This window comes from Tetrao urogallus (genome assembly GCF_951394365.1).
Source record: "Tetrao urogallus genome assembly, chromosome: 28".
Lineage (NCBI taxonomy): Eukaryota > Metazoa > Chordata > Aves > Galliformes > Phasianidae > Tetrao > Tetrao urogallus.
This window is the reverse complement of record NC_136841.1, coordinates 885,514-948,273: the sequence shown is the minus strand read 5'-3', so window position 1 is coordinate 948,273 and position 62,760 is coordinate 885,514. Positions and strand designations below refer to the sequence as shown.

Sequence of the window (62,760 nt, the reverse complement as noted above, 5' to 3'; positions counted from 1 at the left end):
CCCTATGGGCGCTGCGTGCGGGGTGTTGGGGGGGGGGGGTTGAGGATTGATTGGCAAGAGCAGCTTTAGGGTGAAGCGAGCGGTGCAGCTCCGCTGCCTTGGCCGGCTGCCGCCGTGGGGCTGACAGCTGCGATTGTTTGTTCCCGCGGCCCCTCCTGGGGGTGGTGGGGGTGGTGAGGGGGGTCCCGCGTCGCCGCCGCCGTTGGACAGCGGCCCGAACCCGGCGGCGCCCCCGCCGCGGAGCGCTGCGTGGCTCGGGGTGGCCCGAAGCGGCCGCTGCCCGACCGTCTCCTCGCTTTCCCCGGCTCGTTCCTCGGCTTCGTTCTGGCGTTTTATTTCGTGTTTCGTTTTATTATTGCGTTTTAAATTTTCACCTCGCGCAGCCAGCGCTTCCCTCCTCGTCTTTTCCCCGCCGCTCCGAGGGGCCCTTCCTCCCTTCTCCCTTCCTCCCTTCTCCCCCGGTTGCTGCCAATCCCCGCAGCCCCCTCCCTCCCGGCCAGCCCCACAGCTGCGCCCCCCCCCCTTCCCCCTTCCCTCCACTCCCCCCCAATCGACCCGCGTGGCTTTTCGTGCTGCCCATTCTCCGACACCCAGGGGACGGGGCTGTCCCACCCCCAGCACGCTGCCACCCGCCCGCTCCCCTCCTCCAGGCAAGGAGCAGCACTTCGGGTGCAGGTAAGCTCCGTTCTCAACATATCCTTGCCTTCCTTGCTGCCCACAGCCTCACCCCGGGGGTACCCTGGGGAGCACTCCCCCCTCCCCCCATTGGGAGCTTCTGAAGGTCATGGACCTCTGGGAGCGCCTGGCGGCTCTCCCTCCCCTCCCTGTGCCCTTCAGCTCCTGCAGTTGTCGCGCTTTCACCGGGGCTGAGGCATCCCACACTTGTGCCGGCTTCAAGCAGGTGCTCTGTGTCCCCAGGGTGGCTCTACTCGGGGAACACGGGGCTCCAATTTCGGTGGCACCGCCGGCACGGGTGCAGAAGGACGCAGTGATTGAGTGGGGTTGAGGCATTTTGGGGCACGGCGCTCGTGGGTTCTGCCCCGAGGCGCAAGCTTGGTCTGGCTTGGGCTCTCGGTGAGCTGGGCTTTGTCACTGTGTGACCTTGGGACGAGCCCTTGGTGCTGTGCTGGGGTCGGTGTCCCCTCCTCGCTGCTGGCTGTGTCCCAGCGTCGGGCAGGGTGGGGACGTGCGGTGCCGGCGTGGCCTAAAGGGGGCTCTGCCAAGTGAAACAAGTGGGGTCTGATTCTCATTTGCGCCCCGGCCCCTTTTCCTGCAACTCTGGCGATGTAAAGGAGCCTAAATATGGTCATAAAGCACAGCCACACCGAGGTCCCTCCGTGCTGCCGGGGCCGCGTAAAAGCATCTTTGTGCAAAGGAGAACAAAGCCCAAAGTATCGGACGGGGAGCGGGAGTTGGACCTGGCATCCTCAGCCAGCTGTGGTCCCCAGGGCACGTGGGGATAATGCTGCCAGTGCTCACCTGGGGCTGTGGGATGGCACGGGACAGCTGTGCCACCAGCATGGCCCTTTGCAACCTATTTAAACCTGCAAGCGAGCAGCGCTGGGAAGTTTGCTCTTTTCTGGCTTGCTCTCCGGCTACACCCACGGGCTGTAGGGACCTGATGCACGATGCCACCCATGTCCCATAGTTTTGCTGTGACGTTTTATGCTGCCCTGTATCCGGGAGGAAGGGGCTGCGTGCTGCCCACCTCCAAATAGGACGTGGCGATGCTGCGCAGCACTCAGGGCATCCCTTAAGCCCCCACCGTACCCGAGATGCGCCGAGCTGACGTGAATGCCCCGAGTGCACAGGCTGTGCTGGACTTCCCCATCTGCAACCAGAGCTAAAAATACCCCCATGCCTCACCCCAGTGCTGTCCCATCTGCAGGCTCTCCAGCCCCAGGGACTCCTGTGGCTGTTTTGCAGTTCCTAGGGGCTGAGCTGGCCGTGGCACAGAGGTGATGGGGTGGCAGGTGATGGCCCTGCCCTGAGCAGCGCATGGCTGCAGTGAGTCACTGCAGGGCAAGGATAACGACTGGGTGCCATAGCTTGGGTCGGTACCCTGTGCCTCCCTGTTCCCAAGGGGGCTCGTTCCCCTCGTGCCCCACAGTTTTGCTCTCATCCTCCTCGTGCTGCGCCTCTCAGCTTTCCTTACCTTTTTTTTTCCTTCTCGTTAGCAAAACTTTCAATCGAGGGCTGAAATTTGTTCATCATTTGGTTTGATGGGAGCTCAGGCAGCGCCGGAAGGACCTCGAGGTTCTCCCTGCGCCTCGGCTGAGCAGCAGTTTGCTTTTGCTTTCAAGATGGATCAAGCCGCCTGCCTGCCGGCAACCGCTGCCTTCGCAGAGCTGTCGCTTTTCATCTCGCACTTTGCCTCTGTTTGCTCACAGTTTTTCTCTCGTTTCTCCTTTCTCCTGCCCTCGCTCCTGGTGTCACTCCCCACCGCGTGAAAAGAAAGGCGCCGGAGCAACGCGGCGCTTCCACACCGAATGCGCCGGCGTGGGGGTGAAGGTTTGCAACGCTTGTGGAAAAAAGCGGCCTGCAGGGGTTCGTTCCGCAGCTTTGCTTTCTCTTTGCAAAGATGTGGGGACTTTGGGGGGGGGGGGGGGGGCTTCCAGTTTGCATGGGGAAAAACTTTGCACCATTTTGCACCTTTCCCAAAGGGGCTGTGAGGGGTCTGTGTGCGTCCGGACCCGTTGGAGCTGCCGGCCCTGTGCCACTGCTCAGCTGTGCGTTGAGCAGCGCACGTGTTCTCCTTTGCAACATGCAATTAAATGCTCGTTTTCCTCGAGCTCCTTGGTGCTGTAGAGCGTCGCTGTCTCCAGGTTGCACAGCACCCATGTTCCCAGCTCTCTTTGCTTTCGTTGAACGGCACTCGCCTTGGGCCAGAGGGCGGCACTGGGTCCTGCTCAGCTGCTTGGAGCTGCCCCAGCACAGGGGGTGTGAGAGGCAATAGGGGCAATAAGGAGCAATGAGGCAGAGCGGAGCAGTGGGGGCGGTAAGGATCAGTAGGGGCAGAGTGGGGCTCTAGGGGAAGAGTGGGGCAGTAGGGCGATAAGGGTCAATGGAGCAATAGGGGCAGTAAGGATCAGTGGGGCAGAGAGGAGCAGAGCGGGGCCTTAGGGATCAATAGGGACGAGTAAGAATCAATAGGGGCAGAGTGGAGCAGTGGGGGCAGTAAGGATCAGTAAGGGCAGAGTGGGGCTGTAGGGGAAGAGTGGGGCAGTAGGGGCGATAAGGATCAATGGAGCAATAGGGGTAGTGAGGATCCATAGGGGCAATAGGAGCAGTGGGGCAGAGTGGAGCAATAGGGGCAATAAGGATCAGTGGGGCAGAGAGGAGCAGAGCGGGGCCTTAGGGATCAATAGGGATGATAAGGATCAATAAGGGCAGAGTGGAGCATTGGGGGCAGTAAGGATCTGTAGGGCAGAGTGGGGCTGTAGGGGAAGAGTGGGGCAGTAGGGGCAATAAGGATCAATGGAGCAATGGGGGTAGTGAGGCTCCATAGGGGCAATAGGAGCAGTGGGGCAGAGTGGAGCAATAGGGGCAGTAAGGATCAATGGGGCAGAGTGGAGCAGTAGGGGCAGTAAGGATTAATAGGGCAGAGTGGGGCTTTAGGGGAAGAGTGGGGCAGTAGGGGCAATAAGGATCAATGGAGCAATAGGGGTATTGAGGATCCATAGGGGCAGTGTGGAGCAGTGGAGCAGAGTGGAGCAGTGGGGGCAATAAGAATCAATGGGGCAGAGAGGAGCAGAGCGGGGCCTTAGGGATCAATAGGGACGATAAGGATCAATAGGGGCAGAGTGGAGCAGTGGGGGCAGTAAGGATCAGTAGGATAGAGTGGGGCTGTAGGGGAAGAGTGGGGCAGTAGGGGCGATAAGGGTCAATGGAGCAATGGGGGTAGTGAGGATCCATAGGGGAAGAGTGGAGCAATAGGGGCAGTAAGGATCAATGGGGCAGAGAGGAGCAGAGCGGGGCCTTAGGGATCAATAGGGACGATAAGGATCAATAGGGGCAGAGTGGAGCAGCGGGGGCAGTAAGGAGCAATGAGGCAGAGTGGAGCACTGGGGGTGGTAAGCATCAGTAGGGCAGAGTGGGGCTCTAGGGGAAGAGTGGGGCAGTAGGAGTGATAAGGATCAATGGAGCAATGGGGGTAGTGAGGATCCATAGGGGATAATAATAATAATAATAATAATAAGAGCAGTGGGGCAGAGTGGAGCAATAGGGGCAGTAAGGATCAGTGGGGCAGAGAGGAGCAGTGGGGGCAGTAAGGATCAGTAGGGCAGAGTGGGGCTGTAGGGGAAGAGTGGGGCAGTAGGGGTGATAAGGATCAATGGAGCAATAGGGGCAGTAAGGATCCATAGGGGCAGAGTGGAGCATTGGGGGCAGTAAGGATCAGTAGAGCAGAGTGGGGCTGTAGGGGAAGAGTGGGGCAGTAGGAGCGATAAGGATCAATGGAGCAATAGGGGTAGTGAGGATCAATGGGGCAGAGAGGAGCAGAATGGGGCCTTAGGGATCAATAGGGACAATAAGGATCAATAGGGGCAGAGTGGAGCAGTGGGGGCAGTAAGGATCAGTAGGGCAGAGTGGGGCTGTAGGTGAAGAGTGGGGCAGTAGGAGCAATAAGGATCAATGGAGCAATGGGGGCAGTAAGGATCCATAGGGGCAGAGTGGAGCAGTAGGGGCAATAAGGATCAATAGGGCAGAGTGGGGCTGTAGGGGAAGAGTGGGGCAGTAGGGCGATAAAGGTCAATGGAGCAATAGGGGCAGTAAGGATCAGTGGGGCAGAGAGGAGCAGAGCGGGGCCTTAGGGATCAATAGGGACGATAAGAATCAATAGGGGCAGAGTGGAGCAGTGGGGGCAGTAAGGATCAGTAGGGCAGAGTGGGGCTGTAGGGGAAGAGTGGGGCAGTAGGAGCGATAAGGATCAATGGAGCAATAGGGGTAGTGAGGATCCATAGGGGCAATAAGAGCAGTGGGGCAGAGTGGAGCAGTGGGGGCAGTAAGGCTCAGTGGGGCAGAGTGGGGTGATAAGGGGCAGTCGGTGCCGTTATCCGTTCCCGTTATAACCCCAATAACCCCACTTGAAACTTTTCATCTCCCTTTTGAAGCACAAGCGGCTTTTGGAACAAGGCGACTTTTTTTTTCCTCCATGGTTTCTTCATCGTTTCATTATTTTTTTTTTTAATTGACTTTTTTAAGGTGAAAATCTGGCTTTGTATTTTTTTTTAAGTGGCTTTTTTTTTGTTTGTTTCCCCCCCCCCCCCGTCGTTGGAAGGTTTCAGGGCAAAATCGTGAGGCGCTGCAGAAACAAATACCCAGGAACACGCTCTGCTGGGGACAGTGGGGACAGAGAGACAGTTCTGAGCGGTGTTCTTCACAAAGCAGACATGGAGCACTTGCAGAGGGCGTTCCACCAACGAGGTAAAGACGTGTGGGGTTGGCAGAGCAGGGCTTGTTGAGAAATCCGTTGTTTCCACTGACGGAGGAAGGAAAACGAAAGGAAGAAAAAAAGCAAAATAACTGAACGGATGAGTTCTTGTGCCCCGGCGATGCTTTGGTTTTGTGAGTGCGGTTCGGTCCCTGCGCCCATAGCAATGCATTGCTGGTGGGGTGGAGTGGAATGGGAACCATGTGGGGCTGTGGTTGGAACCTCTACAGGCTCCACACCATGACGGCCTTAGGGTGGCCTCATCCTGCCCGGAATGCAGCAGATCTCCACTGCAGGGAGAAGTGTGTGCTAAGAGGAGAGTTGATTTGGCTGGCGAGCGACTGGCCTGTGTGTGGTGGTCCTATGGACCCAAATTCGGCAGCTGAAGCCTCACCCTCTTTGGGTTGTGACAAGCGGGGCTGCTGGGCTGCCCATCTCCTGCACCCTGCTCAGTCACCAAGCAGCCCCTGCCCCCCTCTCTGTACCTCTCTGTTTGTTGGCTCATTCCAAAATACCCCCATCCCTGTGCAGAACGCAGCCGGGAGCTGCGCGGCTCCGAGCCCTCGCTTATGCTAAAATAGAAGCAGAACAAATGGTCGGAGCGAGATCCTGGTTGTGAAGGCAGCCAAGGCTCTTCCTGCAGCAGCTGGTGGCTGGTATGCTGCGTCTTGCTCCCTTCAGCAAGCCTCTCGATAGAACTGGCATTTTACTGCAGGGGGGAGAGAAGCATCTGTCTTCAGGGCGGTGTTGGTGAGGCAGGGCTTGGCGCGCACCCCGTGCTTGCTGGGGGTTTGTATGGTGGGGATGCTGGAGTCACCCCGATGCGTGCGGTGCAGGGCGCTTTGTAAGCATCCCCCCCACCCCGTGCTGCTGCCGTCGGTGCGTTGGGTTTTCTCAGCAGTGGTTGCACACGGAGAGGTGTGGATTCCATCCTGGGATGGGGGGCGATGCTTTATAACCATGACCACTTCCTTCTCTGCTGCAGCACTGAGGGATGCAGTGCAGCGGTGGGACCCAAGAGGTTGGGTCGGGGGTTGGACTCGATGATGTTGAAGGCTCTCTCTTCCGACCTTCGTGATTCTGTGCTGTGTTGCCATTGCATTCCCAGGGGGATTTGTCCCCCAAAATGGCATCGCTGGGGCATGGCGCTGTGCTGGGCTGAAGGAATCAGTGAGGGAGGGATGCTTGGACGGCCCCGCAGCTCCCAATGGCAACGTTGGCTCTGGGAGCAAAGAGCAAGAGACTGAAACGGAGCGTTGGGAGTGAGGTTGGAAGCAGGAAGCCTTGGCCGTGCTCTGCTCCTCTCAATCCCTGTGGCCAACAGCGACAGGATTCCATGCATGGCCCTGGGATGCAGAGGGCTGCTCCATCAGAAGAGCCCCACTTGTACAGGTGTGAAGGGCAGAGGGGCTGCCCATGCTTGGAGATGTTCTCCTCTCATCCTTTTGAGCTCTGTGTTCACTCGTGTGACCTTTGGGTGTTTCGGTGGAGGAGGGAGCAGGGCTGCTTTGCACACATCCACAGTGTGATTCTATGCACAGGGGGAACGGGGGGCTTTTTTTGTCCTGCAAATGCGGATTTGTTTTGTGTTCTGCTCAGATGAATACTGCTGTGGTTAATATGGAGCTCTGGGCGCTGCAGAAAGGAATCCTGGTGGCTCTGGTCTTGGCTGCGTTGGATGTGAGAGCTTTGGGGATTGGTTCCTGCTTGGGGACTGAAGTCAAATGTTGTGAGAGGTTGTGTGCATCCTTCTGTGGCTCTGCTCCCAGCCTGGAACCCTGCACCAGAAATGGGGCACTGCAGGGTGCTGTGCCCTGCACCAGGAGGTGGGTGCTGCAGGGCGCCCTGCACCAGGAGGTGGGTGCTGCAGGGCGCCCTGCACCAGGAGGTGGGTGCTGCAGGGTGCCATGCCATGCACCAAGGTGTTGCGGGGTGCCCTGCACCAGGAGATGGGTGCTGCAGGGCGCCATGCCATGCACCAAGGTGTTGCAAGGTGCCATGCCATTTCTCCAATGTGGGAGCCCTGTGCCATGTGCACCCTGTGGGTCCCTGGGGCTTTCTGGCTCCCCCTGGGACCTGCTGACAGGTCATGGCCCATTAGGCAGTGTTTGCACAGAGCTGTTTGTTTGCCATCTTATTTTGATTTTGATTGTTTTGGTAATTTTGCGTCACCTTGGGTTGGGAGGGGATGCAGGAAGGGAGCTGGTTTGTCATGCGTGCAGGTGGGATTTGCTTCATTCCTGTGCAGCAGCAGCGTTTGGTGCTCCAGGGTCATCCCAGCACCTTCCAGCTCAACCCCACCAACCCAGCAGGTCCTTGTGACCAGAGCTGGGAACACCCACGGGCATCCCTGGAAGCAGGGAGCAGCAGCCATGTGCATTCCCACCCTGAATCCATTTGGGATGGGATCCCACCCGCAACCCCGATGCGGGCAGAGCCACACTGGGAGCACAGCAAGCCCCAGGGGTTGGGAGGACCTCATCACCCTCCTGGCTGCCTGATGAGTCCTGGGTGCTGCTTGTGTTTTACTTTTCTCCTCTATAGGTCCCCATCGTGGCTCATCTGCATTTTCAGCCTCCTTCTCCCAACCGTTCTCACACTGAAGTCTGTAACGCTGAAATTATAGCATCGCCGTCGTTTCCGTGGCAACTTGCAGGGATGTATTTAAAAAAAAAAAAAAAAAGGCCCAGAAGCCTTCTGAGGATTATGACTTCACTGAGGGATCAGGCTGGAGGGGAATCTGGGTCAGGCCGCTTTTCCCATCCCCTGTCATTTCCATGGTCACACCGGGGCAGAGGCACCCATGGGTGCCCCCCCCTCCTTGCCCTCCCAGCACCTTGAGGTGCTGTGACCCAGGGCCATGAGGTCAGCTGCCCTCCCTCAGACAGGAGCAGAGCAGCTGGGGGTCAACGTGGCTGCAGTCACCCCTAAACCCCCCCCCAGTTTTCCAGCAGCAGAAGTCCCATTGCAAAGCATGCGTTGGCTTCCAGGAACCCAGAGCTGTGCTCCCTGCCCCCCCCCTCCATCCCATCCCTCCCCGGTGCTTTGTGCATTGCAAGTTTTCTCTCTCATCCCCCAAAATAAACAGGAGTGTGGTGGGGTTTTTGGGTTGTTTTTTTTTCTTTCTTTTTTTTCTTTCTTTTTTTCCTCCCTTTTTCCACACCCCCAGAGCCGCTGTTGCTGGTGGCAGAAAGCCCAGACTCCGTAGGAACTCAGAAATGCTGCAGCTCCAAGCCCTGGCTGCCCTCTTGGTTTCGCAATCTTGGGGAAGGGGGGGGTGGGGGAATAAGATGGGAGGGGATGTCTTATTTTGACATATACACACATACATGTATTTTGTGTATTAAAGATTTTTAGGCTTTCCCACCAGTGGGGATGAGCAGCCTGGTGGAGCCGGGCGGATGATTTCTTTTGTAAGTTCCTTCCACCGTTTTTGGGGCTGTGTTGGAAGGGGGAGGGGGGGGGGGGCAACGGGTGGGGGCTGCATTGACCCTCAGTGAGGCTGGGAGGGGGTTCGGCTCAGGTGATGCTGAGCTCCGAATCGCCACCACGAGATCCTTGTGTGGCACCGAGTCTCCAAGCTGGGATGGATGCAGATGGGATCCCGGATGGGATCGCGCGGCCGGACCCGGGGATGTGTTTATTTCTCATTTTACGGCTGGTTTTCTCAAGGCTTTTGGGGCCAGGGAGGTGACGGGGCCGTGTCACTGCAGGATCTGATAAGGGTGAGATGCCTGCAAAGAGAATTCCTCGCAGATCATTATTTATACCTCTGCCTGCGTCACTGGTAAACATCTGGATTCGCTCCAGACGTTTTCATCCGCTCCGTTCCGTGGGCTCTGATGCAGATCTGGGTCGCATCCCTTCGGTCGTATTGTTTTGGCTGAAATTTGGGGTGAGTTTTCAGGGTGTTCCTGGGGTTCGGCCGTTCACAGAGCGCCCCATCGGGCTGCTGGCTGTGAGCGAACATCAAGCAGCAGAACTTTCCCAGTGTGCGTGGATATTGGGGGAGGGAGGGAGGGGGGTAAAAAAAGAAAACACCCTGCGGCCGTCGAAAGAAAGAAGCAGCCCCAACCGTGTTGCTTTCTGTTTTAGAACGGAGGCCGTTTTGCTTTTTGGATGGACCAGCATCCCGACCTCTCTGCACGCGCTGCGCCGAGCTCCGCGAGGTGAGGGCTGACTCTGTGCTCTGTTTGCCTTAAGGCCGAGGTTGTCTCGTTAATTAGTTGCCTCCAATGGGAGCTGAGGGCTTTGGCACCGGGTCGCTCTGCAGCTGGGATGCAGACGGAGGGACAAAGCGGGCTGCTTCACCCACGGCCTTCATCTCTTGAAAAGTGCATTTTGCTAATCCTTCATTAGGCTCTCATTGTGAGCTCGTTATCCTGTTAGGGCTTAGGGCTGCGCAGGCGTTCGGCCCAGCTCTGCTTCGGTGCCCAGGTCTGCAGGGAGGTTGCAAAAAGCCAAGCAAAGCCTTGCACACCCACACATGCCCACGTGTGTGTGCAAACCAGGAAGCAAGCACGGAAGGGATGAGCCGGTGCTTGGAGACAGGCTCAGCTTTATCTGGTTGAAAATGAAAACCATTGTGGCTAGTGAGAGCATAGGGGTTCCTGGCTCTTTTCTTTCCCCCCCCCCAAATAAATGGTGGGATTTTTTTCGCCCCTCTTGATTCTCTTTTCGCTGTGGCGTGTGGGTTTGGGGGCTGAACGTCGCTGCTTTCTTTCTGCCCTCTGCCAAGGGAGGTGCTGGGCTGCGTGTCCTTGGCCCCTTCTGCCGCTCAGCTGATAAAGATGAGCCTAAAAATGCAAAAAAAGCCTGGCAGCAAAAAGCCCAACCTGAGGGTGCCTTTGTGCTGTGCTGCAGCAGCCCGACCTCGTGCCCCCCTGTGCAGACCTGGAAGGAGGTGGTGGCTTTGCTGAAGGAGCACTTGGGGATGGAGCTGGGAAAGCGATGCGCATTTCCAGGTGGATGCAGAGCAAACGCAGCCCTTCTGTGTGCTGTAAGGCATGGAGCTGGGCGCTGGGAAACCTCCTGCTTCGGTGGATTTCTGTTCTCATGGAGCTGCAGTGCAGTTTCCATGCAAGGGAGGAGCAGGATCACATCCCCCCCCACCGTAGAAAAGAACGCAGTGTAAGCAGGAGCAAAGGAAGGGGCAGAGAACGGAGAACTCAAAGCGAAAAGAGTATTTTTAAAAGACAAAAATCCCTTCTTGGTGACCCAGAGAGGCGACCGTAGAGCAAAATCCCCTCCAAAAAAAGTTTCCACGCTCTCTGCTGTTGCTCCTCTGTGCTCTGTGCAGTAATTGTGAGAAAGCATTGGGAGCTGAAAGGACCAAAGGGGTGTGCGTGCATTTTATCAGCTGAAGGAATGATCAGATGGAAAAAGCAAAACATTCCCAATTCCTTTCAATCACCTTCTGGGTCGCAGCGATTTTAGTAGTATTTTTTCCCCTCGCCTTCCATCTTAAATCCAAAACATGGTGATTTTTGTTTGTTTTTTAAGCAGCCAGGACCTTGAAGTTCATGTTTTAGGGGAAAAGCTGCGGCCCCGCTGAGCCCAAATTGCAGAGACCTTCTGCTTTCTCCTTTGGTGCCCATAAAATCCCCCTCCTCCTCCAAAATCTGTGCGTGGGCGCAGTGACGGCAGCGCCGGGGAAGCAGCGCTCAGATCCCTGCAGGAGGAAGGAGTGGGTTTTGGGGATGGGGGGGATGGGATTGGGCATGTGAGAGCCGTGCTCGTGGAATGGGAAAGGGCGAAGGTGGCAAAGCTTTGGTGGGATCTATCTCTTGTCCTGCGTCCCTGCTGCATCCTGGGACTTGAGGCTGCATTTCTGCTTCCAGGCTGGTTTTTGAGCTCAGGCCTGGAATTCTGGAGGCTGGGACCTGCACTTGTGCCTTTGGGCACCTCGGGGCTGATGTTCATCTCCTCGCAGGGCCAGCTGGAGCTTTGGCCCCCGCTTGATTTCCAACCCCCCCCCCCCCCCCCCCTCCGGCTCCCAGTTGATTTTCAGATGCTTTGCTCTGGGGAAGCGCAGGTTTTGCAGCAGCACCAGCCTTCTGGTTGCACACCCACCCTGCGGTCATTCCTCCTGGTTTGCAAAGTACTGGAGGACTTGGGGGGGGGGGGGGGGGGGGGGGTTACGCTGCAGCCCCTCCCATCTGCCCAGTGCATCCTGCCCTTGTTTGTCAGGCTGCCCGTGTTTGTTTGGTTTCCATAGGGAGAGCTGTGCTGAGCCACCTGGGGGGGGGGGGGAGGGGGAGCTGCAGGCGGACTTTGAGGGGGGGGCTGACAGCTGCTGACTCAGGTAGCGCAGTGAGGACCCGTGCGTTGCTCCTCGTTATCACTGTTTTCTCCTGTCCTCCCTCCGGTGTGCGCTGGAGCTTTGTGCCCAGTGGCCGTGGAGTTTGGACTGGGTGCTGGCGGGTTGCAGGGTCAGTGGGTGCTCAGCCAAGGTGCACGTGGCTGGCTGTGTGCTGGGAAAGGGTGAGCGTTTGCCCTGACCCAGGTAAAGCCATGCGGAACCTCAAGGAGCGCTCGGTCAACCGGAATGGGTTGTTCCCAAATGGGGAGTGTTGAGTTGATTCCCCTTCTTCAACTGCCCTGGGCATCTGCGTGGCAATTCCTGGTGCTGTTGTGCAAGGTGTGTTGGCACTGAAGCGTGCCATGTGCATGGGTGTGTGCTGCAGCACTCTGCTTTGTGGATGGGGTCCCTGGTGCTGTCGCTGTGCTCCCCACCCCGCTCAGCAGCCTGGGTGAATGCAGCTCCTATTGCAGTGGGCAGCACTGGATGACACTCTTCCCCTTCCTCTTTTTCCCTTCAGGGACAAATTGCTTTCCTTTCGTCTGTGAGCAGCTGCTTCCCATGCGAAGAGTGTGTAGAGCAGGCACGTAGCCCCAGTGCTGGATGCAGGGTGTGAGACCCCCATGGTGGGAGGGGGCTTTGTTGCAGTCTGTGCACTGCACAGCACCCACTGCTGCCCTGGGGGTTCCTCAGCCCTGCAGCGCTGCAGTTATGCGAGTTCCAAACAAATTTGGGAAACGAAGCCTCAGTGCTGCGATGGAATGAGCGCGCCCAGTGCTCTGCTTTGCACCCAGTGCCGCGGTGCAGAGCTGTTGCTTTAAGGAGCTGGGTTCTGAGATGGGTGCCAGCAGGTGGCAATGTGACCAGAGGCATCGCAGGGCAAGGGCGAACCACCCAGCTGGGTGCTGCGGGCATCCCTGCCTCAGCACACGGGCAGGAACCCATCTGGCTTCCCCACCAAAGGGGTCTGGGGGGTCGTTGCAGGCTGGCTGAGCAACGTGGGGCTGTGCTGAGCTGTGCCTATGGCTGTGCTGAGCGCTGTGCGCGCAGGGGCTGCGCCCAGGGACAGAAGTGCTGTAACCCACCGGAGCCTCTGTGCCCATCCCTTGTCCCACGTTTGCCCCACGCCCCTCGATCCCGTTGGGACGCGGTGCTCTGGTGTCGGCCCGGTGCCCTCTGCCCGCCCCCACGTCCACCCAGCTGCAAGTTTCGCTTCTGCATCTCCAGCACTGAAGGGGGAACTTGGCCAGCGAGAGCGAAACTCAGCGGCTGCAACGGTTGCACCCGCACGCAGCCCCCGCCAGCCCTCCGTGTGCCCCGGGGCCTCAGGGGACCTGCAGCTCCTGCTGTCCCCTGTGCCCTCCTGGCTTTTCCCTTCCCACTTTTGGGATGAAAAGCCCGAGTGATAACAAGCTCATTGAGCATAATGGAGTTTCCAGCGGTGGCTCGAGCAGGGACGGCGCCTGAGGAGACCTCTGTGTTTTGTGGGTGGATGGTCTGGGGTTGGCTGTGTCAGCCCTGGAGAGGGATGGTGAGCGGATCAGCCCAGGGGGAAGTTTGGGTTTGGAGCCCAAATGTTTTGTGGCCCCAGACCCGTTGCTAGAGGAAACGTGAAAAGGGGAAGGAGGGATTGTGGTTGGGCAGCTCTTCCCCTCTGCAATCTGAGCCTCCGTCTTGGCCCCTCCACCTCCCCTTCGCGTGGACTGTGCCCCCCAAGTGCTCGGTGTCCCCACGTTGGCGTGGGCTGGTGGTGACCCTGCAGATCGTGGTGGCCCTGGGGACACAGTGGCACGCACAGAGCTCCCTGCAGCCGGGCTTTCCCATCGTGGTGTTAGGAAAGTGGGCGCATCTCTGCCACTAATTGGCTCCTGATTGATCTAATGAAGTGGCCGAGCATCTCGCAGCCTGCGCTGCTGCAGTGAAGCTGTCCCAGCCACCCAGCTCTGGGGGTTTGAAGAGGGGACACAAACTTTGGGGCTGTGCTGCCCGCATGGAGCGAAACCGCAGCTCCGGCTTCCGAACAGGAACAGATTTTCTTGTCTGCTCAGCGTTTCTGGGTGAGCACCGGACAAAAAGATTGCTTTCTCTCTCTCCCCCTTTTCCTTCCCCTTGTTGTTTTGGTGTGTTCTTTTTTTTTTTCACTTTGATTTGCTCCACAAGGAGGTGATGTCAGCTGCTTTAAATAAACAGCACTGGTGTTATCTCTGCCTATGGCACGCTCTGTGTGCACGGTGGCTTTTCTGCACCGGTCCGGGCTTAGCTGGGCAGTGCATGGCTGAATGCTTGGCTGCTGCTGCTGCACGCTTAGGGTGAAAGCCCTGCCCATGCATTCACACATCCTCCACCCTGCTCCCATGTGAGCGGTGACACAGCTTGGTGATGCCCTGCAAGCAGGAGGAGGCTCTGCACAGGCACGGGTGAGCTGTGCGGCCAGTGGGGTTTGGTGCAGCCATGGGTGCTGTGGTCCCACTGGTGCTCGTCGCTCGCCACCCTCCTCTGCTGTGGGTGATGCTGAGGTTTGCAGCACTTGCACCCCGACAGTTTGCAGCAGTTATGTTTTGACAGTGCAGCTTGCAAGCCTTGGGTCGGCAGCTGAAAGCAGAAGCACAGGTCGCACTGCTGCGTGCCCTGGATGCGCAAGGTGAAGCTCCTGTGGTTTTTCTGCCTGCTCCCTCACTTTGCGGGGCACGGCTCCTTTTGTGTGTGAGGAAATCGAGGTCTGTCCCTTATGGGCCTTCTGTTTGACCAGCAGGCTGCTCTGGCCATTAGAACAGGTGCAAGAGGGAGAGAAAAGCTGGAGCTCCCCATCTTCGATGCTCTCCCGTCACAGAGCTGGGATGTGCCTGAGGCTGACAGAAGGTGTGGGATAAATGCACGCAGCTGCTGGAAGGCACCATTACTGTGGGGCCACATCGGGTGCCCTTCGCCCCCGACCCCAGCCATGTGCTCCTTGGTCCAGCTTTGTTCAGGCTGAGTTTTGTAATGTCAGGAAATGAGCTGGCTGTGGGAGGGGAGGCAGTGGGAGCAGAAGGCTGCTTTGTGGTCGGAATGGAGGATGCCGGAAGGCTGAGCGCAATTCCTCCCTTGGGTGAGGCTGCAGCTCGGCTTGGAGCGGGTGCACAGCACCTTTGGGGTCCCTCTCTGTGCCTCAGTTTCTCCTTAGTGGCTCTCTGGTGCTGGGACAGTGCTGGTAAATGAGCGTCTTGCATGGCTCAGCTTAAAGCATCTGTGTTGGTGCTGTTCTGGTTGTGCAGGGGCCTCTGCGTGTTTGCACCTGGAGCCTCATCCCACCTGCAGACACCAGGCTGTGAGCTGGGGTTGGTCTAGTCTTGAATGTGGAGGTTGGTGGCCCTGTGTTTGGCAGAGGGGTTGGGGCTTGATGATCCTTAAGGTCCCTTCCAACCCTGGCCATTCTGTGGGGCTGGAGGCTGCCCCACATGTGGCTGTGGAATGCACGGACCCCAACCCTGGGGTCTCTGCTTACCCTGGGCTCTTTGCTTGCTGCCTGCTTCCCTCCAGCTCGCAGCCATTCCCTTTTTTTAGCAGCTCGATGCTCGGTAGCAGACACGAAGCTGCAGGTGTCTGCATTGCAGGTACGACTGCTCCCAAGCATCCCCATGCACCAGCACGGCCCTGGCTGTTCCCCACATCCCAAGGCAGCAAACAGCAAATGGGCACAGAGCAAAGCAGAGAAACCAGGGCAGCCGGGGACAACTCGTCCCTGAGTGGATGAGACCTGTGGCCATAGCGCTGTTATTTTGTCCCCAGGAATAAGGACGTTGTGGTTCAGCGAGGTCTCAGCGCGTTCTCCCTTTCCTGACCTTCTCTGCCTGTTTATTGCTGTTACAGTAAATGTTTTCATCTCTGCTGTCTGTAATGCACTTGCGGTAGGGGCTGCGCCTCGTCCCCGTTTGATGCGGGATCTTTGGTTTCGTGTAATGGATATTCCTCCTATTGATTTCGATAGCAGATACAGAAAGATTTTAAAAATAATCTGCTCCTAGCTCCTGGAAGGAGGGGGGCTCTTCTCTCTCTGCCTGACAAGCACTTTGCTGCGTTCTGATGGCTTTTTAGTGCCGGAGAGGGGCAGGGCACTCGTGATCTATTTGAGGCTTGGAGATGGGAAGTGATGGCCGTTTCCCTGCAAGGTCAGGAGCAAGGACTTCTGGAGACCTGCTCTGCTGCCCTGAATCTGGAACAGCTCCATAGGCTGCGCTGGAGCACGGCCCTGCTCTGTTGCAGTCTGCACCGGTGCTGCACCAGCGCTGCGTTTCGGTCAGCTCGGTGGGCAGTTTGGGTTTCCAGCCTCTCTCTGCCCAAACACATCTGGTGTAGGAGCTGTTCTAAGGGCTGTGACCTTAATTGAATCAACTCCTTCATGTCCTGGAGACAGCTGTGTCATCTCCTGCAGCCGTGCTGGGTAATCACGTGCCCGTTACCACGTGCACAGAGCTGCAGGGTCTGTGCCAGCCTGCCTTTCTCCATGGGATTTTGCAGCAGAAGTCTGCTTTCCCTCCGACAAGGAAAAGACCTGAGGTCACTCTGTCTGCTCCTTGGCCGTCTTGGGCATTGCATCACATTCTTTTTATAATCATCAGAGTTTGCATTCCGACGCAGACCTGGGCATGCCGGGATCCCACCGTGCTGCACGCCGGAGCGCCCGCAGACACAGCCGGGCTGCAGCCAGCCTGTCTCCTTGAAGCCCCACTCACTCTTTCCACCAGAGAGATAAAATTAGCAGCTGCTTTTTTTTTTCCTTGGTTTTTTTGTTGTTGTTGTTTCACCACGGGAGTTGCTTCAAACCCTGCCAGCCCAACTGGGTTCCCTTTCGTTGCCCCTCGCTGCACTCCCTGGTTCCTTTCTCCCTATGTTTTCGTTGTTGCTGTACACACGGGCGCTTTCCTCACCCCCCCTCCCTTATTATTTTTTTTATTTCCACGTTTTCTTTTAAAATTAATATTTCCCTTTTTCCATCCCTCTCCATTAAAAGCAGGGTTTGGAGCCAAACAATGGCTCCGATCCCTCTGTCCAGAGCACAGAGCCCTTATCTATTGCTGCCCTCCTGCCTGCTGCTGAGAGGGGGGGGTTCCACTGAGCCCCCATTGCTCCAATGCACATTTATGGTACGACTGTGCCTCCCTTTGTGTCCGTGGTTGAGTTGCAGAGGGGGTCAGCTGCACAAGAAGGGAGAAACTGAGGCACAGCAGGGATGTGGCTCACCTGCAGGGTTGGAGAGCCGGGATTTCCTCCTCTTGAGATAAAACAAACACAGGAGGAGGCAGCAAGCACGCTCAGATCTCAAGCACGGCATCATAGAAGGAATAAAACCCAGCCCAGGCACCATTGTGGCACCGTGGATGCTCTGCATTCTGTGGGGCACGGAGCAATTGCTCGTTTGGTCCCCGTCCCCCCCCCTCCATGTGGCCCCATGCTGGTGACTGGTGGCAAGCAGTGGCCGTCCCACTGCGGCCCTGCAGCAGGATCTGCTAAAGCAAACAGGAAGCCGAGCAGGGAGCAGCCCACCTTATTGACTTGCTTGTTTACTGTGGTTCCTCTGAGGTCAGTGCTGGGGTTTTAACACCCTCCTGCTCGTTTCGGCAGCCTGGGGAGGGAGCAGGGTGGGAGCGGGGCTCTTGGTTTCCTCCAAGTGGAGGCAGGGGATGGAGGTACGGCCAGGAGCTGCGCCCTGCAGGGTGTGCAGGGGCTGCTCAGGTTGTGCAGATGTGGAGGTGCAGGGATGTTCGGGTGATGGGGTTCTTAGGTGCAGGGATGCTTAAGCGCAGGGGTGCTGAGGGAAATGCTGTGCCCACATGCATTGCTGCCTCTTGGGTGGGTGCAGCTGCTTCGCAAGAAGCCTCAGCCATCCTGGCCTGAGCTTCTGCAGGGTTTTCACTGCTCTGAGGCCGGCACCGCTGTGATCTTGGACAGGCCTGTGTTAGAGCTGATAATACTTCTGCTCGTGCCGGTAATCCTTTTAATATCCACTTCTGTGAAAGCTTCGGTGCAAAGCCTGCAGGGAGGAGGAAGACGGCATCGTTTTAGGCATCGGTTCTGTTCTTCCCTTGCAATACGCTGTACAAGTGCACTGCCCTCAGAAGAGGACGCAGATGGGGTTAAAGCTGTCCTTGGCAGCGTGGCTGTGCTAATGGGAAACATGCTGCAGTGGCATCGACGCGGCCGCTTGCACCTTGGTTTGATTTGGGCTTTTCCACTGTGGCTGTGCTCTCTGGTTGCAGGCTGCAGTGCTGGTGCCTCCCTATGGAAAGTGCTGCACGTGGGCCTCGTTGCCTTTATTAAAAACAAAACAAAAACAGCGTTGTTTGGTGGAAAGCTTCCAGCTGCTTGGCTGAGGAGCAAATTTTTTGGGGGGTAGAAGCTGTCCAGGATGCGAAGGGATGGATGAGCAGCACGGGATGGGGTTTGTGGAGGTTCCCCCGGGTGAAACCCACCACCAGGAGAGCACTGGGGGAAACCCAGCTCCGTTGATGGGGAGGACAAATGTTCCTGCTGGGTGTGATCTGCCCTCCTCCCGCTGCATTGCAGGGCCCCACTGTGGTGTCGGGTGGGGAGATCTGCAGGCAGCATTTGTCCCTTTGGGGCTCGGTGCATTTTGGGCTTTTTCAAGCTCTGGGAGCAGAGCTGTGGGTCCCTGCTTTATCCTTAGAGAGGCGCTGACGCTCTCATATGGGGTGATGCCTGATGCTTACCCTAACCATAGTTCCCCATCCATCCTCCCTTTCCACCCCCATCCATCCTCCTTTTCCACCCCACCCATCCTCCCTTCCCACCCCCATCCATTCCTCCCTTCCCACCCCCATCCATCCCCTTACCTCCCCAGTAGCCCCACGCTGAGTTTTGCCATCAGGACCTGCTTTACTTTTGCTCCTGCTGTCAACGGGTTCAATCTGACAGCCTCCCCGTTTCCATCTGGGCTGGGAGCACAGGATCCATCCCCGAATTCAGCTCCCTCCTTCTCTCCCGTTTTTAATGAGTCAACCTCTCATCTGTCATATTAAACCTCCTCATTACCAGGTATCTAAATTTTGCTCTGACAATAGTGACAGGGGAAGCTGCGATATCATTGCCGCAGCGCGCGGCTCCGGGGAGCTGGCAGGTGGTTATTTCATGCCCTGCAGGGAGCCGTGGGGGTGGGCGACAGAGCCAGATAATGGGCTCTTGCTTCCCATCGTTTAGAAAACTGTACTTAGTACAGGGGGAAAATCATCCCAGTTCTGAGGCTGCTTACGGGGTGGGGGGGAGGAGGCGAGGTGTTGGGATGCTCCCACATGGGAAACGGGCAGCGCTGTGGCAGTGGGTGCCTGAGGGGGGGAGGGTGGGGGTATGGGATGCTCTCATGCAGGAGATGGGCAGTGCTGTGGTGGTGGGTGTGTGGGGTGGTGGGGTGTCCAAGGGATGTCCTCTCTCGCGGCAGGGTTGGATCCTGAATGAGGATGCTGCTGCCACCAGGGCTGCCGCTCAGGATTGCGGTGAAGCCCATTGTGGGCAGCTTTGGGGGTCACTTCAGCAAAGTACTGCCTGGCTCCTCTGCTCTGCAGCCCTCTGGTTGCTGATTTCCCCAAAGCCTTTCAACCCTCCCCCCCCCTTAATTCAACACACGAGTATCGGTGCTCCAGCATCGCTGCAGGGCTGTGCTTTCCTCCCCAGGCTCGGCCGTTCTTGGCACAACCCGTGGTTTTGTTACAGCTCAGCAGAGCTGGCAGCGCAGTTGGCATCTGCTTTCCTCCAGAGAATGCCTGAATCTGGGTCAGGAATGTTTCTACCTTCAAATTCCTCAGGGGTTCGGCTGAATCCAGCCCAGATTCTGCTCTCTGGAGCCTCCCGTGGTGATACCTGTGGCTGTGGGATGCATCCAGCCGGGAGCCAGGTATCCACCAGAGTGCATTGCCCAGCACTTTGCTGCACAAAGCTGGTGCCAGCTGCAGAGACCCGTGCTGCTGCACCTGCTCCATGAGCAGGATCTGTCCCCAGGAGGGCTGGGGCCGACCGTGCAGCTGTGCATCCCAGCCAGGTTCACACCAGAGCAACGCGCTTCAGCCGCTTTCTTCTCCCCTCCCCCGTGTGCATCTGGAGACACTGCACAGGAACCCAGATAGCATCATCCTGAAACCAGAATAGAAGCTCTGGAGGGGACACGAGTGCGTTTGTGTGGTTTTGATCTCGGTTTGGAGATAAAGAGGTGCTAAACAACGCTGAGTGAGTGAGCTAGCCCTTCGCCTGGCGCACGCAGCCTCTGCCATCCGTGCTACCAAAGCTGTGGCCGCTCTCCTGTCCCGTGGCGCTGCACGTCCCTGTTTCTGCAGTCCCCGTCCCCCAGGTTGCCATCCTGGGTGGGATGTGATGGTTTGCTGGGATGGCAGTGGGTGCGGAGCTGTGATGGCTTGGAGGGGTGACAGTGGCACGGTGATGGAGAGCGCGGAGGGGTGATGAGAGAGATGGCAGTGGTTGATGTGGAGTACGGCGTAGAGCAGAGACAGTGCAGGAGGAAGAGGAAGAACGGCGCCCAGCAGCACGGGCGCTGTGGCTGAATGAATCAGGGGGTTGTTTTCCACCTTCCTCAGAAGGAGGAAGCTGGTCCTGTGTGTCCTGAAAGCGGCAAGGAGGAAACGAAAAGTCCTTGGTGTCGGTGCAGAGGATATGTCAAAAACAACAATTAAGTCACAACAGGGAGGTCTGGCCGTCAGTGAGAGAGGAAACAGGAAGGCAAGAACTAGAGCAGGTTCAAGAGGTGACCGGAGCTGGCTCCGTATCCTTGAGAGGAGGAAGTCCAGGCCTCGTGGTGAGACAGATGTGTGGCACTGTGGAGTTGGGAACCTTGGCTGTGCAGTGGATTTTGGCCATGGGAGAACCAGAGTCTGTGCAGGTGCTGATGGTGTTGCAGATCCGGGGCTCGGGATCCCTTCTCCTGGTGGAAGCCCATGAAACCCTAACACCCAAGTTGGTGCCGGGTGCCTGCAGAGCATCTCTGTGCACCCACCTGGGGGAGTTCATACCTTGGGACGTGCAGCTCTGCACTCACTGCCTCTTTGCAGCAAATCCTTCATTCCTCCTGCACTGCAGCAGGTGGGAAACGCCACAGCTTCTCTCCCTTTAATTTAGGATTTTCTGCACCGCTCTCAGCCGTTCTCCCATCCACCTCCTCCGCACGATGAGCAGCGCAGGTCCTTTTGGCACCTTGTCAGGGAGGGCTTTCCTTTTTCCCTTCTTTTTCCTTTCCTTCTTTTCCCTCTTCTTCCCTTCCTTCTTTTCCCCCCTTTTTCCCCCTCCTTCCTTCCCGACTCTCTGCCTTTCCATCTCCCCACCCTTGTGCCCTCTTCCCTGCACCAGCTCAGGGAGGACTTTGCTAAACCCAGGTGCCTCAAAATTAAGATCTGGACTCCCAAACAGCACCCCTTTACTTTTAATTTCCATGAAGCCTTCCAAATTTTGCAGTGCCTTTTCATGCCACGCTGGGCTCTGCACTGATGCCCACAAACAGGCTGGAAAGTGCAGAGCCATGCGGAGGCAGCGCTTGAAATGCAAACACTTTGTTGTTGTTGGTTGGAAAGAATATATTTACTGCTTTTATTTGCCTTCCTCTCCCTCGGTCTTTGGGATCCACAGGTTTTGATCTCTCCAGCTGCGCTGTCAGCGTTTGGTTTATTTGGAGCTGATGCTGTGCTGAGATCACAGGTGGGGCTGCAGGAGAGGACAGCTTCATTGTGTCAGCTTGGAGGGGGGGAGGCGTGCATGGAGCTGGCTTTGGTGAGGAGGCAGCAAAAAGGAGATGCTATGAAAGGGTGTTAAAAACAGCAAACGGGCAACAGAAAGTGGACGTGAAGCTCCCAGTGCCGCTCTGTGCGCTCAGGGGGAAACATGGGTCTGTGCAATGGGAAAGGGAGCAGTTTCGGAACGGTGCAAAGGGCCCCACGCAGCACTGGGGTAAGATCATTTAGCAACAGGTAAAACAGATAGGGAATAAATATATATAGCCAGTCAGGAACCCAGAAATAAGGGCTTGGAGGAGAGCAGAGCTCTGCCTGCCAGCACTGAGAGCTGTGGACTCAGCACCCCCAAATTCCTTGTTTTGTGCAAACATCTCCCAGCTGAGAGCCTCCTTTTCTTCTCATCCCTTCCCCTATTTGCAAACTGCTAACTCTGCTCCCTCCCTCGTCTACCCAATTTAAAGCAATTTACTCGGAGCCAGAGTTGAATTACTCAGCACAGAGTTAACCAGCACCTGCTCGGAGTTAATTGGCATGTGTGTTAATTGCTCTGCCAGAGTCATCCTTGTGAGAAGCACATGAGGGGTGCTGGAGTGGGGGGCGAAGTGGAGTGGGACGATTCCTATTGCTGGGGCTGCAGAGATTCTCCATTGTCTCGTAAGGGTTGGGCTTTGCCTTTCTGCCACTATGACATGCTGGAGTGTTGTATCAGCTTGGGCAGATTGGCTGCTTGTACCAGGGTGGGGATGGAGATGTGGGTGCTTTATTGCAGGTGCTGAGCAGAAAGTGGAGTCTGGGGGGGGCGGCGGTGAGATGTGTGAAACAGCCACCTGGTCAGGAAGCCAGAAAGAATACCTGGCTTTAAAATACATTGGGGAAGGGTGGGGGATGCTCCAGCACCCCCAAAACCTCAACTAAAACACCAGGAGAGAAAAGGGCTGGGGGAAGGGGATCTGTGTTGGTGCAGCTGGGCTTTGCTTGCAGCTCGGCGAAGGAAACGTGGTTTAGTGCCCAAGCAAGGGCTGAGCTGGGCTTTGCTCGTCTGCAAACCCTTTGGAAGTGTGGTGAAGCTCTTCCACATCCTGGGAAGAAGTTCCCCAAATGGATGAGGTTAAAATAACGCTTCCTTTCGCTCGGCTTGGATTTACACCCTGTGTTCTCCAGTGCTAATTGCTGCTGGGGATGCCTGCTCTCAGGGTTGGATGGCCGATGCGTTGTCACCCCTTGGGAGGGTTTCCTTCTCCCAAGTGCTGCAGCAACAGGGGAGGGATCAGCGTGCTGCCCTTGCTCTGGGTGCAGAGCTGCTGCTCGGTGCTGAGGATGGGAACGGTGCGTTGGCAGCCGCGTTGCAGAAGTGCCACCTCCAAGGGGAAAAGCTGCAAAGGAAGCCTTGCAGAAAGTTCTTCCTCCTCCCACTTTTCTCAGTGCGTGCAAAACCCTCGTGGCTCCCAGCTTGCTCCTGCACAGGCTGGTGCAGGTGGGAATGGGGAGCAGATCCTGGCAACGTCTCCGTTGCACCGCTGCTTGGCTGGGAGGGGATGCACGCAGCAGTTTGGATAAACGATGATCAACAAATGCAATCTCAGCGTGCTTGTCCTTGCACTGATCTTTCCTGTTGGGATTTATTGGGGAAAAAGAAAAGGCTTTCTATTGTCCTTCACCTCTCTGGGCTTCTGAATGCTTGGCTGCTCCACGGAGCCAACACTGGGTCCTCTTCCCCTTCCAGTGCTCGAATCAGCTCTGAGATCGCCGGGTGCAGTGCAGGATGAATAACTGTGCCAAAAAAATAAATAGGGCGAGTGAGTCACAGAGCTCTGAACCCTGACAAATGAAGTGGGAGGGGAGAAGGGGGGGGGGGGGAACCACTGGGGCTGGGCTGGCAGAGGATGGGGCGAGGGTCCCTGGAGGGTGGCTGTGGGATAGGAGAGGAGCTCAGGTTTTGGGTGCTGGGAGAAGGAGGAGGTTCTCTCTCTGGTTGCATCGCTTGTGAGCAGCCTGAGAGCTCGGTGCTGCCAAGTGGAGGCAGATAGGGAGCTATTCTGGGACTGGCGTTTCCCTCAGCCTGAGCCTTGGCACGGGGCACCCTTGTGTTAAGTGCGACGTTATCACTGCCCTTATTCAGCCACTCGAAGAAAGAACATGGAGAAAAACAGAGGGGAAAGGCACTCGGTGCCTCTGCTGCCCCATCCCACCCATCTGCACTGGGAAATGGGGCTGGGGGTGCTGTGTTTCATGGGGTGCCCTGACCCGGCTTCCTTCCCTGTCCTCCTTCGCCCTGCCCCTAAGAATTAGGTTTCTGTGCCTGGTTATACGGGCGTATTTCTTTCTTTACTTCGAGTAATCAAATAAAGACATTTTAAAATTCAACATTGGAGATGTATGCAGGAACTGGAGATGGATTTAAATTGCCTGAGCTAATCACCAGCTGCTTGTGGCATTATTAAGAGGGGGAGGAAAAAAAGAAGTCATCACATCCTGGGAGGATGGTAGCGATGGCATGCCGGGGGGGGTTCCCTGAAATTGGGAGGGATGGGATGCCCCTCAAAACTATGGGCTTGGGTCTCACCTCTGCCTCTGTCCCTGCAGGTTTCTGATGGCTCAGCCCCACTGGACTCGCCGGAGGGTGCCATGAACTGAGCGTCCAGCTCCTTTTCGTTTGGTTTCCCTTGGTTCTTCATCGCTCCCCCTCTCTCCCTCCTCCCTCCCCCCCCCCCCCAAACATTTTTCATGAGAACATTTTAAAAGGGGGCTCCTCTCGCACTCCCCCGGGTGACGCTGTGCTGCTGCGGTGAGGGATCTCCTGAGAAGATGGGGAGGAAAAAGATCCAGATCCAGCGGATCACCGATGAGCGGAACCGGCAGGTGAGTCGTCCTTCCCCCCCCCCCCCAGTACCAATTATCACACGTTTTGAGACTCTCATTAACTCCCCACTTGCGTCCCTTTTAGGCCAAGCTCTGCTTTTCTCATCCAGCCCATAATGCTAAGCCATAGAGGCTGGGTTCAGGCTGATGCCCCAAGCCCAGCAGACCTCCCTGTTTTCCTCCACCAAGCGCAGAGCTGCTCACACCTAAGCCCTTCCTAGAAGAAAGCATCCTCCCCCCTTAGCTGCCACTTCTCTTCCCTTGCAAAAAACGTATTTCGTTTGACATTTTCCACCAGGCTTTTTCCAATAAGAAACAACCACAACAAGGATCCATTTTTTTCTGAACGCTAGCAACCCAAAGGAATTTTAATTCTTTTCAATGGAGCGCTAACTTGTGGCCAGGGCTTTTTCCTCCTCGTGCCAGGTTTTCACTGCACTGACACGGAGCTGTTGACACGTGTGCATGTGTGTACATGCATGGGTAAACGCATCCATGCATCTCACAGGGAAAAAGGAAAGTCATTTCTCCCTCATTTTCATCTTGCTGAGTCCAAGCTGCAGAGTGGCAGCGCTTTGCTGGAGCAGCTTTGCTCTGTGGTTGCTCCACCATTGTGTTTTCCTGAGGACGTGGAGGACATCCAGTGCGTGTCCTGCTGCACTTTTCTACTGCTTTTTTATTTGTCCTCCAGGAAAAACAAACTGGGCTGTCTATCCCTAATGCTGGAGAAGTGGCAGATAGCAGAACGTGCTGAACCGTCCTACTGCTCCTCAGTCGAACAATAGAAAATGGCAGATTTTCTTCATTATTTGGTGATTAGGGGATAGGATGGTGTGAAGTGTCTTTGCTAATGACTCCGAAAGCTCGTGGCACTGCTCGTTTCCGTGGCAAGCAGCAAGCAGGGCTTTTGGGGTTGGTAAAGAAGCTGGGGTGTGCTTGCTGGGGATGTGCAGGGGAGTGTGGTGCTGCACGCACGCAGCCAGCCCTGTTTGGAGCTGCAGCAAATGGAAAATCTGTGGTCATGCTGGAGCCGGTGGCACAGCCCAGCGCTGTTGTGTAAAGCCTTCGGGATGGGAAAGCAGCATCTTGCTGCCAGCACCGGCAGCCAAGGCAGCAGGAGGCGTTTGGGGCTGTGGCGTGGGGGTCCGCAGCCCTTTCTCACAGTCTCAGATGTGCAGTGAGCCTCAGGTCCCTGGGCTGGTTGCCTTGCTCCAACTCGCTGCTCTCCCGCTGCTGCTGCAGGCGGATATTCCGTCTGGAGATGGGAATATTGTGGCTGGGGGATGCTGGAAACGGGGGGTCACCCGCAGAGCCTCCCTGCTGTGGCTGCGCTCTCCTGGTCCAGCAACAGTCATCCTTAGGGAGCGGGGAGCGCAAGTCTGTGTGGAGGGGACTGGGATTACAGCAGAAGCCAAACCCAGGGGAGGAAAGCAAGTAAGAGTCTCTAATGTCATTAGGGGAATTACTGGAGAGGATTTGCCAGAACAGATCAGACCATCAGTCCTTCAGGGCCAGGCTGCTGACTCTGGCAATGACCAATATGGTCTGCATCAGGGGAAAGGCAAAAATCCCCTGGTAGTGTAGGGCTGTGTGGGGCAGTAATTCCTTCCTGACCCCTTTGGTGATCGGCTTATGCCCTGAAGCATGAGATTTGATTACCCTCTTAGACTTAGAAGGTTAATTCTTTGAGATGGGGCGCGTGCCCACGTGCATCTCAGCCCCTTTGCGTGGCGCAGCGGGGTTTGGTGTTTCCCTGTAGCTGCTGGATGTGTAGGGCACACGTAGCTCTGATGCTTTTGGGGCAGGGCTGGTTAAAGGGCAGATGTGTGCTTTTCTCTGCAAGGAGAGCTGTGGGCACCAAGAAAAAGGATTGCTTCTGTGCCGTGCCCCTGGGGAGGAAACATCTCCTTCTTCTCAGAGGGATGGGGATCCTTTGGTGCTTTGGTCTGCGTGTCACCGCTCAGCTTGCTGTTTCATTCTGGACAGGTGACCTCAGAGCTGAGGGGGTCCTGAGAAGTTCAGGGCAGCCCTGAGCACTCGGTGGTTTCGGGTCCCTGGGTGCCCGCTGGCCACGTGAGCTTGCATTTGGAGCTGGGGCGAGCGATGCACGTGGCAGAGAGCAGCGGGTGAGGTGATTAGAGCCCAATCTCGTTACTGCTTAATCATCTTCAGGAGATGGCTGGGAAGGATGAGATGTGCTCCAGCTCCAGCAGCAGGGATAGGGAGGCATGGGCTGTGCCCTCACAGGTCACTGGGTGCCTGCTGGGCTGTGGCGACGATGCCTTGGGAAGCTCAGGCTCAGCTCCTGTGGCACTGCTGAGCCAAAGTCTCATTGAGTTCCTGCCTCCACACCTCGGGCTGGAGCTGCTCGGCTTCAAGATCAATGCTGTGACTGTGGTCCTAAGTGGGATCGAGCCCTACCTTGCATGCAGGCAGCAAGGGAGCAGCCTTCCAGCACTGCAGGGTGTCACAGCTGGTCGCTGCCTGTGCCCCAGCACGCTGCTTCACACACACTTGAAGCAGTGCGGGAGCCTCCCCTCCACGCTTTCCTATTCCTTTCCTCTTGCTTTTTGTTAAGAGAGCAAGTGTTGCACCTTTCTCCGTTTGGGGGTTCAGGGGCATTTTGCAGCTGCTTAGAGCATCCATGGGTGCTGTGAGCGGGATGAGGAGCCCCAAACCAGCCCCTCCAGCCAGCTGTGGGTGTTGGTGCAGACTGGGAATCACTTGGATTTGGAGCCTGCACCCTGCCCTGGCCACGGCCACCTCCTGTTGCACAACTCTCCCTCTGTGAGATGTTCAGTGCTCATGCAAGGTACCAGGAGAGCAGGAAACAGTGCTGGCAGGTGGAACACGCAGCTCTCTGACTTCCGGGGCACAAAGCTGCACTTCACACCTGTGCTTTCCAGGCTAGGGCCGGGTGACATCCAGGCTGCTGTGATGAGCTAGGAAGAGCTTTGCACTGTGAGAACATTCAACTTCAAACCCCCCCAGCAACCCGCAGCCCCTGAACAGATGGTAGCTCTGCTGGGGATTTTGCTGAAATTTATTTTCTCTTGATTTGGCAATATGCAATTTCCAATGCTGATAATCATCTCTGCGCTTGTGAAGTGTCTGCCTTGCGAGCCCAAAAATAGGCATCAGCACAAATCTGTTGGGCCATGCAGGAGAGGGAGGTGGGAGAAGAGAGCTTGGGATTGTTGTCCACTTGGGGAAGCTGAGTACAAGAGGTGTCCTCCTGCTGTTACTTTCTTTTGGCTTCTCCTCCAGCGTTCATCCCAAATCCCTCCTGCTTGCTTCCAGGTGACCTTCACCAAGCGCAAGTTCGGCTTGATGAAGAAAGCCTACGAGCTGAGCGTGCTGTGCGACTGCGAGATCGCCCTGATCATTTTCAACCACTCCAACAAGCTGTTCCAGTATGCCAGCACCGACATGGACAAGGTGCTGCTCAAATACACCGAGTACAACGAGCCCCACGAGAGCCGGACCAATGCGGACATCATTGAGGTGAGGCCACATCCACGTCCCACTGTAGCAGGGCTGGGGCAGGGAGGAGGCTGAGCAGAATCTGAGGGGAACGAGGAGACCTCCAGGCTGATTTGGCATCTATTGGTCAAATTTCGGAGCTGTTGGAAGCCATCTGGAGTGACGTGCCGGTTTACTGCTGTGAAATGGAGGTGCAGTGTGGCTTTTTGGGGATTTTCCTGGTAAATCAGGTTGGGTTTCGGAAGCATCTCCCAGAGCTGCATCCGGCCCTGTGAACTGTGTCATTTGTACACAGTGGGGCTCCAGGAGGGCAGCAGCAGCTGACACCAAGTGACATTGGCTGGGGAGGCCTTTGAGTGCCTCTCCTCTGACCTCTGCTCAAAGCACAGCCTGCCTCCCACTGGGTTGATGGAGTTGCATTTAGTGAATCCTATCTGACCCAGCTCTGTGGCAGGGATGACGAGGGCATAGCATCCAGCCCTTGCTGAGGCTGGCGACACCCAAAGCTCCCTCCAAACCAGCAGCCTTGTTCTCAGACACTCCACTCCGGCCATCCCCACCGCATCCTCCTCGTTCCCATGTACCATTCTGGAGCACAGGATGCTCGCTAAGCTCCCCAGCCACGTCGTGGCGATGATGTGACAGAACCACGCGTGTGTCACTCAGCAGCTGCAAGCTGTGTGTGGGCAGCTCCCTTTACGCATGGGCAAATTCAGACAAACGCGAGGGCTGCCTGGGTAATTATTGACATTATGGGCGGGCATCAATTAGCACCGGTGGAACCGTTAGTCACTTTGGGGCTTGCGTGGCGAGGATGCTGCAGACCGTCCTCTCCTGCCACTTGGACCTGCGATTTGTGCCTTTGAAGCCCTCCGGTGCAATGCAGCCACCTCAGGCAGTGAGCTCAGGCTTTGATTTCATCAAGAAAAAAACAGGCAATCCCACAACCTAGCTCAAAAAATCTGGCTTTTTTTGGGTTCTTTGGTTGTTTGGGGTTTTTTTTTCCACCTCCCTGAAGCGTCTCTTTGTGAGCGCTTTGAACCAGCGTCCGCTGCGCTCCTCCTCAGCACCGAGCAGCCAACAAGCAGCTGTCTGTTGACCTTCCTAATTGTTCAGAACGCTCTTTCTGGATGTTATTTGAAGCACTGGTAGTAGCCTTATCCTGGGAACAGCAGGGCCTCATTCACCTCAGTTGCTGCATTTCACAGCCACGGTTCCCTGCCTCGCTCGTCGATGCAACCTTGCCCAGCCTCCCCAGGATGCTCATACTGGAGCTCGCAGCATCGAACAGATTTGTCTCAGCCTAAAAATACCATAAACATTTTGGGCAGCATTCTCTGTTCCCTTATGGTCCAAGATGCAAACACTCCCAAGCCGACAAGTTACACGCAGTCCTTGGCACCCAAAGAAATGCTGTGTTTGCACCACATGAAAAGATGAATCTGCATCCAAAGCTGGAGAGAGGAACATGGGAAGCGGAAGGACACTGGCGGATGGTGGGGAGAGGAGCCGAGGCTCGGCATGTCTAGCCAGCAGAGCTGCTGTCATCTGCTCTGAGATCCTGTTCAGGCGGGTTCAAAGCCACTCAGGCATCCATCCTCGTCCTCATCCCTTCTCCTTGTGTGCAACAGGCCTTGGGCTGCTCCACGATGTTTCTGTTTTCTATTCCAAACCCTGCTAGGACCCTTCCTGATCGTGGAGTTGGCTGGACTCAGACTGGGTCTCACTGGAGCCCCAGATCTGTGCAGGTTCTTGGTGTCTCACCTGTCAGATTTTCACAGCATGTCTTCTCCTTGGAGGTTCAGGTCATGGTGGGAGGCTTGGCAAACACAGCAGTGGGGTCAGGATCCTGCTCTACCCTATGGGCAAGGGACGAAGCTGATTGTGAGGTCTGCATTTTGTTTGGAGATGTTTGAGTGGCTGAAGGGGTGGCTGCCTCTGTGTGACACCCGTTTCCCATTCCTGTAGGAGAGACACAGCCTTGTGTGCCTCCAGAAGCACTTCAGGGGTATGAGGAGGGGGTGACACAGGCCTGAATCCCTTGCACAGCACAGCAGACAGCAGTGGAGCTTTGCACGGCACAGGGATTGGAGCAGTGGGGCCTTGCATGGCACAGAGACTCAGGGCTGGCACCAATGGAGCTCTGTGTGGCACAGGGGTTCAGATCTGGTGGCAGTGGGGCTTTGCACGGCACAGGGACTCAGCAGACAGCAGTGAAGCCTTGCATGGCACAGGGGTTCAGATCTGGTGGCAGTGGGGCTTTGCACGGTGCAGGGACTCAGCTGGCAGCAGTGAAGCCTTGCGTGGCACAGGGGTTCAGATCTGGTGGCAGTGGGGCTTTGCATGGTGCAGGGACTCAGCAGACAGCAGTGAAGCCTTGCATGGCACAGGGGTTCAGATCTGGTGGCAGTGGGGCTTTGCATGGTGCAGGGACTCAGCAGACAGCAGTGGAGCCTTGCATGGCTCAGGGGTTCAGATCTGGTGGCAGTGGAGCCTTGCATGGCACAGGGATTCGGGGTTGGCAGCAGTGAAGCCGAGCTCTTGGGATGAGGCACTCGGTGCAGCAGGAAGGGTTTGAGCCCCTCCGCTCCCTGCCTAGCCCCGGCCCTGACTGCTGCAAGCTTTTAAGTCTGAGAAAATCTCTCTGACTGCAGTGAGGGGGAGAAAAGGGGGGGGGGGTCCTTAATCGCAGGGACCGGCCGAGGCCTCAGACAGGCACGCTGAGCGCCACGTGCGCGCCCGGCTGCGGATCACGCCGGCTTTGCTCCTCGCTGTCGCTTCTCGTTTCCCGAAGCCCAGCTGATGTGCCAGCTCCTGGTGAGGGACGGGGACGGGGCAGGGCTGTGGGGATGCTCCAGGTCAGGCAGCGCATCCTCTGCTTTCCCTGGCTGTGTGGCTGGCTCCTGCTTTGCTTCCCCGTTCCGTTGCTGCAGGAGCTGCAGGGGCGCCGTGTCCTGATCCTTTCCATCCTTCCCCAAAGTCAGGAGTTGCTTAGATTGCAGCCACCCTCCTTTAAGGGAAGTCGGCTGCATCCTGGCCGAGCATCGCTTCCTCTCACATGCTCGGGGTTTCCTGCTGCTCTCCCACCCTCCTCGGGTTAAAACCCGCTCCTGAACAGGGTGTCAGCAGCCACCAAACCAGGAAAGGGCTTTATTTTTCTGGTTTTATCCTTTGGCGTTTTTTTCAGGTGAAGAAACTCAGTTGAAATGGGCTTTTAAGTGAGAAGAGGTCGTTTTCCCTTGCATTTTCAGCACTGTAGGTTTTAGGAAGGAGGGATTTCCTTTAAGTTTTGTGAACAGAGATGGGTGGGACAGCTGGCCACGGTGAGGAGAAACACCACAGCATGGGCACAGCCCCTTATTAGACACCGGAGAGTCTCCCCAGCACAGCTCCTGCTGCACGCATCTGTAGGAAACACAGCTTCATTGCTTCCATGGCTCATGGAACAATGTTTTCCACTTTGCCTCTGAAAGAGAAAGAGAGAGGGGGAGGAAAATCTCTTTTTTAAGCAAGGAGGGAGACTCAACTTTCCAGCTGCCTCGGCGAAACAAAAGATTTGGGGAAAGAATTTTGCAAAAAATACAGTTTCCAAAAAAAGGCAAAGCCGGTCCCTTCCCCACTGCAGGAGCATGGCACGTTTTTTTGCGTGCGTCGTACGAAATACAAACAAGGGCAACGGACAGAAATAGCAAAACAACTGGGAAGAATCCTCAGGAGCCTTCAAAGAGTGGCCTTGAGAACCAACCTTTGGCTCAGCCTTCGAGTTGAGCCCCAGCTCTGGTATCCGAGCAGCACGGGTTGCATGTGCTGCCAGCCGTGCCAATAGAGCGCATTCTGCTGGAGCTGCCCCTCCTGTGTGAAGGGGAAAGAAATGGCAGCAATAAGCAGGATTTGGGGGGGATGGCAGCACCAAGTGGGGCTTCACCCCCCCCCCCCCCGGTGCTCTGCTGTAAAGACATCACTGTGAGTGCAATCCGAAGGAAGAGCGTGAAATTGGGGTGGTGAAGCGTGAGTTCTGAAAGCGTTGTTTCTTTTGGAGAGGTGATGTCAGAATCTGCTGGTTTTCCTTGCTGCTGCTGCTGGATTTACCACGTGAGCGCCATGGCTGGCAAAATGGTGTTGGTTTCTGCAAGCCTGGATGATGTAGAAAGTGGCTGACGTTGAAGCACGGGTGCAAATACTGAGGGGTTTCAGCTGGAGGGAGGGGAGCTTGCTGGGATGGCAAACAGCTCCTGGTTGCACTGCCTGCATGGCTCCAGGTAGAGCAGAACGGCTCCAGGATGTTTTGGCCTTGAAGCAGAGATGTTTATAGCTGTTTAGGAAGGGAAGAGGAGAATTGTCAAGGCCTTTATTTTTCCCCCTTCTGAATTTGGCATGAAAAGAGATCAAGAATTCCAGGAAATTCTGTAGCTTCGACTTAAAAAAAAAATTGGCAAGTGATGGTTCCATAATAACGCCTAATTGCTTTTGGTATTTTGAAAATAAAATGATTAAATGTGCACGCGTAGCACAGGCTGCAGATTGGCTTCTGCTGTGTGAAAAGAGGGACTTTTTGCTCAAACCCTGCTTGGGTTTTTTGCTGAGTGCCCATCCTGCCAAGCTCCTGCATAAGGGAGCGCAGATGATAGAACCTGTGTGTGCTTTTTGGCCCTGTTTCCTATGTGCAAAAACATCTTACCTATTATTTCTAGCAGGAGGGTGCATCCCATCCTCGAGGTTCATTTCCCCTCCTTGTCATCGTGCTGACCGGAGGTGACAAAACCCTCATCTGAGCTCGTATGGGTCCAAATTCAGCACCAGCACACGCTGCTCTTTTGAGATCTAGGCAGTTTTTCCCTCCATCCATCCGTCTGTCCATCCGTCCCTATCATTTAATGCCACCTTTGTGCTGCAGGGACATTCCGGGAGAACCCCACCAGTCTCAGGTCTCAAACTGTCCTGATTGTGTTTTCAGACGTTAAGAAAGAAAGGTTTTAATGGCTGTGACAGCCCGGAACCCGACGGAGATGACTCGATAGACCAGAGCCCCTTGATGGAGGATAAATACCGTAAAGGCAGCGAGGATCTGGATATCCTGTTCAAGCGATACGGTGTAAGTAGCTGCTCTGTGGCCGGAAAGCCTTCATTATTCTGTTTTTCTTCTGTTCGATTTCCCCCCCAACCTCGTCCCCACTCCTTCCCCAACACCCCTGCTGCCCCCTTCCCTCCCTTCCCCCCCTTTCCCCCTTCCCCCCCAACGTCACACAGGCGCTGAACAAGAAGCACAGGGAATGCGAAAGCCCGGAAGGGGATGAAGTGTTTGCACTGACCCCGCAGACGGAGGAGAAATATAAAAAGATTGATGAGGAGTTTGATAAAATGATGCAGAGTTACCGGCTCGCAGTGAGTAGCTGGTGGCCTGCAGCCCCTCCCGCCCCGGCTGCCTCTGGGTGACGGGGGTCTTGCATGGCTTTGCTTTGGAGCCGTGCTGTGCCGTGGGAACCAGGGCCCTGAATGCACCCAGAGGGGCAGGAAACGAGGGCAGAAAAGGGGGGAAAGTGGCTGGTGGTGGAAGCGGCACCAGGAGCTGTTGGGGACCCTCTGGTCTCCCAGCTGGAGAAGTGGGAGCAGCCCCCCGGGCGACTCAGCCAGCATCCTTAGGCTCTGGGTCAGGGCTTCTTCTGCCCTTTGGCCGTGAGTACTGGATTTGAGTCTCCTTGGCCACCCTTTTGCCCCTCATAAGGGGTTTTCCGTAGGTTAAGAGCCCCAGGCCCCCGTGAGCTGGTGGGGAGGAGCACTGGGTCAGCCCACTTTGGGCCATTTTGCCTTAATTCCACCCAAATCCATCAAGCCCTCAGGGCAGCTGGTGGCCATGGCAGAAATCCAGTGAGGTTTTAGCCCGTGATCCCAGGCCCGTCAGCGGGGTGGCATCAGGACAGCGCTGGAAGGGATTTGTGTCAGAAGACGGGAGGGGGGAACGCGTGTCAAATTAGTTGTTAGCAGTGGGAGCGAGGGCTGTCGGTGCAGGCAAACCTCCTTCAGTGGGATTAGCCCCGTGTCACTGCAGCCATCATGGACGCTGCAGGGAGCAGGGAGGCTAATATTCAAGGGCTGGATGCAGTGATGGGAAACGACACAGCCCCCTCCCCACCTTAAAAAAAAAAAAAAAGATATCTGCCCTTCCACGCTTTGCAGGCCCACACAGGTTAAAAATTCTGGCTTTTCAAGAAAATTGGGTCTTGAAATCCATCCCCCCTTGGTTTTGCTGACTCAGCTTGCAAAGCACGAGGCGTTTTGCCTCGGTGGCATCTCGCTCTTTAGGGAAGAGATTTTGACCCCACCAGGGCTTGCTTGGGGTGGAGTCACAGCTCCATCCCCTTGCAGCCCCTGCGCTAGCCCTGGCCTGCCTGTGTTTTTGGGCAGGGGGGCATTCGGGTGCTGGGGGTTCAAGGCAGAGCATCCGGCTCCTCGTCTAAACCCCCTGCGCGGTGGGGATGGAGCAGTTCCAGCAGAGCGTGTGCTGTTGAAGGTGACGCTTCTCCTTTTTAACCAGCTGGAGTGTTTTTGTGTGTGATGAGAACTAACTGGGCTCGTTAGCTAACAGCAGCCGTGTTCGCTGTGGAGAGTCCCTCTGCGCTCGGAGCGTGTTTGCAATGGCTTTTGACAGAATCAGACATCATTAGGGGCTTGGCTGATGTGTGCATCTTCTCCCCAGATTTTGGACTGAGGTGTGAGCGCGTCCAAGCAGCCCCTGTGCCCCAGCTACCCCCAGGCACTGGTGCTGGGTCCCAGTCGCACGCTGGCCTGGCAGCAGCATGGAGACACAGGGGCCGGATGCTGCTCTCTGATCATCCTCGCTGAGGATGTGAGGCACCGGGTTTGCTCTTCATTCCCTCTTCTGGGAACGCAGACACACGTGCTTACAGTGCTTTATTGCACAATGCTGCCACGCTGTTCACACACCTGACAAAACCTGCCAGGCTCCCCCGTGGCCCCCCACCTTTTTTTTTTTTGTTTTGTTTGTTTGCAGCTGGTCGCAACCCCTGGTTGCAGGGCCAGGGCTGTGTTAAGGCTTGTGCAGCCCTGGGAGGGGACACGCCAGTCCCCAGAGCCCTTGGAGCCGTGCTGCAGCGCCAGCTCGGGGCCACAGGATCTCTGAAGGACAGGATGCCCTTGAGCGGGTGGGAGGGTTTCCAGCAGTGAGCCTGGTGAGCACCGTCCCTTCTTCCCTCCTCTCTTCTCCCCTTAAAGGAATTCAGCCACCAGGAACAGCACCAGTAACACCACGGTGCTGGGAACTTGGCTCCCTCCACGCCTGCTGGTGTGTTTGGTGGGGACGCCGGGTGTTGCCTGGTGGCACTGAGCGCTCTGCTTTCCCAGCCCTTGGCAAATTAAAGTGGGATTTTAACAAAGCCCCTGCTAAAGCCTCTAAGCAGGTGCCTGTTCCTGTTAATGAAGAGCAAATCAGTGACATAAGAAAGGCTGATGGGATAATCACGGTGAGTCTGGTTCCTGCGGGGACGCTGGTAGGTGAAGCTGGTCCTCGACCTGCAGACAAGGATAGGGCTTGAGCCGTCCTCCTGCTCCCACCGGGTCACCTCCTCCTCCTGCCCCACAGCTCCTGGTGGTGGAAGGACAGACCTCAGTGTCACCTGGAGGGCACGAGGCGCTGCGAGCCTGTCCCTGGCACTCGGAGCCACTCTGCAGAGGGGCAGAGGGTGGTGCTGCAAGGGGAACCCCACAGCACTTCTCCCCTCTTCGATGCTTTGAGCTCTGAAAACATGACAGGGAAATAAACGTGGGCCTAAAAAGAAAGAGAAAGCAGCCAGTGGCAAATCTGTGATGTGTCTAGGCAGACTCCGTGCTGTTCCACAGGAGTCTGTCTGGGCTCCTGTGCCAGTGCTGCCCCAAGATGCTGAGATGGATGGGTGCATCACGCCCCGTGCAGACGGAAGTGCAGCAGCGTGGAGGCTTGGGGTGGCCACACTGACTCCCCTGCAGCCATGGGACGGTGCTGCCAATCCCAGGCAGGATCTGCCCCCCCCACCCCCTTGCTGGGAGCCTGCAAAGCGAGCACCTCCTTCTGCCTGCTCCCCTTCACCTCCTGCTCTCTCTCTTCAGTCTGCAGTGCCCACGCCAAACTTTGCCATGCCAGTGACGGTTCCTGTGACCAACCAGAACACGCTGCAGTTCAGCAGCCCGGGCAGCTCGTTGGTGACCCAATCCCTGGTAACCTCATCGCTGACTGACCCCCGGCTCCTCTCACCACAGCAACCAGCACTGCAGAGGAACACCGTGTCCCCAGGGTTGCCGCAGCGGCCAGCCAGCGCAGGTGAGTGATCCTACATCCCCTCTGCAAGAAGCCCAAAGCTCCAAGCGACCGCTCCCTGCCCAGGGATCACCCTTTGCTTTTCCACATCAGGATATTTCACATCAGGCGGTGCGAGTGGCTGTGAGTCACTCGGTGTCTTTCCCAGCCCAGGTCTGGCTTCTTGTGTCCCAGCGCCGCCGGGGACGTGGGACCGCTGCCTAAAAAGGGCCTTTTTTTTTGTTGTTGCCTCAGCCTGCGGTGGCTGCAGTTGGTCGCTGAGCAATTACTCACACAGACCTGCTGACAGATCCGAGGAGTGGTCCTTTCCAGCGGGGACTGGCGTGGGGTGGTGAGAGCAGGTTGGGGAAAGGCTCTCGTCACCCGCGCTCCCTGCGGTGAGGGGGACATGTGACCGCAGCCCGACTCTCCTGCGGTGCCATCATAAATAAGAATAGCACGCAGAAAGCCCCTGCTTGCTATTTCGGTCCTTGCAGATGGTCTGTAAAAGTCGTTTGGGCTGCAAATGGCAGAGGCAGTGTTGGTTTGGCTGCCCGGGCTCTCTGAAAGACTGAAGGAGCTGGGCCTGAGGAGCAGGGCCCCAGATTTCAGAGGAAAAGGGATCTTTTTGCTGGTTCCAAAGAGCAGCATCTCCCTCCTGCGCTGTGGCTTTGTCTGTAGGCATCACCCCTGCCCTCTTGCTGGCCTCTGCAGAAAAAAAGAGGCTTTGCTGTCAAGCAGAGCCTGCTCGGCGCTTGCCGTTTCCATCCAGCTCACGAAACATTTGTTTCAAGGGGGAATAATTTTGTGGTTGCGAGCACTGAGGTGTTCCAAGTCCAACCATCTGCATTTCATTCACTCACTGCCTGGGACACGGAAGAAATCCTGTTTATAGGAGCCAGAGCCTTGCATGTGAGACAAGCTATTTCTTTTATATATATATATATATATATATTTTATTTTTTTTTAACAATGCAGTCAAGAGGAATGCAGCGAGCTGCGTTATTGTTTCCAAAGCAAAGGCAGTGCTGGCGTGGAGCTTGCTCAGTGCTCACTGCTGCCTCTGCTCAAGGACTTCAACGCAACCAAGACCCTGCTTTGCATCCCCATCCCCTGCAGGGAGCACGGTGCCTGCTGCGCTCTAGGGAACTCTGTACCCTTTTGCCAAGTATTTTTGGGACCACGACACCCATGATCACGCTTTCACATGGGGAACAAAATGCCTTTCTTGCACGGCAGCATTTGTGCTTTCAAGGGCCTGCTGCCACCCTGAGCCCTGCTTTGACAGCAGTGGCTGGAAGCAGTTTCCTGTCTCGGGGTGATGGAGCTGGATCTGTTATTGGGCAGCGTGAGGCCCCTGCTTTGCTTTTCCCAGTGCTGTCCAAGCATTCACCTTCGTGCAGCAGAGCCACGGAAGGCAGCGTTGCAGCAGCGCTGGCAGTGTTAGGGGTGGTTTCCATTCGGTGCAAACGTTACAGGGCAGGTAGTGTTTCACACTGTGCTGTTGGGGCTCATTTCCCTGCAGCACAGCCCCTGTGTACCTCCAGAAGGCTTGGAACAAAATAGCCACAGTGTTTTCCAAGCCGTGTGCTTTGGACCAGGCCCTTGTGCCGCCTGGCTGCTGCCCAAAGGAAACGGATCTGCCTGGATATTGTTTCCAAACCTGATCACCAGGAATGCTGCTCATTTTGCCCAGGACTTTCTCGCCGGGAATGCAGCACTGCTGATTTTCCTTTGCCTTCCTCCCTCCCCCAGGAGCGATGTTCAGCATGGCCCTGACCCCGTGTTTCTGGTTGTTTCATAGGGGCGATGCTTGGGGGTGACCTGAACAACACCAACGGAGCTTGCCCGAGTCCTGTGGGTAAGTGGGGAGTGGTGTGGAGCTGGCACTAGCAGGCTGGGCTCTTTTCTCTCTTCTGTGCCTCCATTTCCCATCAATAACACAGGAATGTGTGTTTTCCTTTCAACCCAGCACATCTGGGGAATGGAGAAGTGCTAAGGAGGGTTTGGCAGTGAGAGGCTTTGCCGGAGATGCTCCAGGCCAGCCTCTCTGCAATGTTCCATCAGAGATACAGGGAAGTGATGTGCTTCGTGGGGCTGAGGTCCATCCTTGCTCTTTGGAAGAGCTACAAACCAAAGAGCTTTGGCTTTTGGCAGGCAAAAGAAGACCTGATTTGGGCTTTAGCACCCCGAGCTGAAACCCGCTCCTCCGCTGACCTCAGCTGAGTTACTTAACACCTGATTCCTCCATGCACTTGGGCCCTGTAAAGGAACTTTACAGCGAGGAAAAAAGCTCATTAAGGCCCCTTTCCACTGCGAGAGCCCCAGCACTAACTCAGCTCAGACCGTGTGGCTTAACTCCCCGGCTATAAAACGAGCTAATAATGCCTCCTGCCCGCGGCTCGGGTCAGCCAACACGCAGCCTCTGGCACCTGCTGTCCCAGGCGAGCAGAGCCCTGCCCCCTGATTGTCCCTTTTGACGCTAGTTTTGCCAGAGGCTCACTCTGGAGAAGCCTGGCAATTGGCATTAACCCCAGCGAAACCCAAACTGGTTCGGAAGCGGTTCTGCAGCACCGCCAACCCGCGTGGGGATGGGGTGGCTTCTGCTAGAAGGGAAAGGGGGGGCTGTGGGGCTGCACCCCCCCGCCCTGCTGCCCCCCAAAGCCACCCGCCGCCCCCACGTCAGCTGTTGTGAGCAGCCGTGGCAGCGAGGAGCTTGGCAGAGCTGCTGAATGTCAGCATTGACGTCACCGCAGCACCGCAGCATTCCCCGCGTTCCTGCCGCCGCTCCAGGAAACGGGCGTGAGGAGCGGGGCACGGCCAGCCCTGCCTGCCCTCCGTCCACGGGGGGCTTCTGTGTCCCTGGGGCATCTCGTCCTCCTGTCCTCCTCTTCCTCGCTCGCTCTGCGGGATTGAGGTTACCTGCAGCTTCTGAGTCATCAGCCGCGGGTGGCCTGGATTCTGCAGCCATGCAGATTTCTGCTGTGCCACCTTGCATCTGGAAGGAAACACCCTGTGCTCACTGCCTCCATCAGCCTCCCTGCGTTTGGGCGTCTTTACGCTTTTGAAGATGTTGCATTCGTGCATTTTTCCCCTGTGCAGAGCAGCACAGGGTCTAGGCACAGCATGGCAGGCGTTTTACTTCATTAGACACGTCCACCCCAACCCCACAGCACCGGTGTCCTGCCCACCCACCCCAACAGCTGCCCACCGTCGTGAGGCAGCGTACCTCGAATTTATGGTTGCCATTGGAGCTGCACGCCTGCGCATTGATGTTGATGCCATCTCAGCAACAAAAGCATCAAGTTTTAACTTTCCTTTAGGCTCTGATCCCATCTCAGGGCTGGGGGGCAAGGCTGTGTCCTCGCCAGGTTCATCCCATCCCCAGTGTGCCTGGCCTGGGGCAGCAGTGGGCACCTGCCATGGCTGCAGCATTGCCGCTGCCAGCTGAAATGCAGATGTAGAGCAGTGGTAGATGTGATTAATAATGCAATCAGCGACCTATTTTTCCTGGTCTAACGTGCAGTGAATACGAGGGCTGAATCCTGGTGATTGCTAAACGCCTTTCTATCTTTGGGGCCTATTCATAAAAAAAAAAAAAAAAAAAAAAAAAAGCCCTCATCAGAACAGTAATCTGATCCAATTTATTCCCTTCCTGATGTTCATCAAATCTTTTCCTTTTTAAATTTTTTTTTTTCTCCTTCCCTTTCTTCTTCTTTTTTTTTTTGCCTTCTCCTCTTTGCACATAAAATCCTTAAGTGGGGCAGCGGGAGGAGGAGGAGGAGGAGGAGGAGGGACTCTCAGATCTTCAAAGGGGCAGTGGGATCAGTGCGCCAGGTCTTCCGCTCTGCCCACAGCCCTTTTTGCTGCCAAAAAGCAGCTTCAAAAGTGAACGTGAGAGCAATTATCCGCCTCGACAGGGCCCTGCTGCCCTGCTACCAGCAGCATGCAGGGGTCGTGCTGAAGGCAGCACTGCAGCGTTGCGGTGATGCCCGTGGGCTCCTGCAGGCGAGGAGCTGCTCGGTGCATGGGGGTCTGCATCCCTGCTCTGCACACCCAGGACAGCTTCGCAGGTCTCGCCATCGCCACGCGTTTCACCTTGTGGCCGTTCTCCCGCAGGCAACGGCTACGTGAGCGCTCGTGCCTCCCCTGGTCTCCTTCCCGTCTCCAACGGCAGCACTTTGGGCAAGATCATCCCAGCCAAGTCCCCTCCACCGCCACCCCACAGCACGCAGCTCGCCACCAACAGCCGCAAGCCGGACCTGCGCGTCATCACCTCGCAGAGCGGCAAAGGGCTGATGCACCACCTGGTGAGCAGCGCCGCGTGGCACTGCCAGGGAGCTTGGCACCAGCGTGGGTTCGGTTACAGGCACCTCTTCCCCGCTGTGCCGGTGGGAGCTGGGAGGATTTCCCTTCGCGTTTCCCTTTGCACCGAACCCGCTGCGTGTCCCTAATGGCGCGCACGAATGTCACCCGGCGTGCGACGCGCGCCCCGTCCCCACGAGCAGCCGGCAAGCGCGGGGTGCGGCGGCGGTGGGTGAGGGCAGCGGGTTAATGGTGCCTCTTGGTTTTCTCCCCGTTCCTGTGCGGGCAGACGGAGGATCACCTGGCTCTGGTGAGTGACACTGAGAGTGCGTTGCGGTGGGGTTGTGACCTGGGCCGCTTCTCCTGTTTGTCCCCGCATCCCTGACTGGCCTCTCTGCTGGGAGCGCAGCATCGATGTCGCTGCCCCCTTCCTTAAAGGAGCTACAAAAACCCCCTTGTTTGTAGACAAATCGGAAGGAAGGGCTGAGCTGCAGGCTGTCACGCGAGCTGTCGGGTGGTTCATCCTCCTTAGGAACTCACCCCGTGTGCCTGTGTGCCACACAGCCAACCTGGGCACTGCTGTCCCCATGGGGGGGCATGGGGAAACCTGGCCCGCAGCAGGGGGGGTGGAGTAGCATAGGCTCTCTCCTATTTTCCTATGAAGCTATTATTTGCAGCCTGTGTGAATCCATTGCCTGGCTCGCCCGTGCACCAGCCCTTGTTTGTGCACAGGGGCAATTTTCTGTGTTATTTTTATGGCTTTTTTTTTTTCCTTTTTTTTTTTTTTTTTTTTTCCTCCTTTCTGCCAGCAAAGTGAACACCACCTTGTTTGTGGCAATGATTCACCCTTTTCTGTTGCTATTCTGGTTCAGGGCAGATGGGCGACAGGTCAGCGCAGTGAGGAAAGGACGAGAGCCACTGTAGGATGCAGCAAACACAGCCAGGGAAAAGCTTTCCAAAAGCACAGGAGTGAGGCAGGACCTCTCGCAGCCTGCGAGGAGATACTTGGCCAGGGCCAGGGCTGGCTGAGGCTTTTGCAGACTTGAATTCTGCTCCTCTCCGTGCCCTACAAACCTCCCTTCCCTACCCGAATCCCTGGCAGCGTTGTGCCTCAGTTTCCCCACCTGCAGCCTCCAAACAGCCAGCACCTCCACTTCACCCTTCCCTCTGCCGCAGGGCATTGCCTGAAGGAGCAGCTGGCTTTAGGCAAAAATCAGCCAGGTTAGCATGAATAGTTTTAATTGGAGCTGCCAGGCTGACTCTGCCTGTAGCAAAATGTGGTCTTTGCCCAACCCAAGTTGGCAGCGAGGTGACAGAATCCAGGAGGGGGACAGGGAGCTTGGCACAGCTCTGCAGGTGGGGGCCATCTGCCCACAGCTGCTCTGCAGGCTCAGTGCTGCAGTCACCCACCTCCCTGCATCCCCTCCCTGCATGTTGCCCCCATCCTAGCTCTCTTTTCCCTGGGATGTCACCCGCCTGCTCTCCCCAGGATGCTCCCAGCCACCCCAATGTAAGCCGTGGAGCTGCTTTTAGTGGGGTCAGGAAGGTGACACCCCTCCATGTTTCTGCATGCCATGGGCTGTTTCCCATTGGAAGCATAGGGCAGGATCTGTTCCACCAGTGCACCACCATGTCACCTGGGAGCATGACTGCATGGTTTTGTAACAAGCCCGAGTGGCAGCTTGCCACTCAGGGTATTTTGCAACCTATGTGTGGCATCTTGCACATGTCAGCACCTTTTGCCTGCATGGTTTGGGATTAAAACTAGGTGCTGCCTTGCGGCATGGCGAGGCCACACACCTGAGACTGCAGGGGATGAGCTCCTGGTGATGGCATTCCCCTTCAGCATCCCTGCCCTATGGGGCAGTGGGCACCCCCTAGGGTGACTGCCAGCAGGATGCAAGCCAGGAAAACCTCTGACAGCCTCAGCTCTTCAGCAATTAGCACCCAGCTAATCGCCTTGCTCGGCAGCGTGTGGGTGCTGCTTCTAGGGCAGGGTTGAGGTGCTGGGTGCACCCCAGGAGATCCTGTGTTGGTGCAGACACCCATGCCTGGCCCTAAAACTCCATGGCAGCCCTGGGTGCTGCTGTGCTGGTGCAGGATGTGCCCCAGGGGATGCAGCAGCCTCGTGCCAGGCGTGCTGGGAGCTGGGCAGTGCCCCAGGCTTCACGGGGTGACGTGTGCCGGGGGTGCTGCAGATTAGAGGCAAGCCTCTTGAGTCTGATTTAAATCAGATCAGCAGAGGCAGCCCAGATTATCTGCCTTGTAAACAGGGCTGAAGCTGACCCGTAGATCTGCCCACGTAACCGCCTGAAGAGCCGTGGGGAGAGGCTGGCGTGCACCCAGATGAGCGCAGGATTTTTCCACCAGGGACCCTGCTAATGCCTGAGTCACCCCAACCTCGTGAGGGCACCAAGCCCAGGGGCTGCTGAGAGCTGGTTTCTAGGATGCCACAGCACCCTTACAATCCTCTCTGTTCTGCCTCACGTCTGCATCTTGTGTTGGAGGCCAGGGGCTCCCCAGTGCTGCAGGAGGAGCAGCCCTGTGCAGCACCAGGCACTGATTTCGTACCGTGATTTTCTCCCAGTGCATTGAAGGCAATCGCACGCATCCTCTGGGAAATAGTAGCTGGTTTTGTTTCAGCATGAGCAGGGGGGCTGTAAGGATTTGTGCCTTACAAACAGGCACCTCGCTGCTGCAGCACAGAGACGCCCTCCTTGCAGAAAACCCCCAGCCCTGAGCAGAAAAGTGATCCAAGGGCTGCCTGTGAGCTTCACGGAGGTCGTGGGTGTCTGTAACCTGCTGGGGTTTGGGGCTTGGGGTGCAGCGGGCCGCCTTGTAACAGCCTCCATTTGCTTCCCCAGCAGAACACACAGCGGTTAGGTGTCTCCCAGGCGACTCACTCTCTAACCACGCCGGTTGTTTCTGTGGCCACCCCGAGCCTGCTGACACAGGGGCTGCCGTTCTCTGCCATGCCGACTGCGTACAACACAGGTGAGGGCGCTGCCACCTCCTGCACATCTCCCTGAATGGCTGCAGAGAACACCTGGTGCAGCTCACCGCTGCCAGATGCGGTCGGAGGCCAAGAGTTTCACGAGATGAAAACAAAGGGGAAACTCATTATATTAAGAATGGGAACTCGCTGTTGTATCCAGGAAGGCTGTGAGGGCACGGTTCTCATGCCGTAGCCCATTACGTGGTGTTGGCAGCGTGAAGATGCTTTTAAGTGGATGTTAATTGCAGCTACGCCCATCTCAGGGCTCTCTCGAAAGCTGCAAGTGATGTTGTAATAGGGGCTTAATGAAAATGAGCGTCAGGGACCCAAAAGTTTGGAAAGAATGCAGACCGTCCTGCTTGTAGGGCTGGTGAGGTGTGTGCTGGCCCAAGGCAACTCCAGCAAAGGGGCTGCTCACCTGCAGCCTGCCCAAACCCCCGGGGGCACTGGGGAGTGATGCAGGGATGTTTTCCCTCATCACTCACTTTGGTGTTTGCTCAGAGAAAAAATTGGAAGAAATGCAGAAAGCTGCTCGTCTGGAAGAACCCCGGATAGGCGTGCTGGGAACTCCCTCACATAATTAGTAGGTGTAGCCCAGGAGATGCCTGTTTGACTTCTCTCCCTGTGTGGAAGTCGGTGCGGGCCACCAACGAGTCTGGGTGTTGCTAAAGTCCCCGAAATAGGTTTTAATTGGGCTTTGCGCTGCTACAAGTCTTGGTGGGGGGTTGTGGGGGGGGGGGGTAGAGCTGCTTGTTATCTTTTGGTGTTTATTTTCCTCCTGCAGCTTAGCCGCAGGCAGAGAAACCATTCCCACCCGGGCGCCTGTGGCTGGGATGTCTGAATGCCACAGGGGCTGGCAGGGCTCACATCGCTACGGGGTGCAGATGTCTGCACCAAACCCAAGCCCTGGGTGCTGCTCCTTGTTCCTCCCACTTCTAACCTAGGGAATATCCTCCCCGTGGGGCTGCTGAGGTTACAGGAGCTGTGTGCCCTTCCTTGCGCTGCTCGGGGTCGTCAGACCTGGGGGTGTTTGCAGAAGTGGAAGGACCAGCGCTAGTGGGAATTCTCATGGGGTGAGAATGGGGCTGCTGCTGTGCAGGGAGTGCCTGCCATCAGCCTGCCAGCATTGCTTGCTGCCTGGCAGCCTCCTTTGTGTGCTGCTGCTGCTGCTGCAGGGGTGGGGAAGCTGAAACCACAGGCGCCCAAAATGACAGAGGCAGTGGGGAGGAGTGGGGTGAGGGCAGATCAGCATCGAGCATCTGCATCCCTATCAGATGCAGACGTGGCTCTGAGGAAAGGGCTGATCAAAGCTTTGGCCATCTCTTGGAAGAGCAGCTTCCTTCCCCGTGCTGCGTAGCTGAGGAGTTGCCACCTTGGCAACTTGCAGAGTGTTGGGCTGGGTCCTCCTGCTGGGCTGTGCAGCTCCTTGCAGCGGGTCCTGCTTCGAGGCAGAGCTCCTTGCAGCTTGGCCTCCTCCTATGGGGAGGGAGCGCCATCTGCTGATGCTCAGAAGCCGGTTGTGGCTGTGCAGAAGTGGGTCTGGGATGCGCAGAGTGAGTGGCCCTCCTGCCCCCCTGCTCCTTATGGCCCTGCGGGCAGATGGGGAGGCACACAGGGGGATTTGGCACTGCTCCCTCTCTGCCAGCTGCTCAGACTGGCTGTAGGGTGGATGTGCAGATTGTAAGGCACTGAATCCGTCCCCTTTGCCTCCGTGTGTGCATTTGCACATGGATGTCTGTGGTTGTGTGGTACTGGAGAGAACCAAGGGCACTGCAGTGTTTTATGTTTCGGACAATAAAAGCCTCGAAGCTGGAAGAGTCACCTCCCATTCCCAGCATCTCTATGAAACTGCGGAGTCCCTGAGCTATTCCCCAGAAAGGCACGGCTCTGTTGTACCTCTTGAGTGGGTCTCTGTCTTCCTGCAGGGCTCAGGGCTGGGTCAGAGAAGCCCTGACATTGAAATGACTGAAGAGCTCCTTCTCTTCCAGATTATCAGCTGACAAGTGCTGAGTTATCTTCACTGCCAGCATTCAGCTCACCTGGTGGGTTGTCCCTTGGCAACATCTCTGCCTGGCAGCAGCAACAACAGCAACAGCAACAGCAGCAGCAGCAGCAGCAGCAACAGCAGCAGCAGCAGCAGCAGCAGCAACAACAGCAACAGCAGCAGCAGCAACAGCAGCAGCAACAACAACAGCAGCAGCAGCACCTGGTTCCTGTATCACTAGGAAATTTAATGTAAGTGAAATGAGCCCCAGGGCCACTCAGCTGATGGTACAAATGGTAATAAAATGATGCGGAGGGAATTGGGCACCGCTGTCCCAGAGGTGACTGGGAGTCCCCAGGCAAGGTCAGGGCTGGGTGCTGCTTTCTGAGAGCCATGGCTTGGAGCTGGCTGCCCAAGTGCAGCAGGAGCATTGCTCCCTTCTGACACAGAAGAGGAAGAGGGCATGGAGTAGGCATGGCAGATAAGGAAGCTGCTAATAGTGGTCCTGGCAGCGTAGGGAAGGCTATTTGTAACATGGAAAATGAATTGCTTTACTCCAAAAAAAAAAAAACCCATCCATGCAGACTGCTGCTGGAACAGGTGCTCTGAAATGGAGCTGGAAATAAAGCTTCCCCACTCACAGAGCTTTCTCACAGTACTGCAGTCGAAATAAAGATTGAAGCAACTCGCTCTTGGTTGCGCGGAGACTGCAGAACAGAAAGAAGCAGGGACTGAAGAAACGGAGGAGTTCAGTGGGAGCCCTAAAGCCTCCACAGGAGAAAGCTGCTTGCACCTGCCTCCAGCACGAGTTGCTCAGAGCAGGTTGGGCATTGCCCAGCAGGGGCTCCAGGGCGTGCTCCATCCTTTGGTCAGGAGCTCAAGAGCTCTGCAGTGCCCAGACAACCCCACGCTCTGATGGTTTTGCACAACCGTTGGTGAGGCTGAGCACTGCTGAATGCTCTCTGCCTTTGGGGTGCTGTGCTGGGGAGCTGCTCTGGGCTCCAGCCCGGTGGGGATGAGGTTGGCAGGATCAGATCCTGGCCTGGCAGGGATGTCGTGTTGGCAGTGAAGGGTGGGTGATGAATTCTGCGGATGGGCAGAGGGCTCATTTCTTTGGTTTGGTTTGGTTTGGATTCATTTCATGGTCGTACAGAAGTGGGTCTGGGATACGCAGAGTGAATGGTCCTCCTGCCCCCCTGCTCCCTTATGGCCCTGTGGGCAGGTGGGGAGGCACACAGGGGGATTTGGCACTGCCCCCTCTCTGCCAGTACGATGGATGAGTAACGAAAGGCTTCTCGTTGTCTCCTCCTCTCCTTCCTCCCCTCCCTCCCCTCCTCCCGTGGATGCTCAGACAAGGAAGCCACTTGTCCCACACCACCACTTTGACTGTCAACACCAACCCCAACATCAGCATCAAGTCGGAGCCCGTTTCACCCAACCGGGAACGAAACACTGCCACCCCACTCAGCACCTTCCCCCACCAGCCCCGCCACGAGCCCACCGGCCGCTCGCCTGTCGACAGCCTCAGCAGCAACACCAGCTCCTACGAGGGCAGTGAGCGAGATGATCCCACTCGCACCGACTTCAGCTCCTCCCTGGGGCTGCTGCGCCCTGGCGGTGAGGCCGAGGGGGAGAGCCCTTCAGTGAAACGCATGCGGTTGGATACCTGGGTCACATAACGGGTCCCCGTCATCCCCAGGAGCGCCGCTGGCTCGCAGCGGGGAGGGGAGGGGGGGGGAAGGGGAGGATTCTGGGGACAAAAACGGGTTTTAGGGGTTGGGGTGGGGAGATTATCATAAACTGCCTGAGAAATAGCTTTAGGATTTTGTAGGCATTCATTCTAGCACAACGGGCGACGCACGCAGTTTGTACAGCTGGGAGCTGGGAGTTCCAGGTTGGGTGGCATGGAAATCAAAGGGAGAAGGATTGGAGCTGGGGGCTGTGGGGCTGCGCTGGTGCAGCGATGCAGGCGCTGAGCATCCCTGAGGGCCTCCCCACAGCCTGGGCAGGAGGGGATGGTTCAGTCCCATGGGGCAAGGCTGTGTGCTGCAGCATTGCTTGGAGGAGTGGGGGGAACACGAGACAGGTTTAAGGCTTGATCTTTGCTGTTTGGGTGAGAGGTGGTTGCGGACATCATCATCTTTCCCTGCAGAGAAGGGGGCACCGCTGCTTCCGGCCACAATCATCCAAAACCTTCAGCCACCTCTGCTGAGATCCCACCGAGCCCCGCAGGGTGCTTGGCTGAGGCAGGGCTGGTTTGGGAGAAACGGTCATTTTACCAAAAAAAAATATGTTGCAAGTGTGTCTAAAATGCGTTCCCTGTTCTGTATGGGTCGAAGCTTTAAGTTAGAAGCTAGGAGTAAATCGTTGTTATCTGAGGATTGCCACTGAAATAACGTCCTTAGGGATTTTGCCTGAAGGCCTCGGGAGGAGTGAACTGAGCTGCGCAGGATCTCTGCAGCAGCCTCAGCCACCTGGTTCAGTGGAAGGAAAAAGGGCACGAGGGAAGCAGGGGAAGTTCTGGAGCTGCTTTGTGGTGCCATCTCTGCCCCTGTCCCTGCTCAGGACTGTGAGGACGGTCCTCTGGCCACACCGTTCCTCTCCACTGAAGCTTGTGGTTGCAGAATGGCACAGAACCTGCCCCAGCACCTAACCTCATCCTGCACAGGGGGATGGGGGCTGTGCGTCTGCCTCCTCCCAGTGATCCCAGCAGAGTTAGGGAGGTTCCGGGCCCAACCTGTTGCACTGGGGCGGATTGTGATGAAAATGAATGTGGGCAACTTAAGGCGAGCAGTCAGAGGAAGGCCTTCGAAAATTCAGATGGGAGCGAATGGTGATGGCTGTGGAGAGGCAGCACGGAGCCAACGCAGCCCCACAATCCCTGCACGGAGCTGAAAGAGGTGTGCTGGCAGCGACCTCCTGCTGAAATCCTTTGAAAAGTCCCATTTGCCACCATTTCCCCAAAGGCTGATCTGGTTCCGAATGCAAAATGTTTTGGTGTTCCGCGCCGGGGGGGGAGGGGACCCACGTGGGCAGATTCTGTGCCCCAATCCTTCTCCCTCCTCCTCAAACCCTGCACGGTGTGCGCCAGGCTTCTCGTCCACACCAAGGTGACGTGGATCTGTCCCCACGTCCCAGCTCCATCCCTCTGTCCCAGCTCTGTCCCCGCGTCCATCCAGGAAGCAGCCACACCGCCGGCACCCTGCGTGCATCGGACCCACACGGCAGCTCTTTGCACGGCCTCGCTTTGGAAATTAGGTGGGATTGACGACGTCTCGTCGCTCTCATTTTCTTTTCTTTTTCCTGACCGTCCTGCAAGAAAAAATAACGCCGCAACCAAACGTTTTTCCAGCCCCGCAAAGGAGCGGGAGGGCAGCAGCGCGGCACTTGGAGGGCGACGGAACATTTCTGCTCATTGACTTCACGCCCTGACTTCACATCTCAGAGAACCAGAAAAAAAAAAAAAAAAAGGAAAAAAATACAAAAACCAACCCAAACCAACCCAACAGAACGACCGTAAAAGCATCACTGCTTTCAGCCACGCGGAGTTGGGCTGCTTGGTGTGCGCCAAGCCGTGCCAAACCGGAGCAGCGCAGCGCCAGGACTCCACAGCTCAGCACTGACGCCTTGGGTCGGCGCGTTGGGATTTCTCTCCCATCCCATCGTGAGCTCGGGGGTCGTCATCATTATGCCCAGGTCATTTAATTCCCCATAAGAGTCCAGGAAACTCCTCCTAATTTTCAAAAGACAACGAGAAACGACAATCTTAAGAAACCAACACCCTCCTTCGTGCTTCTATGAATCCGTTCGGATCGTTGCGGTTTTTCTTTCTCGTGCTCATCTGTACTGTTGACAGTTACAAATTGTGTATAATTTTTTTTTTTTTTAAATTTGGATTTTTTTTTTTGGCGTTGTATAGGGTTTAGTTTGAATATATATATATATATTTTCCCATTGTTTTTTTTTTTAAAAGGGGTGTTGCAAAAAAAAAAAAAGCAAAAACACACAAAAAAAAAATTGCACGGTTGAAACGACAATAGTTAAAATGCTGCAGTTTTTAGAGATGTGGAAGCAAAACGGAGCTTATTTATTCTCAAAGGCTATAAAATGCATGAAGAAAAAAAAACATTTGCAGAAAAAAAAAAAAACAAAAAAAAAAAAAGAGAGAGAGGAAAGGTGGGACCTGAGCAAAGCGTAGCGTTACGAATGGAAGACGGCGGCGACGACGACGACGGCGACAAAAAAATATATATATATATAAAAAACGACGAAACAACAACAACAAAAAAAAAGAACCGACCAGCTAATATATTGTGTTTGGGCTATAGTTTGCTTTTTGTTTTTAATGGTTTTTTTTTTTTTTTTTTTTTTTTTTTTTTTTTGGAGAATGAAATACAATCGTGTATATTTTCCTATGAGAAGTACGCACTGATGTGTTTCGGAAATGCTTATCGTTGCTTTACTGAAAGCGTGGTTGCTTCACCAAAGCCTGGTTCTGATCTGTACCCCCATATCCTCCCCCCATATCCCCCCCCTGTACCCCCTCCCCCCCCCAACCACCTCCTCCTGCTGACCCCCCCCCCCCCCCCATCGTGCTCCCATGGCACAGTAGGAGATGGCTGGGGGGCACTGGGGGCTGGGGGGCAGCGGGCAGCCCTTGCTTGGGCGCTGTGAGGAGCAGCACTCAGCCCCGTAGAGGGGGGATGCGGGTCCGTGTGCCCCCCCTGGGACCTCCAGCAATGGGGAGGATGCTGAATGCAGGAGGATGGGGGTGAGGATGGGGGAGAGGGATGCTTTCTTCCCCCCCCTTTTTGCTCCTCTCCTTCTCGTGAAGCTCCCTGCCAAGCAGAGATGTGGCCCAGGGCTCTCCAACCCCCCAAACTGACGACACTCCATCACCACTCACCTTCTCCCTACCTGGGGGGGGAGGGAGGCTCTGCGGGCTCCTTTCCACCGCAGGTTTCCTCACTTTCCTCTTCCCCATCTCTTTACACCCCTCTTTCCTCCCTTTTCCCCCCACCTCGCTGTTTTTCGCTTCCTTCTTTTTTGGACCCAAACACGAGCATTGCCTTCTCACTACCTCCGTCCCCGTCCCACAACCAGAAGCCATGCTGGATCAGGAGGGCCCTCACCTGCTGTGCTTTCCTTTCCCCTTCCCCTCTCTGATCTCCCTGGTAGTATTTTACCCCTGGCTACTGTAACTGTAAATAGCGAGCTTCACTATGTCAGCAATGCTAACAGTACAGAAAACTGTTTTTTTTTTTTTGGGGGGGGGGGGTTTCTTTTCCGTTGTTGTTGTATTGATATGAAATGAGATTCTATTTTTGTCAGAGTATATTGTAATAATACTGACCTTGGGCATGGCCGAGCTGTGCAGCTGCTTTGTTCCACCCCGGCTCTCCTTGCACCCCATAAAAGGTTTTGGGTTCTGCTGCAGGCAACGTCCAACTGGGAGCAGGAAACCCATGGGAACTTCTTGGCTCTGAGATCCGCGCGGGGCGGCGGAGAGAGGAGGTTTTTGGTTTGGATTGAGGGTGAAATTTCACAGCATCCGCCGTCTGGACCTGGCAGCGTGGCTCCTTTGCAGGCAGTTTGCAGGCAAATAGGACCTGAAATCAGAAGGGAAGGGAAGGGAAGGGGGGAGGAAGGGGGGGGGGAGGGGGGGGTACAGCGGCTGTGCCGCACTGGTTTCCCTGCAGTCCCTGGGTGCTTTTAGCATCATGTCTTCATTCTCCCCCATCCCTTTTGGTTCCCCCCATCCCGAATCCTAGCTAGCTCTTATCCCGGCCCTGACCCTAAACTTTACCCTAAGCCTAACCCTATAATCCTAACCTTAACCCTCACCCTAACCCTATAATCCTTACCCTTACCCTATAACCCTTACCCTCTAGCCCTGTCACCCTATAACCCTCACCCTAATCCTAATCCTGTAATACCCTCACCTGAACCCTCTAACCTTATAACTCTTACCCTAACTCTATAACACCCTTACCCTAACCCTGTAATCCTCACCCCCCACCCAAACGCTATAACCCTAACCCTATAACTGTCACCCTATAACCCTTACCCTAACCCTAACCTTATAGCCCTTACCTTTACCCTAACCCTATAACCTTAATCCTCACCCTCACCCTATACCCCTAACCCTTTAACCTTACCTTTACCCTAACTCTATAAACTTAACCCTCACCCTAACCCTATAACCTTAACCCTCACCCTCTACCCCTAACCCTAACCCTTTAACCCTTGCCTTTACCCTAACCCTATACCCTTAACCCTCACCCTATAACCCTTACCTTTACCCTAGCCCTATAACCCTTACCCTAACCCTAACCCTATACCCTTAACCCTCACCCTCACCCTATAATCCTTACCTTTACATTTACCCTATAACCCTTACCCTCACCCTAACCCTATAACCCTTACCTTTACCCTAACCCTATACCCTTAATACTCACCCTCACCCTATAACCCTTACCTTTACCTTTACCCTATAATCCTTACCCTAACCCTAACCCTATAACCCTTACCTTTACCCTAACCCTATACCCTTAATACTCACCCTCACCCTATAACCCTTACCTTTACCTTTACCCTATAATCCTTACCCTAACCGTAACCCTATAACCCTTACCTTTACCCTAACCCTATAACCTTACCCCTCACCCTCTACCCCTAACCCTCACCCTCACCCTATAACCCTTACCCTAACCCTAACCCTATAACCCTTACCTTTACCCTAACCGTATACCCTTAACCCTCACCCTATAACCTTTACCTTTACCCTATAACCCTTACCCTAACCCTCACCCTATAACCCTTACCTTTACCCTAGCCCTATAACCCTTACCTTTACCCTAACCCTATACCCTTAACACTCACTCTCACCCTATAACCCTTACGTTTATCTTTACCCTATAACCCTTACCCTAACCCTCACCCTATAACCCTTACCCTAACCCTATACCCTATACCCTTAACCCTCACCCTATAACCCTTACCTTTACCTTTACCCTATAACCTTACCCTAACCCTCACCCTATAACCCTTACCCTAACCCTAATCCTATATCCTTAATCCTCACCCTATAACCCTTACCTTTACCCTAATCCTATAACCCTTACCCTAACCCTAATCCTATATCCTTAATCCTCACCCTATAACCCTTACCTTTACCCTAATCCTATAACCCTTACCCTAACCCTCACCCTATAATCCTTACCCTCACCCTCACCCTATAACCCTTACCCTTACCCTAACCATATACCCTATACCCTTAACCCTCACCCTATAACCCTTACCTTTACCTTTACCCTATAACCTTACCCTCACCCTAACCCTATAACCCTTACCTTTACCCTAACCCTATAACCTTACCCCTCACCCTCTACCCTTAACCCTCACCCTCATCCTATAACCCTTATCTTTACCCTAACCCTATAACCTTTACCCTAACCCTATACCCTTAACCCTCACCCTATAACCCTTACCCTAACCCTCACCCTATAACCCTTACCTTCACCCTCACCCTATAACCCTTACCCTAACCCTCACCCTATAACCCTTACCTTCACCCTCACCCTATAACCCTTACCCTAACCCTCACCCTATAACCCTTACCTTTACCCTAACCCTATACCCTTAACACTCACTCTCACCCTATAACCCTTACCCTCACCCTAACCCTATAACCCTCACCCCAACCCACAGCCCCAGCATCGCAGGCAGGCTGTCGCGCGCTGCTGGCTGCCTACAACAACTCCGTCAGCTGAACAAAAACCCATCCAATGATGCACTGAGGAAGAAAAACAACCCCCCCTCAGCCCCCCCCATCAGAGACAGGCAGCACTCAGCGGGGCGCCCAGCCCTGCTGCTGCCTTCCTGGGGTGCTGCATGGTGGGAGCAGAGCAGGGCGTGCGTTTTCCAACCCCCCCCCCCCCCCCCCCCAACTTCGATTCTCCCCCTTTGCAGTTTTATTTATTGTTCTGAGAAGCGATTAAAGAAAAAAAGAAGAAAAACAAAAAAAAAAGAGGGGGGGAGGAGGGGGGGGAGATAAACTGTGTATCTATAAATATATATATATATATCTTATATTTTTAACCTCTTTTTTTTTTTTTTTTTTTTTTTTTTGGTTTATTTTTTGGTTATTTTTCCTCTCCTTCCCCCCCCTCGATGCTCCTCCACCTCTTTGTGTGTGTGAATCCGAGGGGGGGCAGCGGGGGGTTCTGCACCATGGATGGAGGACATGGGATGGGAACACAGAGGGGACAGAGGGAAGGGAGGCCTCACTCCCACCCCAACCTGTGGGGTTTTTTTTTGGGGGGGGGGTCTGGGGTGGAAGCAGCAAAAAAACCTCAACGTGGTGACAGAAAGGAGGGGGGGGGGGTGCAGGAATCTGCGATAACTTCCATCTTTCCCTAAGAATTTGCACCCCCAGCTCCAGCTAAGGACACCCTGAGCCCTGGGACCCCCCCCCCTTCTCTTATCCCCCCCCCCCTTCACCCCCATCCCCTCCTGCACTCCTGACAATCAGTGGCTCCTTCCCAGGAACTGCAGCACGTGGTTGAGACGTCCGATTTCGTTTCCTCGATATTTCTTTTTTATTTTTATTTTATTTTATTTTTTTGTGCTGTACGGTGAGGCGTTTCGATATATTCCACGACAAGGGAAAAAAAAAAAAAAAATTAAAAAAAAATTAAAAAAAAATGCTAATAATAATAATAATAATGATAATAATAATAATGACCGTTAAAAATTCTTACGAAGTTTTGTTTGGAAAACTCTTTCGCTATATTTGTTGTAAAGAGGTTTACTATTAAAAAGGAGAAAACGAACAAAAAAATAAAAAAAAATTAATAATAATTAAAAAAAAAAAAAACCCCGAAACAAAACACAAACAAGTTTCTGATAACTTTCTGCACCTCTGGCTCTTCATTTCTCCTCCCTCTTTCTTTTTCTCCCTGCTGTGTCTGCTCTCTGTGTCGCTGCTGTCGCTGATGGAGGGTGATGCTGTTGTCCCCTTGAGTGCATCAAGGCTGCTGTCCTCTGGCACTGGTATAAACTGGGGATATATGTGAGATCTGGCATCATCTGAGATGATAAAATACCCATCCAAGGCAGGATGATGCAAGCTGGAGCCCAAATGACTTCATGGCTTCCTAAATTGGGTTGTTTAAGGCAGGGATCCATGGGGGTGGTGTCTGTAGCGGCTCTGTGCACCGTTGCTGGTTGTGTTACGCAGTGTTGGAGTCGTACCTTGAAATGTGAAAGGCTGAGGGTGCTGAGGGTGAGGAGGAAAACGCCGTCATCCTCAGCAGAAAAAGAGGGGCTCACGTAGGCTGGACGTTCAGCAATGGGGAACAGTGCAGCCGTTTGAGAAGCAGGATATTCGCTTAGCAAAAGGAATCCGTGAGCGATAGGAATAGATAGATAGGAATCAGAGAGACCAAAAGGTTCCATTTCAGCTTCTGGAGGTGAACTCAATTGCTTTCCTCCATCGTTTCGTGCTGGAGGCTTCGTAGAATACTTCTGTGCAAGGACATCTTCCTCAGATTCCATGTAGACGGCTTGGAAGTGGCTCCCCGTGGCCTAAGGAGCAACGGACGTCTTCCAAACTGGGGAAAAGCAGCTGAACGTGAGCAAAGGTCTGAGTGATGAAGCTGATGGTGGAAAATGGGGAGGAAGTAGATGAGCACTCGATCCCCTTCGATAACACTGAGCAATGGCCAGTGTGATATTAGCATGGGATTCCAAATATCACATATATATTACATCCCCCAAATCATTATCCCATCTGGTCCCAATGGTTGCCCAACACACAAAGCCTGATTTGTTGGCCTTTGGTGTCATCTGATGTCCTCTGATGACATCTGATGTCCTTTGGTGTCATCTAATGTCCTCTGGTGTCATCTGACGTCCTTCCAACATCATCATGGTCCATTGCTGGTCCTTCAAGGGCTGCTTCCTCCAACAGTCTTTATCTATTTGTATATTTAGGAGGAAGGTGGGCACTCGACCCCCCTTGACACCACTGAGCAATGTAAAATGGGGTTTTAGCATGGGATTTCAAATATCTCATATACATTACATCCCCCAAATCGTTATCCCATCTGGTCCCAGTGGATGCCCAATGGACAAAGCCTTATTTGTTGGCCTTTGGTGTCATCTAACGTCCTTCCAACATCATCATGGTTCACTGTTGGTCCTTCAAGGATTGCTTCCTCCAACAGTCTTTATCTATTTGTATATTTAGGAAGTAGATGAGCACTCGACCCCCCTTGACACCACTGAGCAATGGCCAGTGCAATATTAGCATGGGATTTCAAACATCACATATATATTACATCCCCCAAATCATTATCCCATCTGGTCCCAATGGTTGCCCAACACACAAAGCCTGATTTGTTGGCCTTTGGTGTCATCTGATGTCCTCTGATGTCATCTGATGTCCTTTGGTGTCATCTAACGTCCTCTGGTGTCATCTGACGTCCTTCCAACATCATCATGGTCCATTGCTGGTCCTTCAAGGGCTGCTTCCTCCAACAGTCTTTATCTATTTGTATATTTAGGAGGAAGGTGGGCACTCGACCCCCCTTGACACCACTGAGCAATGTAAAATGGGGTTTTAGCATGGGATTTCAAATATCTCATATACATTACATCCCCCAAATCGTTATCCCATCTGGTCCCAGTGGATGCCCAATGGACAAAGCCTTATTTGTTGGCCTTTGGTGTCATCTAACGTCCTTCCAACATCATCATGGTTCACTGTTGGTCCTTCAAGGATTGCTTCCTCCAACAGTCTTTATCTATTTGTATATTTAGGAAGTAGATGAGCACTCGACCCCCCTTGACACCACTGAGCAATGGCCAGTGCAATATTAGCATGGGATTTCAAACATCACATATATATTACATCCCCCAAATCATTATCCCATCTGGTCCCAATGGTTGCCCAACACACAAAGCCTTATTTGTTGGCCTTTGGTGTCATCTGATGTCCTCTGATGTCATCTGATGTCCTTTGGTGTCATCTAACGTCCTCTGGTGTCATCTGACGTCCTTCCAACATCATCATGGTCCATTGCTGGTCCTTCAAGGGCTGCTTCCTCCAACAGTCTTTATCTATTTGTATATTTAGGAGGAAGGTGGGCACTCGACCCCCCTTGACACCACTGAGCAATGGCCAGTGTGATACTAGCATGGGATTCCAAATATCTCATATACATTACATCCCCCAAATCATTATCCCATCTGGTCCCAGTGGATGCCCAATGGACAAAGCCTTATTTGTTGGCCTTTGGTGTCATCTGACATCCTTCCAACATCATCATGGTTCACTGTTGGTCCTTCAAGGACTGCTTCCTCCAACAGTCTTTATCTATTTGTATATTTAGGAAGTAGATGAGCACTCGACCCCCCTTGACACCACTGAGCAATGGCCAGTGCAATATTAGCATGGGATTTCAAACATCACAGATACATTACATCCCCCAAATCATTATCCCATCTGGTCCCAATGGTTGCCCAACACACAAAGCCTGATTTGTTGGCCTTTGGTGTCACCTGATGTCCTCTGGTGTCATCTGACGTCCTTCCAACATCATCATGGTCCATTGCTGGTCCTCCAAGGACTGCTTCCTCCAACAGTCTTTATCTATTTGTATATTTAGGAAGTAGATGAGCACTCGACCCCCCTTGACACCACTGAGCAATGTAAAATGGGGTATTAGCATGGGATTTCAAATATCACATGTACATTACATCCCCCAAATCATTATCCCATCTGGTCCCAATGGTTGCCCAACACACAAAGCCTGATTTGTTGGCCTTTGGTGTCATCTGCTGTCCTTCTATGAAGCCCCCAGTGCAAAATGATGGAGGAAAGCAATTGAGTTCACCTACAAAAGCTGAAATGGAACGTTTTGGAACCATCACTTGTAGATTCCTTTTTTCTAAGCAGTTCTACTGGTTCCCAAACCAGTGCCCCGTTCCCCATCTCTGAACATCCAACCTACATCAACCCCAGCCCCGAACCGGGAGCAGCGCAGAGCCTCGGTGCTTTTCCCCATGCGGAGCTGGCGCTGATTTTCACCCCAGATCGGCGTTTCGGAGCAAAGCGAGAGCAAAGCGCGGTTGCTCGTCCCCTCCTCGACGTTTTTGATCCTTTTCCCCCAAATCCGCTCTTTTCGCAGCTCGGTCGCTGGGTGGCGGCAGAACGCAGCGAGCGGAGCGGCGGCGATGATTGACAGCTGTCACTCAGCGGTGCCCCGAACGGCTCTGCCTTCTTCTCGCTGCCCCTAGAAAGGCAAAAACGGGGCAGAAATCCCTCGGAAATGAATAAATGCGCCCAACCCTGGAGGAAGGCTCCGTTTGCAGCTCCCACGATGCCAAGAACATCAGTAGATGAGCCCAGTGCTGATGCTTGTGCCTGGGCTCACAGGCAGGTGACATTTATTGGTCCTGCTCATACGTACTCACGCTGTTTCACCCAGAATTTCATGCATACGCTCCATATTTTCTCAAAATCACCCCTCAGAGCACGCAGTCAGCACTGAGGGTCTTCTCAGCGGTCAGCTGGGGGCGGAGGAAGGAAGGCTGATAGTCTGCATCGCCCCTAAATTCAGACCCCAGTCTCAGGAGCACGCTCAGCTCAGTGCTTGCTTCATGTGGTTTCTCTGGTATATCTCAATAGGGTCCATCCGTCTCCGGTTTGACTTGATTTTCCTTCCTTATCTTTAACATATGGTTCCTCCAGAAACTGATGCTTGCAGTATTTGAGCTCCTCACTCCGCCACCCACCCATTTGAGAGCAGTTTTAGGGGGGTCCTCCTGCAGCACGAGACCTTGGAGACCTTGGAGACCTTGGAGACCTTGGAGAACTTGGAGAACTTGGAGACCTTGGACCTTGGAGACCTTGGAGCCATTGCATGCAGGCAGCTTGCAAGCCCTGAAAATCCCAACCAAGCGTTGGTGCTGTGCAGCACAGCTGCTCCATCCTGATCAAACTTTCCAAGCCTGGCTCTGGGAGCTGCAAAAGCATTGCTCCTCCTGATTGGGGTGCAAATAATGAGGGTTTATCAAAAATAGAGTGATGACCGTACTTGTGCTGCAGCTCCTTTTTGTGCTGCAAGTGCACGGCGCAGTGCCTGCCCTCCTGGTTTGAGGCAGCCATAAGGAGAGGGGGCAAAGAGGAAATCTTTTGCCTTCAATCAGTCATCTGATGGGCAGGGAAAGGAACAAGGTTCTGGAGTGCAACCCTAGGTTTTGGTAAGTGAGGGGGTTGGCAGTGGCCCTCACTGCACGCTGGGGACCCTCAAGTGTAGCATCCTCCAACTCCAGGTCAGAGTTCCCCAGTGCAAGGTGGTGGCTCCTTGCAGCCAGGTGCTGTTATTTGCACCAATCAGCCCTTGCATTTTTGCTCTTGGAGGAGGTAACTCAGCGAGCAGCACCTCTGCATTACCGGAGCATCTGAACCTTTACCTGCATGGTTTGCTGCTGCTTGCACACGGCCTCCATCCAGCAGTTCTTTGCAAAGTTTGCACCCCTGGATGATGCACCTTTGCACGGATTGTGCTGCTCAGGTTCCTTTGCAACCCACCCACCTCAAACACAGACAGACTTAAACAACAACAACAAAACCAAACACGTGCCCCCCCCATAGCAATCTTTCATTACAACATCATTCCGGAGCCCTCAAATCAAAGAAAAGAGAGGAACTGAGTGGTGCTGTTGATACGGTGGAAGGAAGGGATGCCATTCAGAGGCACCTCAACAGGCTTGAAAGGTGAACCTGATGAGGTTCAACACGGCAAAGTGCCAGGTTTGGCAGGAAGAATCCCAGGCACACAGAGAGAGAAGAAGGAGCAGCACTTGAGAGCAGCCCTGCACAGAAGGAGCCGGGGGTCCTGAGGGATGAAAAGCTGAACGGGAGCCAGCAGGGTGTGATTGCAGCTGGGAAAGCAAGCGGGATCCTGGGCTCCATCAGCAGAGGGGTGGCAGCAGGGACAGGGAGGCGATCGTCCCTCTGTGCTCTGCTCTCTGAGGCCCCGTCTGCAGCACTGCGTCCAGGGCTGGGAGTTCCCATACAAGACAGGGAGCTGTGGGAGAGGAGCCAGAGGAGCTGGAGATGAGCAGAGGCTGCAGCAGCTCCCTGCAAAGCCAGGCTGAGGGAGCTGGGCTTGTTGAGCATGGAGAAGAGGAGCTGGGGCTGAGCTGAGTGCAGCCTGCAGCGCTTGCAGGGAGCCTGCAGCCAGGAGGGGAGGCAGCTCTTGGGCAGGGGAGATGAGAGCAGGCCAGGGAACAGCTGGAAGCGGAGGGAGGGCAGCTGGAGGCTGGGGGTCAGGGAAGTTGTGTGCTGGGAGAGCGGTGAGGGGCTGAACAGCTGCCCAGAGAGGCTGCGATGCCCCGTCCATCCCTGGAGGGGTTGGAGGCCAGGCTGGATGGGGCCCTGGGCAGCCTGGGCTGCTGTGAGACGTGGGCAGGTTGGTGGCCCTGCGTGTGGCGGGGGGTTGGAGCTCCGTGATCCTGGAGTCCCTTCCAAGCCTGGCCATTCTGTGATTGTGTAACACGTGGAAGAGGTCCCTGCCTGCTGATGCCTAAGGGATGGCAAGTGACCCCAGAGGGGTCTGAGCAGAAAACAGCACACGAACAAAGTCCCTCCCTGGTAAGCAAAGGGCTGCAGGCAGAAGGGAGCACTGTGCTGTGCTGCCCTTCTCCATACCTGACTCCTGCAGGTCGGCAGCAGAAGGCAGCAGGTTGAGGAGCACGGACAGCCTGTTCCATAGGCTCTGGGAGCTCTGCAGGAACAAAAAGCCACAATAAAACATGAGGAGAGCTGCACGCTCACTCGGGCTCTCCCACAGACCCCAGAACGCCTTAAAACAGCACGAGTTTCACCACGTTGAATTGAGGCTCAAAGCCCAGAGCCTCCCCCACCTGAGCACACATGATGATGAAGTCCGTGTTTGTCCTCAGCCAGTCCAGGAACACCTTGACGGTGAGCAGCAGCCCCTCGTTGCTCACAATCTCCAGCTTCTCCTGCAGGGACCGCTCGTTCCTGCACGACTTGGTGCTCAACACGCTCTCTTGGCTCTGCCCCGTCCATCCCTGGAGGTGTTGGAGGCCAGGCTGGATGGGGCCCTGGGCAGCCTGGGCTGCTGTGAAACGTGGGGAGGTCGGTGGCTTTGCAGGCGCTGTGGGGTCGGAGCTTCGCCATCCTTCAGATCCCTTCCAACCCGAACCCTGCTGTGAAATGGTTCACCAGGAACCTCTGCTCTTCCCCCCTCCCCACCCCTCCTTGGGTGAACCCTCAGGTGCAAACACCCCCCCATCCCCCCCCATTTCCAGCACAGCCCCCTCCCCAATTAACATCCCCCCCCCCCTTCCTTGTTTTGCTGCCAACGCAGCGCACGCAGGGGCGGCAGCAGCTGCAAACATTGCAGCAGAGTTGGCAAAGCGGCTCCAGGAGCAGCGTGGGGGGGTTTGGGGGGGGGTTGGGGGCTTGGGGGGGCTTGGGGGGGGTGGGGGGGCGGGGGGTGTTGTTCTTGTTGCCATCAGCGTTATTATTTGTTATCATTTGAGCAGCGCTGGGGCCGACGGCTGAGAAATGGGAGAATCCGCATTGCTTCCACCCTGCAGCGCAGGCAGAACCCATTGCTTTGGCCTTTGGGGCTTTTTCCTTTCTTTTCTCTCTTTTTTTTCTCCCTTTCCTCTTTTTTTCCCCTTTTTTTTCCTCTCATTTTTTCTCTTTTCCCTCTTTTTTTTTTTTTCCTTTTTTTTTCCCTTTTTTTTCCTCTCGTTTTTTCTCTTTTTCCTCTTTTTTTTCCCTCTTTTTCCTCTTTTTCCCTCTTTTTTCCTCTTTTTTTCCCTCTTTTTCCTCTCAATTTTTCTTTTTCCTCTTTTTTTCCCCTCTTTCTCCTCTTTTTTTCCCTATTTTTCCTCTTTTTTCCCTCTTTTTCCTCTTTTTTCCCCTTTTTCCTCTTTTTTCCCTCCTTTTCCTCTCATTTTTCTTTTTCCTCTTTTTTCTCCTTTTCTTCTTTTTTTCCCTCTTTTTCCTCTCATTTTTCTCTTTTCCCTCTTTTCTTTCTCATTTTCCTCTTTTTTCCTCTTTCTTCTCTTTCTCCTTTTTCCCCTTTTTCCACTTTTTATTCTTTTTTCTCTTTTTTTTTCTGTTTTCTCTTTTTCTCTGTTTTTTTCCCCGCTTTCTTTCTCCTCTTTTTTCTTCATCCTTTTTTCCCCCTCTTTTCTTCTTACTTTTTCCCCTCTGTTTCATATTTTTTCTTCTCTTTTTTTCTCTTCTTTTTCTTACTGTTTTTCTCTTTTTCTTTTTTCTTTTCTCCTCTTTTTCCCCTCCTTTTCCTCTTTTTTTTCCTCATTTTCCTCTTTTTTCCTTTTTTTCCCCTTTTCTGCTCTTTTTTACTTTTTCCACTCTTTCATCTTTTTTCTTCTTTTTTCCCCCTTTTCCTCTCTTTCATCTTTTTCCTTTTTTTCCTCTTTTTTCTTTTTCCTTCCTCTTTTTTCTCTCATTTTCTGCTTTTTCTTCTCTTTCCCCTCTTTTCCCTTTCCTTCATTTCCTCCTTGTTCCTCTTTATTCCTTTCTTTCCTCTTTATTTTCTCTTTTTCCTCTCCATTTTTTCCTCTTTTCCCTCTTTTTCTCTTTTCCACCTCTTCTATTCTCCTACTTTTTCTTCTCTTTTCCTCTTTTTTCCTTTTCTCCTCTTTTTTCTTTTTTTCTTCTCTTCCCCCCCCCCTTTTTTTTACTTTTTCCCCACTTCTCCTTTTTTCCCTCTCTCCTTCCTCTTATTTCCTCTCTTTTTATCACTTTCCCTTTTTCTTTCCTCCTTTTCTCTTTTTCTTTCTCTCTTTTTCTTCTCTTTTTTCTCTTTTCATCTCTTTTTTACTTTCCCTCTTTTTTCTTTCTCCTCTTTCTTCTCTCTTTTTTCCTCTCTCCTTTCCTCTTTTTTCCTCCCTTTTTTATCCCTTCTCCTTTTTCTTTTCCCCTTTTCTCTTCTGTCTTTCTCTCTTTTTCTTCTCTTTTTTCTCCTTTTCCTCTCCTTTTTCTCTTTTTCTTCTCTTTTTCCCCTTTTCATCTCTTTCCCACTTTCCCTCTTTTTTCCCTTTCTCCTCTTCCCTCTCCTCTCTTTTTCCCTTTCTCCTTTTAAATCTTTTCTCTCTTTCTTCTCTCCCCCCCCCCCCCCCGTTTTTCCTCTTTTCCTCCTATTCCTCCTTTCCCCCCCTTCTTTTCCTTTTCCCCTTCAATTCCAGGCTCACTCCCCGCACCACAAACTGCACAAAAATCCACCTCAACCTGCTAAAATCACTCAGGCCAAACCCTTTCCCTTCGCAACCCTCCTCTCCAGCCTTGAAATCCAAAGTCGGCCAAGGATTCT

General features: G+C 54.7%; 2 protein-coding genes across 4 annotated transcripts in view; both read left to right on the top strand.

Annotated features, from left to right (window-relative positions):
* SMG5 (SMG5 nonsense mediated mRNA decay factor) overlaps positions 1 to 1,006 on the top strand; it is a gene marked incomplete at both ends in the record, with an annotated part of 20,230 nt that extends 19,224 nt beyond the window's left edge. Inside the window, one exon of the mRNA XM_079547568.1 lies at positions 919 to 1,006. Within this exon, the coding sequence (XP_079403694.1) occupies positions 919 to 1,006 (88 nt within the window). The remainder of the gene's footprint in view (positions 1 to 918) is intronic.
* A 23,256-nt stretch (positions 1,007 to 24,262) lies between these two features.
* MEF2D (myocyte enhancer factor 2D) lies at positions 24,263 to 47,049 on the top strand (the record flags this gene model as incomplete). Of its 3 annotated transcripts, none has more annotated exons than XM_079547668.1 (10): positions 24,263 to 24,316; positions 27,617 to 27,820; positions 32,754 to 32,891; positions 35,900 to 36,110; positions 37,891 to 37,947; positions 40,206 to 40,396; positions 40,681 to 40,701; positions 43,259 to 43,385; positions 45,375 to 45,621; positions 46,722 to 47,049. In XM_079547668.1, the coding sequence occupies 10 exons, from the start codon at positions 24,263 to 24,265 to the stop codon at positions 47,047 to 47,049; spliced, it is 1,578 nt and encodes a 525-aa protein (XP_079403794.1). The 3 variants fall into 3 exon arrangements, with proteins under 3 accessions (XP_079403794.1, XP_079403793.1, XP_079403795.1); XM_079547667.1 differs by having other exon boundaries at positions 43,256 to 43,385; XM_079547669.1 differs by lacking the exon at positions 40,681 to 40,701 and having other exon boundaries at positions 43,256 to 43,385.
* Positions 47,050 to 62,760: the final 15,711 nt, after the last annotated feature.